Genomic DNA, 56,106 nt, shown 5'->3' with positions numbered 1-56,106 from the left:
ACCTGAGACATCCATTGTGTAAAAACAGTTCAAGGATTCAAGGATTTTTTATTGTCATACCACCTAGCTAGCTCGTGGTACGGAATTTGGACTAAGGTCCCAGATCATATCATAAGACCCTCTCTTATGATACAACTTCTCCCTGTCAGTGAAGCCTGTCATGAATGCTAAAGCTAGTTAACATGGCAACAGATGACGGCAGATATACGGTTTTCCTGGAACGATAAGTTGTTTCTCCATCATTAGGACATGGAGCAGCATCTTCCTCCTGGCTCTTGTAATAGAAAATTTCATTTAAACTTTATTCCATTTTAACTTTATCTAAATTGGATTGATATTGTTTTATGTATATGAATGTTTTTCATTAATATTTTGTCACTGGGTAAGTGTGAGAGCACTTGTAACAATGAGCTTGGTCCTCCTCAGATAAGGGAGAACTAGAAGTTTCTGACGAGAAACTTCTAGTTTCCTGTCATTCATGTTGGGTGTGGATTTTTTTTTCAAGGAAAGTCCAACTGAAATAGTTCCCTCTAAAGAGGTGAGGGGCAGCTGCATGACAGGATAAAGATGTTGTCCACCTGGTAACAGAGATAAGGTCAGACTTGGGGTGTGTTCTTCTTTGCTGTGTCTATATAATCATGTGTTGTTTGGGGCTCTTCTGCTTACTGTTCAGTTCAGTGAGACGGGTCTTCAAATGCTTTTGCCTTCGAATAGAAATAAAGACAAAGATAATTTTTTTCTCTAGTTATTTTAAGAGCCTCTCATTCTTTGATAACAGAAATTTCCTCAGCACTGATTGGTTGTCTTTAGTCTTGAGTAGCGCATTTCTTCACATGGCATTAGCAGTACAGGGATAAGGTGGAGGAGCTCGATCTTTTCACAGATTATCTGTTATACTGTCATGACATGTTCACAGTTTTAACCTGAATTTTAGTTAAGTTACATTGATAATATGTGCATTAAAACAGGAGGACATGCTTCATGAAAGTTTAAGCGATTGTCATTGAATGTAAATCATTGAAAAGTTCATTTATTTCAGCAAATTAGATCAAAAAGTAAAGTTCATATGTCATACAGAGCCATATATATTTTAATTGGTGTTTTTGTTCAGTTTGATGATTTTGGTTTGCAGATAGGTCTGCAGTGATGGGCTGCAGCTTGTGAATTTCACCTCACAATTCTCAGTTTTCCTTCCACTCAACGTTCTATTAAAATGCTTGACTATCCACAGCATTGTGGATAGTCTGCTTCTTCTGATTCTGTGGCTTACCCACCATAGGTCAGCAGTTTTCCCCATGTTTATATAGGTTATAGCACGGTCATGCTATGAATACATTTCTGTATTTAAAATATGTTTCACTGGTTTCTTGAAACGTTCAAATTGTATGGAAAATTGACTTTTAAGCCACAATCATTAACATTTAAACAGCTGGTTTGACATTTTGAACTGAATTACTGAAATGAATTACCTTCCTGGTTATATTCTGGTTTGCAGAGATGCACCTGTAGCATCTACTAAGAATATGAAATTGTGCTTTCTCATTTGAACAATTCTAAGTTTTATTCCTGGGAATTTAATGGAATTGGCCTTTCAGTCAATTGGATATTTTCCGAGTGCCAGATTAGCCTCGTCCTCATTGTTTTGACAGGTCTGAATTAAAGGACTGCGCCAGGTAATTAGCGATTGATCCAGAAAAGCGAAAAAAGAGAGAAAAAACGCCTCTCTCTCTCTCTCTCTCCCTCTTCTAGCTCTCTCCTGTTTCCTTCAGTTACTCCATTAACCGCGTCTCTGACGTCACCGGACGATTAACGTTTCTTATTGGTCCCGGGAGCAGATGGAGGAGTCCTAATGAGCTGGCTGCTACACAGAGAGACCGGGGTTACCGTCTGGGCTGGACCGTCAGAGAAGCAGCGATATCAGCCTCCTCAGACTCGTCGCTCACCGCTCGGTGGCTGGGGCTCCGCGCGTGTCCGCTGCCGTTCCCCTCACCTCCTTCTTCTTCTTCCTCCTCCTCCTCTGCCTCCTGACTGTTTTTTTCCCCATCTATTCTGACTGCATGTTCAGCCACACCGCCTCCCTCTGCGTCTTCACTTCGGCCGAGCTCCGCCGAACATGGACAGCCGGGTTCTCGAGCATCCTCACGCCCAGTTCGGCGGCTCCTTGGGCGGCCTGGTGGGTTTCCCCTACTCGCTCGGTTCCCACCATCACCACCACCACCACCAGCACGTTTACGAGCTCGCGAGCGGACACCAGCTGCAGTCCGCGGCCGCCGTACCCTTCTCTATAGACGGATTATTAAACGGCTCGTGCTCGGCCTCTGTGGTCACCTCCAGCCCTTTACTCTCATCCGACAGCCAGCAGTTCAAACTATCAGGTGAGTCTACCTGCTGTTTTTTATTGTTTTTTTTTTTTTGGGGGGGGGGGGGTGGGGGGGTTATCTGTGGGGTTTAAACTCTAAAGTTTGTTAAATGCAAGTTGTTGAATAAAAATTAGTCTGTATTCCTAAAGCTGGTAAAAGTAGAAGCTATTTATATTAAAAATTGGCAATTACCAAAATAAAGTCATGAAAAAGTTTTTAAAAGATCAAGTTTGGATAAGTTTTGCTGGATAATTTCAATTTTTAAATTGAGGAACACTTAGCATTCCCCCTAAGGGCCCTAACAATGTGAGGCCCTTCGGCTATATTAATACTCTTATGTTATCGCTCATAAATATTGTTCTCTTAGTTTTTGCAAGTTTGTTTTCGTATTTATCTAAAGAGTAATTTTATGTTATTAGCGCTTTATTATTTGCACTTCAATAGAAAGTGTTTTAGATATTTATTTCTGTTAACAAATTGGTTTTAAAGTATTTTATCAAACAACAAATTAAAGCTGGTAATTTTACACCAAGTTGCTCACATTTACTTGTCGACTAGACTTGGCATCAGCATCTCTCAATCTCTCCCTCTCTCTCTTTATGTGTGTGTGTTTATATCTGTCTTTAACACACACACACACACGCGCGCGCGCGCACACACACACAAACAAACAAAAACACGCGCGTCTGCATATGCACACGCACGCGCGCACGTTTTGCAGATTCCGGAGACCCGGATAAGGACAGTCCCGGCTGCAAAAGGAGGAGAACCAGGACGAATTTCACCGGCTGGCAGCTGGAGGAGCTGGAGAAGGCTTTCAACGAGAGTCACTATCCGGATGTGTTCATGCGGGAGGCGCTCGCGCTCAGGCTTGACCTCGTCGAGTCCAGAGTTCAGGTGAGCCAAACGAAATCATCAATCTGATGTTTCTTTTTTTATTATTATTTTTTATTTTCTTTCTTGTCAAATTTGGAGCCATTTTTATTGGCTACTCTCAAATTTTTCCAGTTATTATTGAATTTAACAGAAAAAAAACCTTCCAGCATGAACACATCTGGAGATAATTGTTGTGTTATGGTCCATAAAACCTGCCCCGTCCTGATGAAGCTGCTTGTCAATAATGAAAGCACCAGAAAAGAGTCTCATTTGAATTTTGCACGTGGGCCATCTATTGATTTATGGGCTAATTAAAACAAGGCTATTTACAAAACGAATCGATAGGTGAAAGGATATGTTACACATCATTTATTTTGGTTCTATTTTTATTTTATTTTATTTTTTTACTTTATTCATAATTCTGCTAATGGTCTTATTACTTGTGCTTATATTGTGTGATTGAGTTGGAGCACAAATATTTTGTTAAACACATTTTGTATTTGCTAACTATATGTAATTCCCTAAAGAAAGGGAATTATATATATATATGCAACAATAAGAGCAGTAGCTTAACCTGATTTGAGGTGATTTCTACTAGAAAGAAATTGCAGTTTATTTTTGTTTTTCTAAAATTAATGTCTATTTTTTAGCTACAGATAAAAAGGGTCACAATAAGGTCAATACAGTAAAATAAACAGCTAATTGATGATTTTTAAAAGAGCTGACAATATTTTCAAAAATCCATAAAAGGAGAAAATGCAATTTAAGGCTTTGCTAAAGCGTGAACTTGCATGCACGAAATTTCCTAGCTAATTTATAACAATTTTTATTATTATTAATGTTTACAGTTAAGCTGTTATTTGTTTTAAAGAGCTGTATCTTTGGATATGGGAAACCTGAAACACGCTTTACGTTTCCCATCCGCTTTTCAAGCGCGCGCGACATCCAGTCCGCGCGCTGTTCGCAGCAGTCGCGGGGCACAAACGGAGCTCGCTGTTATTGTATGTTGTTTGGGGATTTTGTTTCTTAAAACCTCAGATTACTGTTCCCTCAAGCTGCTCAGCGCTCCTTTATCACCAGTTTTTTTTTTTTTTTTTTTTGCCAACGGATGATAGAACCGACATTAACAATTCATAAGAAGCGCCATTGTCACGCGCGATGTTGGGTCCTCATGCAGTTATTATGCAATGTTCGGCGGATCCTACTTGCGCATGCTAAACTCCTGGTGTTATCAGCGGCGAACATGCGGCTGTCAGCGCGCCTTGAGGCCGAGCGGCAGGAGCTGGAAGGCGGGTGGAGGCTCCCTGCCTCGGCTCGGTGAAAGAAGAGGTGGAAGGGGGAGGAGAGGAGGGACTTTGAGGGAGCAGAAGGCTGGGTGTGGATGAACAGACGGGATATGGCTGATTTAGCCATAGAACAGTTAAATTTAATTGGCGGATGTGCCTATTACAGCAGCTCATTGGTAATTAACACCAGCACATCTGTGCACCTGCTGGCCTAAGGCTGTGACCTATGAACTTAAGAGGTCTTAAGGTGTGTAAAGCAGCATTGCACATAGATCCAAGAAGATAAAGAACATGATTGTCTCAAAATTTGGGGGAATTTCTATGGATTTGTTGTAAATTTTTATTTTTTATCCTTGCTCCCCCCCCCCCCTCCTTTCATGCACGTTTTCTCTTACAGCTGTGAAATCTGTTGTTTGATGTTGGGAGATCTGTTATGTTTGATAGTTGTTTTAAAGTATTGAATGTCTTGGCTGACATTGGATGTTTATTTTTATTTTTTTACTCAAGTTATGGGAAACCTACACAATCAGACACTGCCAGAAATATGAATTTATCACAATAATGTAAGGAGAGGCGAGTTTATTTACATAGCACCATTCATACATGAGGTCATTTATAGTGCTTGAAAGGAAAACAATGAAACGAACAAAAATTATGTCATTAAGCAAAAAACGAAATGAAACACTGGAATATTGACTAAAAACAAATACATAAACAGGTAAATCATAATAAAAAATAAACTGCTAAGTTTATTTTTTATTATAAATAATCTCAACCTTTTGGGAAGCATCTCTACTCAGTTTAATAAAAGCAGACAACTCCAATTCATATGTTGTTTCCACTTTGAGAAAGTTCAGATCAGATCAGTTCATAAGAAAGTCAATCCAGTCACACCGAGATAAAAATCACATGCAATGCAGTTTGATCCTAATATCAATGCAAGATCCTAATATCACTGCCAGAGCGAAATGACTACATCAGTGTTATTTATGTCAAAATAAAATACATTTGTTTTTCTTTTGAAGCATTGTGACAAAAACTTAAAAACTCAAGCAGGTCAATTTTGTTCTTTTTCTTTTTCCTTCTAAATAAAATAATTGAAACACATCAGATAAAATTCAGTCAGACCTAAATTTTAGTTTTTGGGAAAGAGCTGAGAAAACAGTGAAGTGAGAATAAAATCTTGTTGAAGAGGACATGAGTCTTAGCATTTGGGGCAACTAAACACTCAGAACCATGTGAAAAAAGTCAAAAGTTATGAACATTCATTAATCCACAACTTCACATTTTTGTAAATTTAGACCAAAACTAAGATGACTACATATGAGTAAATTTTAACCCAAAACTATGACTATGACCAAAACTGAATTAGAACCTCAAAATAACACAGTCATGAAGTGACAATTAGTAAAACGTTTTTTAATGAGCCACTTGACTGCACCACCTGACTGACTTTGTTCGTGGTCAGGTTCTAATACTGTATTGTTACTTTTAATTCATAAATCCATTGAATTACAGATTCATTACAACATTTCACCATAGTGGAAGGAACACTGGATTTATGCTTCAAAATCATTATCTCCAAATCTGATTTTTATTTCACAAGCAAACATAAACGGACAATAAAGACACAGCATGTTAGTTGAGAATAGATACCAACTACATGATTACACAAAAAAACAAAGAATGCTGATGAGAGTTTCAGCTTTTGGCTGTTCATGAATTAATAATCCACAGCAGGAACAGCAGTCTGATCAGCAGGTATTAGAAAGTGCAGCACAGAACATATAAGAAGAAGAAATTAGATTCAAAATGTGAAAATAGTGAAGAAAAAAACAGAAAAATGCAAATGTGTGTGCTCAAAAAAACTACTGACGGTTGTCCTGTGCCATCTGTGGCTGGATGGTTGTTTTATGGAGGGTCGATGTGATTGGGATTACATAATATTTCACAACTAAATTGCTAAACCAACTGAGAAACTAACCCTAGCATGGGGCTATATGGGTAAAAAACAAATTAAAAAGTGAAATTGGACCATTTCACAGAAAAGGCCAGCATGTAGATTTAATCTGGCTGAAATGTTCAGTCTGGTGTCAAAATAACTTTTCTATTGTCAATTAATTGATAACCATAATTTGAGATGCACCCATCTGATATTAATATCGGCAAAGGCTCCAATATTGGAAAAATATCTACATCGGGTATTGGTGAAAATTGGCTGTCAATAATGGCAGATCTATTCAATCTAATTCTATGCTTTGTGCTCTGAGCATCTTTATACTTTATTTATTTTACATTATATTTAGAATTCCTAATTACAGATGATTTGTCGCAGTTTATTTTTACATGCTTGACCAAGATAGTCAACCTATTCCTTTTGTCAGTTTCAGTTCTTTTTTTATTTATTGGCTTTTAAACTCCATATTGTACTGATTGAACAAATTAAAGTTTTTACATGTTTCACCAAAATTTTGCAGCAATGGGTGTATTTAAGTGAGCTGTACTGGTGCAGAATTATCAAATAAATGTGTAATTCAGTACATTCATCTGTGTGCTTAAAAAAATAGAAGCTTTTTAAGTCAATTCAGCTCTGTTTTTCTGTATCAGATCAGTATCGGTTGATAGTATTCCTCACATATCGGTAATGGAGGGGGAAAAAAATTGATTGGTGCGTCCATAACCATAATAACATCATTCACAGTGACCTGCTGCCTTTTCAATTTGACTTAATTCAGTTTATTTACATAAAGCCAGGTATTACATATGTAATTTCAACACTTCTTACAAAACAAATAGCTCCAATTTATGTGTAAAATATATAATCCATCCAATCATCCTGAAAGATTCAAATTCCTTGTTTTGACACGTAGGCCTGCCACAATAAGCAATAAATCAATTAATCGCTTAACATATTAAAACAAGCTCAATAATTTCTATTTGTATTATTTATGATTTTTCTCTTTCTACCAAAAACTGGATGACAAATGTCTTCAGTCTGGTGCTTTTGTCTCAAGTAGCCCTTTTTTGAAGTCACAATTTTGTTTACAGACTTCAGTATCCATTTTATTTGTTGTTTCTCTTCTTTTGTTTAAAATATCTTAAAGTTCCAGTGTGAAATCTTCATTAGAATTTAAAGCTTCTTAATATTTCAGAATGTGCTCTTGCATTATTATCCATTACCATCTTATTACTTGAAAATGGTCTCAAAACTGTATTATCGTTTATCGAGATAACTTCTGGGACAATTTATCAGCCAGCAAAGTTTGTTCCTGTGACAGACCTAATGCCACAATGCAGCAACATTCAGTTTAAAATGCCTATTAGAAAAAGTTTTCTATGTAGTTGTGCGAGTAAATGTTTACACACGCTCTCTTTGTGTGTGTGAATAGGTGTGGTTTCAAAACAGACGAGCCAAATGGAGGAAGAAGGAGAACACGAAGAAGGGCCCCGGGCGGCCCGCTCACAACTCCCACCCAACCACCTGCAGCGGCGAGCCCATGGACCCCGAGGAGATCGCGCGGCGGGAGCGCGAGCGGGCCGAGAAGAAGAAACGTAAACAGGAGAGGAAGCTGCTCAAGTCCCAGAACAAGCTCCTGTCAGGCGACAGCTTCCACACGCCGGGCGGCTCCGAAAGCGACAGCGGGGTGTCGCAGTTCACCGACAGCGAGCAGCAGCCGCCGCCACCTTCCATCCACGTGGAGCTGCCGGCGTCGAGGGGTGAATCCAGCTGTGACCAAACGCGACACGACTTCGGTCCACCGCAAAACCAGCTTAACCAAAGAACCATGGGGGAACCGGAGCAGGTCTCTCCGGGCAGCACGCACGGCCCCGGGGGTCAGAGGTCACCTGGCATGCAAAAGCGGAACCCGTTCAGCGTGGAGAGCCTCCTCTCCGACACCATGCCACGGCGGAAATCCCAACTGGACTTTTCCTCGCTGCCCAATCAAAGGACGCTGGTGGGCAAAGGGCACTTCCTGCTTTACCCCATCACCCATCAGCCTTTGGGGTTCTTAGTCCCCCAAGCTGCCCTGAAGGCAGCTCCATGTCAGGAGAACTCTGACCGACTCGCCCAGGGACAGAGGCGCTCGCCGAGCGAAGGGAGCCCGGCTCCCTCTGACCTCTCCGCCCTTGGCAACACCACTGACCGTTTGAACTCGGCGCATACGGAGCACACACACCACAATCACCTCGGTGTTACAGCAGAGGCGGGCGATGCCAGGGACCGTGTCAGCGGCTGCAAAAAGGTGGCCTTCCCCGTTCCTCCACCATCCGACGGTGCAGATCAGACGGTTCTGGTCGGTGAGGACGAGGGGCCGACGGCTCGAACGGATTTCGAGCAGAGTTCAAAGGAAAGGAGCGCAAGAGAGGAGCTGGGGTCTCCAGGCCTCGGCGAGGCGAACACAGACTGTGGAGAAACACCAGGAACAGATGGAGAGGATGTCGATATGGACTAACACTTTCTAGGAGCAAACACAAACAAAGGACCAGGGAACGAAAAAAAAACGCTCCAACCAGTTCAAACATTCCCAAAGCTCTGCCGAGACACTCTGAAACATATCAGGAATCAGGAGACTTGATCTTTTGTTTATTTTCTTTTTTTTTTTGAAAGGGTATGACGAGTCTTTTGAGCAACCCCCTGCCCCCGACACACACCTTTTAGAAGCAGGTTTCGCTCTTTTTCTTTTTCCTTCTTTTCTTTTGTTTTTGTGAACAGCTTGTAAGAAAAACTATAGGCTTCAATAAAACATACACAACAAAAATCCTCAAATATTGTAAAAAAAACAACAACAAACAAAAACAAAAAAAAAATGAGATAACGATATTTATATGTAAACATTTTTGATAAATAAAGTTATTGTTTTAATTGAATTCAGTTTGTCTCGAGCTTGGAGAGAGAAAAGGATGGTTGACAGAAGCTTTTTGGATCATGGCAGCTTGAGTTTTGTCATGTTACAGCAGAAAATATCCCCCCTATTTTTGTCCTCCCCCCACCCCCTCTGTGTCGTGAGCCATGCAAGAGCTGGAGCTCAAGTCCGTCTGGCTGTTTGTATTTATTGCTTTAACAAATTTATTCATTTGAAAGGCCGAGCTGGAATGAGGTTAGTGGCCGCGGGCTATAGGACCCTGCGCCTCCTGCTGAGTTTTGATATGAAAGTAATTATTTTCCCACTGGCTGCCGCAGGTCTCCAGGCAGTAACCCCCCCAACCAGCACCCCCACCCAACCCCATACACACACACATCCCTTCGTTCTTTTTTCCTCTCCCCTTCTTTCGTTTCAGCCCAAAGGGTTATTAGACATTACCGATTTCCAGTGATATGGAATCACATAAACTTCCTACAATAATAGAATTAGCATGAAAGGCAGGGGTGTCAAATTGAAATGGGAAAATAATAGCCGCGCCAGCTGCACCGTGCCGGTGTGTGTTTACGCGCGCGCGCGCGCGCGGGTCGCTGTGCGTGAGCGTGCATAGTCTATTGAGCAGGAGGCGGAGATGGGAGATGGTGGGAGATTCGTGGGGCGGAATTTTCATGAGCTGCCGCGGCTGTCAGACGGCCCTTGTAGTCGGCTATATTAAGATAGATGCTCGATGATATCCCTCATTGTTCTGTCGCTTATATTGATGTTGCTGTGTTATCGCCCTATTGATCATGTGTCGCACATAATAGGACAGGCGCGCGCCCGCCTGCCTCGGTTTTTTTTTTTTTTTTTTTTTTTTTAACAAAAGCGCCTGGGCCCCTCGTCATTTGTTCTAATAGGACTGTGATTCCCTCCGGGCCGAGACAGATAAAGATATAGGAGGGGACACGGAAGAAAGAAAGTCCGGTGATATGCATTAGTATTCTTTTTTTTTTTTTAACTAACTTCTAGGACTATACTATAAAAGGGATTTTTGGATAGCATTAAATATTACTAGTCATTAAAAGTAAAACAGAACATTTAGATTATAATCTGACTAAAGATTTTTCACTCTACAATTTGTCTAAAATGGTCATATGGTAATAAACAGACCGAATTTAGACACTGAATCTAATATAGCAATATTAATTAATATTGGCTAATTTTATTGACAATAACTTAAATTTAGTTATTCAATTAAATGAGTTAATTTCTGACTATTCAGTAATGATTTTCTTTCTTATTTGGCATGTTCTCCACGGCAACAAGAAATAAACAATAGCAATTGGTTTATTAAGGCATATGAGGCTAATATATTGAAATCTATTTTAATATGTAAACATATAAACCTGTACAACTAGAGCTAATGTCTTCTGTTCTGTGGAAATGACTGCCTCAGGGTTATGAAGATAAACATGCTTGCAGGTTTGACTTTAGCGTTAGCACTTTAGCATAACTAGTTAAGGTTGAATGCAATTTTTTTGAAATATGTTACCCCAAAGTAGTACATTAAAATTTTCCCTTAAAATCATAGCTATTTTGTTAATTGCCTACAACTGCCATGGGTGAAGAAGCTTAGCTTGTTAGCATATTTGACATAGCTAAACTTGCTAAAGATGGATAAAATAGCAAAATATATATATATTTTTTTTAATTAAGGGATCTAATACTTTTTTTCTATTGCTATACGTTTTTGGGTAATATGTTTTGTCTGACATCCAGAGTCAAGCTGTGCTGTTCATTATTTCTAATTGCTTCACTGCTTAGAAGCTTGGCTTGCTAGCCAGTTTGGTTGGCTAGCTAAAGTTGGATGGTACTTGAGATTTTACTTGAACACAAAAACTTTATTAAACACAAGTCTAATGAGAATTTTTAAAACTTGTTTTTTTCTAAACTGATAAATAATTCATCATTAAATAGTTCTCTGCTGGACACATCACACAGTTAGTGAGAAATGTCAATGTTAAACCAATTCAACAGCTTCATGGACTTTTTTTTAGTCAAAATGTTTTAATACACTACAAACAAGTTAGAATTCAACCATCACAAAACATTATGTCCAAAAGCTACTTCATGATTAAAATAATAATACATTAGATGGCTAATTTCTTCAACTCTCCAAAGTTCAATTTTACAGTGTGTGTGGTGTCCATCATAGGCTTGGCTGATTTGTTTATGTGGTTTGCAGTATAAATGAATATATCAACTTAGCAAAAGTTATGGCCTGTCATACAACTGGTTGTTGACAAAGTTTCTGTGTCGTACCAACAATTTAAATTTGCATTCATCTCTGGCAACAGCAGTAAAGCTAAAGTTACACTTGCGCCCAAGCTACCGTTTTTAACTTTGACAAGGTGTTGGTTATATCGAAAGACACATTATAGTTGTGGTCGTCATGACAACGGTTTACTTGCCTCAGTGTTAGAATAGATTTTAAACATCTACACTCTGGAAACATTTAGTGCGTCATTCACAAACCAGCTCAGAGATTAGTCTGAAACCATGAGATAAAAAGAACTTAGTGGCCACTAAATATTAATGATTAGAGTTATGAACGTTTTCCATATTTGGGTAACAAAATCTGAACATTTTAACCAAATTATATTTGTTCTGTCAATTTTAGCCATCCTTAATCAATATGGGTTGTTTAAAAAAATTGGAAAAACTGATATTGTTTGGTTTACACTATGAATGATTTTTAATTTAGTTTAAAGTTAAGGAGTATTACAAGACCTCCAGTTGAGAAATGTCAATTTTAAAGGGAAAATTAAAACTTCTTTCTAGATTTACTAAGACAGTTCTAAAGGCAAAATCAAGCCTGAGTTTCTTAACCCTAAGATAGTTGTTGATAATCAATGCCCCACGTTTGAATAGATTTAAAATTTGCATTAATCTGCTATTTCAGCTTGTCCAACGCCTTAATCCCAAACTACCTTTTTTGTTTTGTTTTGTTTCAAGCTAGATGAGCTAATGGATCCTAATAATTAGCTCAAATCTGACGCATTTAATTTGGTGAGAACATTTGGATAATTGGAATGAATCTTATTGATTTAACTGTATGAAGCTGTTAAAGTTAAGCACTTCCTCTAGGAAATATTGACTGTTCCTGTCCAAATGAAATGTACCCAAATATTACACCAATTTTATCATTCAGATTCTAACAGTTTGACTTCTTGTTTTTACAGTGTATTTGGGGGGGGGGGGGGGCACGGAGGAGATGTTTGTTCTTTCAAATGTGCCCAAATAGAGGCGTACAATGGACATGCGCAAATCCCTGTTTAAAAAAAAGAGGGAGAGAGGGGGGGAGAGAGAGAGAGAGAGAGAGAGAGAGAGGGTGTGTTTGGCTTATGAAGTGTAAACGCCACCAACTCCCTGGAAACCGAAATCCCAATTATTAAAACCATTAATTCTGGCGAGCCGTGCTCGCAGAGGAGCAGTGTTGACAGCCCCGGCTAAATATCCCCTGATCCCTCCCGGTCACCTCGCCTTTATTTGCAAATAAATTGAGGGAAGATCCGAGGGACAGAGCTTTACTTTGCTGCGCCGACCTAAAATGAATTTCCCCGTGCCGGAGTCCCTTTAATAATATTTACATAATTTTCGCTCAGTGACTCTGCTATTTGCGCTGTAGGAAGCGGGTTTGGAGGAGGGGGAAGGTATGGGATGATGGTGGGGGGTGGGGGGGCAGTTCCTACAGGAAAAAAATAATTAGACAAGAGGACGAGGAGGGAAGCGGAGTGAGAAACAGCAGGAGGGAGGATGGGTTAAGACCGAAGCTGAACACTAAATTCCCAGACAGCTAAAATCAATGAAAGTAATAACCCTATTATTTAATTCATAAGGACATTATTTCCCCACAAGGCCTCGAGTAACGTCCCCTTCGACCGAAACAATCACATTAAATCGTTCATTCTGCGCGTGCTGTGTGAAATCCCTACGTTCATTCACTGTATTCCTTTTATTTATCTTTTTATTTTATTTTATTTTTTTAGGTGAAACACTTTATTATAATCGGTTAGTTTCAGAAGCGCGCTTAATTAAAGCGCATAGGCTGAACTCCCTCCTGTAAGGCCTTTGTTGCAGCCCGAGTTTGAGATTGAGAGAAATAATATATCAAAACAGAAAGCAGATAATTTCATCTACAGTATTGTTTATAGACAGGAATAACCTGAACCCTGCGTAGACAGAAAATATGGCGGTGCATTCACTTCTTAAACAGTGTGAGACGTTCACTGACGTCTGAACATGTGGTTGAGGCTGAAACCATTCCCTTTAATTAGACTGAATTTGAACTGGAAAGCAACCGATCAAGATTTTGCTTCCTTTATCTGTGCAGATTTTCATCTGTATTTCTGAACAAAAAATATGTAGAACTGCTGAAATTGGCCAAAACAAATGAATGAATTTTCAATTTAGAACATTAGTTCAAGCCCAGACATAAAATGTTTTAAATCTATTCTAACAAAGTTTTCCCTGACAATTACAGCTAAGAACTAATTGTCCAAGAGAGGAATGCAAGCCTGATTTTAACATCAGCACTATCAGTAAGCTAACTAAAGCTGCATTCAAACCTAAATTCTTACTACAACATGGAACATTTCTTAAGTTGTACTAGTAGACAAATATATAATGTGGCCCAATATACACAGAGCTTCTTATCTCACCTCAAATGACCGAATGATTAAACATTTATAGATAAATTCTAATCAAGACATTTGTGTAACTTTCATTACCAAAATAAATTTAGTGCCCGACATAACCATAGACGGGCACAAAATTCACAATTTAATGTATTTAGTAAAAAGTTAAAGAATTTATATGCCCACAATTTTTTAAAAGTATAAAAGTCACTAAATTAAACATATTCTGGGCTAAACAAATACAGCCACCCTCCATTAAATGCATTTATTTATCTATTTATTCTTTGATTGAAGATCACTACTTCACTTCTGGGGTAAATATTTGACAACAGCACAATAAAATTTCTACAAATGATGTAACAAATTTCTATTTTTGGTGTGAGAGTAAGATTATTCAGTGGGCCCCATTTGAGGAAAACTTACTAAATACGGCCCTGCAGAGAAGTGACCAATCCATCAGTTTAACAGAGTTAAATCTATCTATCTATCTATCTATCTATCTATCTATCTATCTATCTATCTATCTATCTATCTATCTATCTATCTATCTATCTATCTATCTATCTATCTATCTATCTATCTATCTATGTGCGTGTGTGAGTACGCGCGTGTGCGCGTGTGCGTCACCGACTCAAACGACCAATCGATCAAGCCGAGCCCGGACCGGCCCCGGCCCTCCTGCTGGGCCCGCCGCCGCTCATGCATCACACTTTATGAATTCAATTTCAACCGGGAGAAATTTTCAATTTGAACGCGCGATCATTACGGCGTGGGGGGATAGCGCAAATTGTTTTTGCTCTATTATGCATTCGGACGCCATCATTTTTCTTTCTAATTACCGAGGTGTCAGCTCGGCCTGTCACCCGGGCGCTGATTTTCAATTTAACTGATCATCATACATTCATTTTCCCATTTGATAAATCTGCTATCTAGACGCGCCCGCCATGCCCGGAATATTAAGCGGCGCCGGGTGCGCGGTAATAGGGGGATGTGTATGCGGCAATGAGCGCGGATCAGCCAGCTAATTTAGCACCTTCCACATTCCCCGTCTCCACTACCCTCCCTTCCCCAAGCGCCCCCCTTCCCCCCATTTCCAATTCTCAAGAGGAGGCAAGGAAGGAAAAAGAAAACTGGGCAGAGGAGAGGGGCCAGTCCAATGTCTAACCTCCTGCGGCGAAGGAGACGAACAAAAAAAAGAAGACCAGAGGTGGAAGAATATAAAACATTATGTCAGAGGACAAGATCCTCCAATCATTCCTCAAAAATTTGCACAATTTAGAGAATCAATTGACACTAATCGAGTTCTTCAAAGACTTTTCCCCACTTTTTAAAGAAACAAATTTGCACAATTAGAGACTTCAGGAACCCGATAGTAGGTTTCCACCTGAAAACAACAATCTGAAGTACACAGGACGTTAGGTATCAAACTATTAAAGCCTCGTCCCTAAGAAGGTATTGTTTTCCCAAAAACAATCTATTATTTTTAAGTTTCCTTTTTTCCATGACATAATTTCTAGAATTGTGTTCATCCACACAAAAAGATGACCCAAAATGCAATGTAACTGTGCAAACCCCGTTATGTACTGATTTAATGAAGTCGCAGAAAAGCACCAAAAACTCAGGATGATTCTGCTGTCCAACATGCCCGGGGTCGAACGAGGGGTTTTAGTTTGTAAAATTATTGTTTTTATCTATACATATTGACCAATCACTTAGAGGCCCTCACAGTGATGTCTCATAATTGTTCACTACAGCCTGGCACCCTGTGCCATTGAGTCTGATTCAATATGCCCCTTGGATCCTCTATAAGACCAAACCACAAAACAAGGAGCCAATCTGAAAAAATCAGTAGCTAGAAAAAAAGCACATAAGCTATTATTTGTTGGATATGGAACATGAAAATTCGTCTCGTCTACATGGTAAAGTCTTTTTCCTAGAACAAGTCGTCCACTCAATCCAGTTCAGCTTTATTAACCAGCTGAACTGGTTAAGAAAGCTGCAACTAAGTAGAAGTTTTCAACATCTACTTAGTTGTAGCCAATATTACAGCTGCAGTGTGTCACTTTTAAAAATATATATTTTTTCCACAACTGTCACCCTGTAGTGACAGTATGTTATGAAACGGATAATCTGTGAAAACATCAAGTTCCTCCATCTCCTCTCAGTGCTGCTATTGCGACTGCAAAAATGCACCTCTGGTCAAAATTAGCCAATCAGAGCCAAGAGGAGGGTCTTAGTGCTGTCACTCAACCTCTGGTACACAGTTCAATGTGTTAAAGATAGAGAAACTGTTACTGTTTATCCACTGTCAACGGTGGCTATGCTAACTAGCGTTAGTGGCAGGCTACGTTGTGGTGAACCAGCTGTAGCTTAGCACAGAGTAAGTGGGAGAGGTTGAACACAAGAGTGATTGACAGCGCTAACACCTCCTGGCTCTGACTGGTTGTTTTAGTGAGTTATGTATTTCTGCAGTTAGTACTGGGGGCACTGGGAGAAGGTAGAGGAGCTTGACTTTTTTTCACAGGTTATCTGCATCATATTATACTGCTACAACATAATGATGATTTTAGCAAATATGTAAAAACATATTTTTAAAAATGTACTTACTTCACCTTCAACTAATTAAAATGTAAGTTTTTGTCTTGCTTTAGCTATAGTGCTAATGCTAATGCTACAGTGGATGGTGCCAGTCTTCAACAGTCATCAGGCAAAAGGCAGGGTGGGTACACACTGGACAGGTTGCCCAAGCATCACAAGCTGACACAGAAACACACTGGACAAGCAACCACACACACACAAGCACACACGCACACACGCATGCACGCACACACACACGCGCGCGCGCACGCATGCACGCACACACACACTTAATAAAAATTTCAATCAACCAGTTAATCTCACCATCATGTTTTCAGATTATCGAAAGAGTACCTGGAGAGAACCACAGTATGCAAACTCCATGTAGGTTTCTGGAACTTGAACCCAGAAACTTCTTGATGTAAAGAAAGCGTAGTGCTAATGTCCCCTAGGAGGAAACCAGAGTACCCTGAGAAAACCCACGCATGCAAGGGGAGAAAGAGTCCAGGGTCTGATTTGGATTCATGGCCTCCTTCCTGCAAGGTACTGCAGCTATGATAGGAACTGTTGATACCAGTCCGTAGGTTTTAATTCTTGTTCTCTGTCTCAGCTATGCTACACACAGACCTGTTGCCAAGGCAACTGACTGACAACAATAGCTCCACTAGTGTATCAGGATTCATCACCAAAAAACACACAAACATTTCCCCCACAAAGAACAGAACATTCAGTCTGCTACAGTATCATGCTTTCAGGATGAATGTATATTTTGTGATTATTAATAAGTGACTGCCTGAACACAGCGGTGGTAGATTAGCTAAACACCTGCTCTACTGATGATCTGTCAGAGTTGGTGTGTAAGTAATAAGTCAAATTTGTTTAATTTTTTTTACTGAACAGTAGCAGATCGAGTTCCGCAACACATCTACTTGTTAAGGTTGTCATAGTCAAGCTAGCATACCAGGGCTACTTCCCTCTCCCTCGCTATTGTTTTTAATTAAAACTTTTCAATAACCTGTGAATTGTGATACCCTGGAACCTTGTTATCTGGTTGTCGTAGTGTTGACAATTAGTAGCAAAGCACTGCGTCCCTGTTGACAACTGAACAGCTAAAACTAATGCTAGTCATTGTCAGTGAGCAGCGTCTTTTTGCCCTCCACCAGAGCTGAGTAGCAGGATATTGCGCTCTTGTGACGTCACGTTACAATAAATTTCCTGTACTTTTCAGTAACTTTTGTCAAATCAAAATATAACATTAAAAGACTGCTGAATCAAATCTTGTATTTTTTAGAAAATCTTTAGTAATGTTCTGGATTAATTATTTATATTCTAATCACATAATTTTCTTTTTCTTACAGTTCTCACAGTAGGATCTCAAACCTGTCTGTTGTGTTTGTATCTGCTGACTGAGACTCACACGTCCCAATATGGGCCACCTTGTTTAACTGCCAATAAGTACAGTCAGGACTGCTGCGGCGTAATGAGCGTTTATAGGCGCCAAGCAGCTCCGGTTTTTGTCGTGTTCTTTGTTTCATTAGCCCACTGGTTGTAATAAATGCCAACGAGCCAACGGGATAGATTTTAATTAAGTCGGTGAGAGATGAGTGGAGTGACACGGAAAGCAAGGGGCAGGGCGGCGAGATGGAAGTGGAGGGGGACAGCTTTTCAATAAATCGGCTCGCTCAGGGGTTACTCGGTGATTTCCTCTGCAAAGTGTTGGGGCCGGGCAGGACTCGCAGTAATTTGGTTGATAAATCAGCTGTGTTAGGGGCACGGAGCTTACCGCTCGGCCGGTTGGTTCTGCGCGTGATTTATGTGTTACCCGGGGGTCGTACACAAGCCCATGACAGTCCAGGATGAATTAACCGGGAGCCAGAGCGCTCCTAATGAGCACGTATTATTTCGCACACACCCCTGCTTTAAGGTGGGTGGAGGAGAGGAGGGTGCGAATGAGGAAGGCTGGTATGGACCCCCCCCCCCCCTCACCCACACCACCTCCTCTGTGCCATCCCCGAGGTGTCGCATTGATTCAGCATCAGAGAGTTAACCTACACACACACACACACACACACACACACACACACACACACACGCACGCACGCACGCAAACAGAGAGGAACAGTAGTATGTGTCATTTATCTGTAGTAGGCCATCTATGAGATGAATTGTTCAATAAAGGTCTGGCACAAGATGATTGGGGTTAACCGAAGCACAAACTAGACAGAGACGTCTTCCGACAAAAAGATTCAAGTGATGGTTGTGTTTCCGTTCACCAATTGGAATTACGAAAATAAATTTGTTTGACGAAAATTTTGGGAATACTTACGTTTTTGCAGTAGGATGAGGCGGCTTTACAGCTGTATTGAAATTAGTATATTTAGCAAAAAAAAAAAAAAAAAAAAACTGCAATGGAAAGTTTTTCCACATCAAACGAATCACGTGATCGACAACCGGATGTTGCTACGTGAATTTATTGTGGGACTTTAATTGTGTTACTTATTTAATTGAAACACTACAACTGCCAAACTGAGTGTTTTTTTTCAACATTAGGGGGAATATTGTCAAAATTTTGTGTGCATTTGAAGTGGAAACGCAACTAGTCACACAGTAGCTGCCTTTCCATTGACCACGACTGCAAAATTGGAATAATTAAAATAAATTTGCTTAATGGAATCACGCCAATTTTAAGAAAACTTAAATTTTTTTGATAAAAATATTTTTTAACAAAACTAATCATTTAGATCAAAATGATCTTACATATATTTAAGCTACATATAATTTTACTCTCAGTTATCGTCTATAAATCCCTGCCTGATGAAACATCTAACGTTATTAAAATAACGATAGATGAAGGGATGAGTCGAGCACTGGTGTTTTTAGGACAGCAAGGCATGACACATGTATGGAATAAACAGAAACAGCTTTTGGTTTTGTACTGGCCTAGTCAAAGTTCAGACTTAAATTCGATGATTAAACTGAAATGCTCATTTGAAAAATCTTTGTCTAATATTAATACTTCCATGACGACCTGAAACATGCAGTGTGACATAACAACAAAACAAGATAGGGGGGGATTCTTTTCCACAGCATTGAACCTCTAAGCAGGCAATAAGTCACAGCCTCAGCCGTTAAAGTCTCCCTGAACAAATCATTTTGTACCTGTGAATCTACTGAGAGTCACTTTTCATCTGTTGGTAATTAAAGATTTTATAGATTTCTGAAAATAAGTCTTCAAACAAATGTAACCCCATTTCTACCGATTGTGGTTCTCATCAAACTTCAACATGAACATGACAGATGAAAAAAAATAAAATAAAAATCTAAGTAACTGGAGTAAACAGTTCAAAATGTATCACAATTATTTCATATTTTGGGTTGTCACCCAAAATGTGTGACAGTCAAAACACATTTTATAAAAGTCAAAACCTCGTCATGGTTTGAACATTTCGGAACGCACCAGTCCGCTTGTGCGCTCCGTCAGCCGAGAGCTGCTTCCTAACCTCCACTTCACCACAACACAGCTAATTTTCTGTGAAAGTCGTCCTCCAACTAGCTGGCAAAACAATTGCTCTTTTTTCCCCCTATTGTTGTGGCTCATTGAGCCGAACGAGCAGCACAACGACGTGGTCGCTCGTTGAACTGAGAGGTATCCACAGGAGTGGATGAAAAGCAAAGCAGAAGTAAACTCAGCCCTGCTTCATTTTAATATACAAACGTATTAACAGAAATATATATTTCAGCGTAGTTTATTCAGATATAATGCAGAGCTATTTTATTAGACACTGTTTGAAGAAAGCGCATGTTATTTTATGCCGTGACATTTATCTCGTGTTTGCTGTGTCTGTAATGAAATACAGCGTTAGCAGCATTAGCAGCTCATGTTAGAACTTCTGATTCCTAAGTCCATACGGCAAAGTGCATTAGACTCAGTGTAAAAGTGATTGTCTTTACGGCCAACTTTGTGTGTCTCACAACAGTCGTTAAAGTGGGGAAGAGTTTTGATGGTAAATAGACTGAATTGATGCGGCGCTTTTCTCGTCACAGCAACAATTGCAGGTTATTTACACTAGAAGCGCCCGATCATACGCTCACACGAAAGGCAGGTGGGAGAAGAAAGTTGGAGTGCAACTCACAACTTTTCAATTCAAATCAAAGTTTATTTGCGGAGCACGATTCAGCAACAAGGCAGTTCAAAGAGTTTTACGTCATAAGAACATACAGACAATTGTGAAACCAGTATTAAACTTTACTACGTTTGGACTGGAAGACAACCGCTGAGCCACAGCCTCCCCGTGAGTGAGAGCGAAAGCTGTGAAGCTGCAGGAGCACTCTTGCATTGCACCAACACTTTTCCTTTTAAGACATGAATGTGAATATTTGTGGTTCGTCTTCCTCTCTTGAAATCTGTTTTTACAACCCAACAGCTTTCAGGATTTTTTTAAAACAAGAATTGGACGCTTGGCTTTGAATTTATGTAACATTTTCTCACAGGGCCAAATTTATATACATGACCAGTGATATACACGTTTATGCAAACTCCTCCCTCTCATTGGTTGTTTTCCTCCAGGCTTGAAAGCAGCAGTTACCAAACCACTGATAAAAAAAACTAACAATCTGCACAAATCACTGCTGCAACTGATCTACAACCTTTATTCATCAGCAAAATGATTGAAAAAGCTGTTTCAACAGCAAGATAGCTTCCTAACAATGACCAACCGCTTTGATGTCTTTCAGTGTGGTTTCCATGACTACTACAGTACTGAGACTGTGGAAGAACCACAGTGGTGGTTCTGTTGGACCGCTGGAGAGTTGTGTAGGACTCAGTTTGTTTGAATCTTAGTAAAAAACCAGGATTTATTTGTGTCAATAGGAAACTTCTGATCGGAACGGACAGAGGTCAGAGGTCAGATACCCCAAGGCTCATACTGGGACGCCTTTTATTCAATATCTACATGCAAAGGCCAATTCTCATATGGTGGACGGTATAAGAACCGTCCAGGGATTGGTTCAATAGAGTGGTTGAACTTTGGGATATTGGATACCCCAGGGTTCATTCCTGGGATCCCACCTCAATATCATGGCCCAGTTCTGATATGCGCCCACCACCATAATAACTGGTGGACCTGCTTGTTAGGGGTTTGGTTTGGAGGTGTGAATTAGTTTGTGGTTAAGGCTAGGAATAGATTAGCACTGGTTAGGGTAAAATGTCTGGGTTAGGTATAAATGCAGCTACTGAAATGAATGAAAGTCAACACAGCATCTTAATACAAGAAGAAATACAAACATGCGTGGAAGAATGTGTGATGTAAACACGTGTAAACAAAAGCAAACTCATTAAACGTATAGAAAGCCTCCTCCGTTGAGGGATGCGTCTTCTCTGCCTTAGTGCTTACTTTTCCATTTATTTCCAGCATCATGCGTTTCCTCTGAGGAAAAGGTTTTTAAACCGGGGTGTTCCATCCAATTCCCCGAGCTACAGTCTGCTGCCGTCATGTAGCGAAAGTGGAAGACGAGTGGAGGAATAAACAAAAAGGGTTTTAAGAGCCTGAGTTTAAACTGCTTTTACGTGTTTGTGCCTTTGGCTCTAAGGAGATGCCTGGTTCAGCTCTGGGTTCAATGTGTTTATTTGTGCTTTCAACTCGACGACTTTGGTCCTCAGGGCAAAAAGTTTGGACCTCTGACTTAGCGGTTTAGCTGAATGTAGTTAGCTTGGTCTTTTAGCTTGTCTCTTGTCTGTTAAGTATTTTGTTAAGTTCTCTGAAGCCGTCTCTGTTTATTCTTTAGAAGTTCTCTTGCTTTTTCTCTTGCTTTTTGAGAACACCACAGCTCAAACTTCCTGTTTCATCTATTGTTCTGTAATACCAAGCAGGTAGAAGTTCATAAAACGATGATTGAGTCTGAAAACGACTCAGTTATTATTTCCTGATAATCAGGTGGTTTCCCTGGTTTGTAACTTCTGCAATGATTAACTTTTATAATTCCCTTTGTCAATCCACCTTTCAGAATAAAATAAATTTGAACTATGGATTTTTTTCCTTCCACTTATCACTTCCTTGTCACCCTTACAACTTTGCGTCAGTCTGTCACATGGAATTCCAATTAAATGCATTCTTTAAATGAGCAATACAAGGGAAAATTGACTTTTTGTTAGCTTTATATGAACCTTTAATGCCATTCCCTCCTCAAAAACATACTTACAGCACCCCTACTTTGACTCCCCCCACTCAGCTCCTTCAGACTAGCCAGAAGCAATTAGCAAACACCTGGTGGAACTGCGCTGAGTTCATTGTACCAGCCACTTCTCAGTGCGACGCTGTAAAAATGGTGTTAAAGGGTTAATAGAGGAGCCATGTTGTGGCGGAGATCAGAAAGAGCAGGAGTTTCTTAAAGAGACAGAGGCCCAATTTCAACCCCTTAAATTAATATATACATTTATTTTAAGTCATAATGTGTACAATACATTTGTAATAACAACTAATGATAACATAGTTACTTGATTGTGCTATAAAATGGGACAATATGCCTGGAAAATACATAACACCACTCCTTTAATACAAACATACGTTTTTTTCTTTTATTTTTTTTAATTGTCAGACTCAAAATCTCATTGACAGAGAGGCAAAGTCATACAAAGACATTTGTGTCAGGTACGGAGTGAAATTTGTATGAGCTAAAGAAGTGAATACATTTCTCTAAAAAAAAAAAAGAAAGAAATCAAATTAAAGAAATGAAATCCTCCATCTTCCAGATCCAGGCGAGCACAATCCAGGAGTTTTGTATTAGAAACGCACCGGCAGCTGAAACTTTTGCACTAATCTCCGACTCCCGCTATAATTTTGTTCGACTTTCTTTTCTCTTTTTTTCCTTTGTATTTATTTAATAAACGCTCCGAATCCAAATTGTGACTTTGTGTGTCGAGAATTAATGGGAAAAAGCCCTAACTGTTAAATCGTAAAAAATTTGAATTAGAAAGTTCCCATGTAATGCATATCAAACATTTATTAAAGGCACACAGAATAATTGAATTGTTCTGCTGGTCTGATTTGTTTAACTAAATTCTTTGGCTGTTGGAGTGTGAGACAAGATTTTTTTCCCCTTTCTTTCTTTTTCCTCCCCCTGCAGCATCCGTTTAAAGACGCAGGTATCTTTTGTGTATTTTCTGCTTCTCCAAATCATATATATATATATATATATATTTTCCTCTCTTCTCCCTATCTGAGCCCCAGCTCTGTCACTGCTTATCCTCATCTTCACTGCTTATCTGCATCGAGCCCCTCAGTGAGATTTCAACCACTGTGACATGCGGTGAAAGCAGAGCCTGTCACTCAGCTCCGCCGGGAAGATTGGAATCAGGGAGGGAAAAGGGAAGAGCCAACCAAAGCAAGAGGCAAGAAAAAAGAAAAAAAATGGGAAAAGTTAATATTTCATTGTTGACCCTGTGTGACAACACGGGGGGGAAAAATTGATATAGAGGAAGCTTATGGAACGTTAAATCAGCTTCCTTAAATGTCAGGCTGCAAAGAAATATATATATATATATCTACATCTGGGAGAAGGAATGTTCTTCCTTATTGGGGCTGATTATTAAGCAAAGCCCATAATGTCAGCCTTTCATGTACGCACAATGAAATCATGTCTCTCTCTCTCACACACACACCCCCCCCCACACACACACACACACACACACACACAGGGAAACGGGGAGAAACTTTGTGTTTTAGTAAGCTAAAGTTTCACACGTCAGCTGGAGGTGTCCTCGCTCTCCATTGGTGTAATTATCACTCTGGGAAAAGTGTTTCATTAGGAAGCTCCTCTCTCAGACACATTACTCACACAGGGCTGGACAAACCTGCCCCGGACAGACACACACACACACACGCACACACACTCAAGATAGTCTAGGATTCAACACCCTTCATGCTCAACCTCCAGTTGTTGTTTTTTTTTTTTTCCAGGACATCCTCACACCTTTTTCTCGTCTTTTTAGTTGCCAGGAATCATAAATTCCAGCGTCTTAAATTTCCACCAATTAAATCCAACAAACCATTTTTTCTTTTTTCTATTTTGGAATCAAGCTTCACCAATGCTCAATTTCAGATCTTTTTTATTTTTTAACCAGTTTCCTTTTTCCTGCCTGTTTTTCAGAACACCATCATCCCCCCTTTCTGTGGGTCATTCCACCCAATGGCTGCCATGCTGCTTGAAACAAGTCACCAAAATTAAATAAAAAAAATAAATAAATGTATCTAGTAAATAGTTATAGGATACATATCTAATTCTTAACTACTAATTAATTTTTTATTTTCATTTTGTATTGGATTTTTCACAGGTAGTTGCATTTTCTTTCCCAGTCCTGTTACCACAAACTTGCGTGGCATCCAAAATGCATTTTTTAAAGAATATCAACTAATTGAGTCGTTTGCCTCTAATAAATTAAAATCTGTGAATTTAATTGAATAATGGGAAAATAATTAGAAATTGTGACCAAAAAACAAAACAAACAATAAAAATCCCTATATGTAAGCAGAAATTGTGTTTTGAAAAAAGTCTTAGGAAAAATTTATTAATTTATCAAGTGGATCAAAAATTGTTCCAGAAAGTAGTTTGCTCTTTTAAAAAATTCTGGAAAAAAAAAAAAAAAGCCAGTGAAATAACAGGAATGAGCACTGAGTAACAGGTCCATCTCCCCCCCCCCCACCCCTCCGGTGCCCTCCGCTTTAGGGGAGGCCTGCAGGTTAATGTATCGTGAAGTGTGAAAACTTCCTGAGAGCAAACCAGGAGCTAAATGCAGTTTCCAGATGTTGGGCTGCAAATGTCCACTCAAAGAGACGGGGTGGAGGCGGGTGTAGGCCGGCGTATTGGTGGGGTGAACAGGGGGACACAGCAGTTCAGAGAAAGAGAGAGGGAGCAGAAAAAGGTGAAAATGTGAGGAAGAAAGAGAATCATGACTTGTGTTAATATCATTCATCCAATCAGGTGAGGGCATAATGCCAACCCTCTGGTGGCGCTGTAGAGGGAAGGGAAACAGAGATGGTTGCACTTTTGTAAAGTTTGTTCTGACGCAAAAGCTGGTAATATCTGCTTTAAATTTTATGTCTGGATTTGACTAGGCCAGAGGTCTGCGACCTTTACAAACCAAAGAACCGTACTTTTTTTGTCGTTGTTGTTTTCCCCCTCAGTCCAGCTGAATAAAACTCGTTCATAACTACAAATGTTACATGACCTTTTCTGAAAAGACAACTATAAGTTTAAGTATTTACTACAGGGTCATTTTTAAAGAATCACCATTTTGTTTCTGTTTTCAGGTGTAAAATTGCAAAAATTGGATTTATACATTTTCTCTCTCCTGGGACGCTGATGTTTGTGGAAATTAATTTATATAAACAAAAAAAGAAAGCATTTAGTTTCCAACATGATGAGGAAAATAAAAACTACTAATACTTTAAACAACTTAGTTTCAAACATAATGATTATATACAAGCAGTATTTGTCACATTTATGTTTTTTTTTTAATTATTGGTTCCGCACTTTTGGCCAAATTATTAAGACCTGCACGTTGTAGAGCCTTGGACTAGGCCATTCCAAAGGAAGTATGCTTGGATCCAAATTATTCCAGTGGCGCCGGCTACATGTTTAGAGTCATTTTAACCTTAAAGTGGGTTTTCACCCCACATTAATCATAAAACTGAAATTATTTTTTTTTTCAAATGGCAAAATAGGATTCACAAGACGATACAGCAAAAATATGTTAAGAAAAAAAATCTGAAAATTTGACTCTCTTCTGTCTAATCGTTTAAATATTTGTCCAGCTCATTTGTTTAAGCTAAATCGGGAGAAAAAGTACACAAACTTCTGTTCAACATCCATACTTTCATTTTATTTTTGGAATCTTTCGGTTTAAACGCAGCGTGTGTGTGTGTGTGTGTGCACGTGCATGTGTGTGTTATGTACGGATTTGTCCAGTTCTACAAATGATTGAGTATCATGCCTGAAAAGTAAACTTCCTTCTTTAAATAATGAAACACTAACAGGTCTGTGGGACCACCGAGTCGACGGCTTTGCAAACACAAGGAACGCTTTTAAATAAAAAAAATCATAAATTAGGATTGGAAGCTGGTTTCATACACACAGCTGCTCTTTTGATGTTTTAATGCAGCTGAAAAGCGATTTTAAAGGAGCATCAGACACACATCATCAACTTTTCTTCATTTTACCTTCTTTTTCTGTTTCAAAACGCTCACCATGCTGAGCGACTGCCATAACAAATAACAGGTTTCAGAGTTAGAACACTTTTAATAATATCATGTGAAACCCTCAAGAACTTTAAAGACTTTTTCTGTTTTTGCTTCTCTTCTTCTTGTTACTCTTAAATGTTTCAGATCATCCAACAAATTTTAATATCAGTTGAAGACAACCTAAAAACTGCTTCCAAATGAGGCTCTTATTTTATAAGATTGGGCTTTGACTTGGCCATTCCAGAGGGGGACATGCTGATCGGCTTCACATATTTTTTTTTTTGTGTGTAAGCCAAGAATTTCACTGCCCCTCAATAACCTGTCATGAATCAGAGGTAATTTATTCAAATTCAAAAACTACTTCATTGATCCCAAACTGAGATTAAATACTGAGTATTTCTGTAGGTGACAGAAATGTGACTTGTGCTGGAGAGTGAAAAGGAATGGTGAGAGTACGGCGCCCTGTGGTTCTCCTGTTAGACACACGACCTTTCAGTCTCAAAATGTGGTCCGATAGTCAGGCCTTCCTGGATCCAGGTGGTTGTTGAGGCCTCTGCCTTTGTGTTCTGGAATTTCTGACAAAACAAATCAGACTGAAATGTGTTAAATCAAAGAAGAAGATCACATTTTTAGGAAAGGTGAGTTCAGCTTAACAAGCTACAGCCAGATCTGATTACAGCTGCACCGTTAGAGTCAAAGAATCACATAAGTACAAGTCTGATAACATGAGGTCAGACAAAACACATGAATAAACATCACATCATGTCCCTGTCTAAAGAAAGATTCAAGAATGAATGATAAACAGACTGACTGACATCATGATTGATGGATTGGGTTGATTGGTTAAGCACTGCACATCCCACATGTTTCACTCCAAGTAAATGCTAAAGTTGAAAATGTTCTGGACTGGAGAGACAAAAATGCAACTTTTTGGAATGTGTACGTCCCGTTACATCTAATGAAACCAGCACAACATTTCAGAAAAAGAACATGGAAGAACAATGAGGTACATGGTGGCAGCGTGACGGTTTGTGTTCTTTACTAAGAAAACCTGAAGTTAACTTAAGTTTACGTTTACCTGCACCAGGGCAACAGTCTAAAGCACACTGATGTCCTCTTATAGATGTGTAGCGAATATTTTGGAGACCTAGTCAAAGCCCAGTTAAATATGACTGGGATGCTGTGGGATGACCTCAAACAAGCTCATTCCTGAAAACACCAGTTGAGCAACGTTGAGTGAGGACAAATGTCTCCATGGTGATGTAAAACCCATGATGGCATTCGATCAACCAGGGATCAGGTGAAAGGGGAGAATGATTTTCTAACACAAACCCAGCCTCGTTTGGACATCTTTTTCTTTTTTAAATAAATCATCATTTGAAAACTCAGTTCATCTTTGATATTTTATTTTGTTGACAATCTACAACATCTAGGTGTCAAAAAACAACTAATTTGCAAAGAGACAAATAAATTTTTCCAGCATAAACTAACTCATCCATTTTATGATGGAAGATTGCACAAAATTAATGTTTTTTTTCCTGTTTTTTTTTTTTTACATAAATGTTTGTTATACATTGGCAGATAAGAGTCATATATGTATGGCGCCATTTTAAATCCCTACTTCCACATTAGATAATTACCAAACAAAAACCCCTGAAGCAGAACTGTGACAGTTTGCTGACCGTTTTCAAATAGAAAAGGCAAACATTTAGCATTTGATCAATGTTTTGAATAAACTAGTTCAAAAAACCGTGTGGCAAAATTCTTTCAAATGTGAATAATTCAACATCAGTCGATATTTTGCACAAGCGAGTTGCGATGTGGACTCAGAAATGACATTCTCGACAGCATTCTGTCTTTCTCGCATGTGCTCTTATGAATAAACGCTCGTGTTAGCATGTGGGACCAATCTGAGCGCCTCCACGCTCGTCAATGAATGGAAGCGATTGAGTTCTGTTGGGTTATGAGGGAAAATAGGCTGAAAACAGGACAGAATCAATACACTTTACCCAACAGCCTGGCAGCCTGTGTGTGTGTGAGTGTGTTTGAGAGCGTGGATGTGTGTTTATCTGAAGTGCGACTGCATTTAACGTGTCAAGTTGAGGAAAAACAACCAATTCCCTTTTAGCACACGCTTTATTGACCAGTGGAAGACACACACACCAAATCACACACACACCCACACTCACATGTACACACTAACTGCAGGGGTATTGACTGATAGGAGGGAGAAACAGGTTTAAGGCAATTAGAGAAGTGTACTTTCCGCCAGAAAAACCCACCATGATCCTTTTCACTTCACTTACCTGAGCTTCCATAACATGTGACCAAGTATTACATCAACTGGAGAAGCAAAAAAATACAATATTTTTGTTGGACACAATTGCTTTTTGCTCAAATTGCAACTAAAATTTAAAACAAATGAGCCCCAGACAAAAACATAATACACCCTGAAATCGACAACATGAAATTATCTTGATAACTTTAAAAATGGAAGACAAAAAAACATGCCGGTAAAGTTATTATAACAAGACATCACTCTTTGTCAATTAATGTCCAGTTAAGCAGAACAAAACTTGTACATTATACACACAAAACGTGGCTTTGATGAGGGATAAATTATTAAATTTTTGGCAACTCCATCTTAAAAAATGACTGCTCTTAAAAGACCATGCTACATTAGGCCACACACACAGATCCACTCATGCTGCCATTGGTCCATCAGTGGTCTCATCCATCATTTTTCCTGACACAATGAGAGTGAGCTGAGGACACATACCTGTCAAAACGAGGGCTGTGATTCAACACGGATCTTTCTATGGTGCTCGACATCAAACGGTTTTCAGGCTCTTGATTTGGAGTGTTGCGAGTGGTACACTGTCGCCTCTCTTACCATTTCATTTCCGCCCACCCCACTGTCACCTTGATCGAGAAGGTTGGTGTTACCAACAATGTCCGCTGGTTAAAGAGAAAACTTCAGCTGGACATGTCCGGCCCATGAGAGACACGAGTTGCAACAAAATTCTCCAATAAAACTGAGCTGACTTTGTTTTGTTTGGATGACATTAAGAAATCTGCGTTTTAATTGGCTGCAACTAACGACTGTTTTAGCAATTGATTATTCCATCTTTTATTCTGATTATTAATCGGATAAAACCACTTTAGTAGTAGTACTTTTCTTTAGCACACCAGTCACATAAAGAAGTGTGATCTATGGAACAGTCACAAAATGTCACCAAAATCACTCTGTCCATCTAAAATCTTTCAGAAAGTCTTAAAAATGTATCGAATCGCACTGTTTGCTGAATATCGTGATAAATATCGCCTCATGAGCAGAATATCACACATCGTACCGTGAGATTAATGTATCTCTACAGCCCTAGCCAGCATTGTATACAACTACTTTAACTTCCCAGTGTTTCTTGCAAGTGTTTGACTTTGATACAGCCATGGTTGTGCCAACAGGGAAGATGAGATTGATCTTTTGCTGATACGTCTTTTGCTTGTTTTTGCTCATATCCTTCTCTGTTTACCATCATGTGTGTGTCAGTAGTATTTGGTTCCCTTTACATCGCCGCCACACATGAGGAAGCCCCGGTGCGTGGGCGGACCCCCATGCCCTCGCCGTGACTCTGTAGACATCTCTGTGTCAACAACTCCGGAACATTTACATGCTCTCTGGGATACAAGCCTGTCAATGCGTTGGAAAACAGAGCTTCCACGCTAGCATGACGGCATCTCACACACACACATACACACACACGCACGCACGCACGCACGCACGCACGCACACACACACACACACACACACATACATACAGATCTGTCGGTCGTCAGGAGGGAAGCACTGCAGTCAACTGAGACAAGCAAGTGTACGAAAACATTTCACTCTTATTACCCAAACAGTACACTTTGTTTTCTGCATTTAGGCATCACTATCGTCCTTTTTCCTCATATTTCTTCCTCATAAAGGGCCCCTCTGCTTTCCTTCCTCTCTCAGGTTAATCTCTCTCTCTCTTTCTCCTTTCGCCTCCCCAGCACCCACCCACCACCCAACCCCTGCACCCTCAAGGTGTCTAAGCTGCAAGACATTTAATCGCCACAGTAACAGTTTCATATCTGGAACTGAAATCAAATAAAGGCAGATGATTTACTCCCCCTAGCAACTGGGGAAAGAAGCCCTCGCAACCGTCCCAGCCGGCAGGCCAGGCCTCATCAGGTCGAAAATATTTCAATTATTCTGTTGATTCTTGGAGGTTAGTCTTCATATATAATACTTTTATGCGTATGTATACATATATGTGTACCGTGTCAGCTGCAATGCATAAAATCAGTTGTAATTTATTGATATCAATGGTCAATTATATGAAAACCTCTTGAGGCGCAAGGAGAGAAGTTACCAAACAAAAACACTAGCTGTGTTTCCACTGCAAATCTGGAGAAAACTTTGTTGAAATTTGGCTAATGTCCAAAAATAAATGTACAGAATTTTGCAAATTTGGTGTTTACATTACATAAGAAACACAATTAAAATCAATATGTTATGCTTGTTCACACAATAAGTCATTAAAAAACATGCTGAACCGTCATCCTACCGCTTCCTGTTGTCTTCTTTGTGGTTTCCACCAGTAGTAATATCTGCTGTTGGCCATGTGACTCAAGTGATGCAAAAATGTGTTTCCATGGCAGTTTTGCAAAATATACTAATTTTGGTATGTCCAAAAAACCCACCTCATCCTAGCGTAACAGTTTTTTTTTTCAAAAACTTGTTTATTTTATTTTCTCAAAATTGGCATGTTTCCATGAAGCAAATTTATTTTCTTAATTCCAGTTTGTGCAGTTTTAAGGTCAACAGAAATGAAGCTTCTTTAGTCCTTTCAGATGCTCCTCTGCTGTGATGTAGACATTTGAAGGATACATCAACACATGGTCATCCTGGCTTGGGTAGCATAACAGTTGGCATGCACTGTGTGTGTGTGGATGAGTGTGTGTGGATGGATGGGAAGAAAAAAAAAACACTAACACTGGCATATCAGAGGATAGCCAAAGAGCAGGGAACAGATCCAAACTGCAGGGAGCCAAAGGAGCAAATCTAGCTTTTCTGTGTCAGACACATTTACATGATGCTTCTGTCTGTTTCTGCTGGAGCTGGGAAGGAAGTACGAGGCAGTGTGGATGCGTGTGTGTGCGTGTGTGTGTGTGTAGGGACTGGAAACAGAAAATAAGACTTTTGTGGTTTATGTACCTGAGTGTCAGCTGGAGGAGGGAAAGAGCTTTATTGAAGGTTTATCAAGTCAATCAATGTTGTTAGTGTGTGCGTCTTGATGCTGGGAAACTTTAAGTGCAAGTCGGGCATGAATCTAAACTAAAGTAGAAATGACAGATATCCGATTTTTTTTTTACTCTGCTGCTTGTACTTGGTGTCAGAAGCAAAGTCAAACATTCGTTTTTACTCACCTCTAAGGCAAGAGTTCTCAAACCCCATATTCAAAAGTCCAAATGTCATTTGTAGATGAGGTCAAAAGTCCAGAACAACTGTTCTAAGAAAACACGTTTTTCAGGTAGTTTGCTTATAACTCACAAGCAGGAGAAAAAACGCTTTATTTTTATTTGTGATTATTATTTATTTGCTTCTGTAATAATTAAGTAAACAACACAAGAATAATTTAAAAAAGAATAACTAACCAGACTGAAACTGGAAGACAGTGTAACATAAGAACAGCTAAGGCAAAGCTAACAGATGTGGAGACACATTTAAATTACATAAATAAGTAAATATCACTAATATTTGTGTCACTGTTGTGAAAATTTAATATATATATATATATATATATATATATATATATATATATATATATCTTAAAGAGACAGAGGCCCAATTTCAAGGAGTTATATTACAAAACTAAGCTTCACAATATTACCAAGCCAGATTGCCCTCACACATTGATTGTCCAATTTTCCCAAATCTACTTTCTGTTATATACATTTCAGCCCCTTTTTCTTCATTCTGTGATCATAACAAAACTAAAGGCAGACAGCCGAGGGAGAATGAAAGCGAGGAGAAAGAGTGAAATGGTCTAATCTAATCAGCCTTTTCAACTTCTAATTTTCTGATGAAAATTATGCCTGACAACTGGCCTTTAGGGATGAGACAAGACTCCTTCAGTGGCATTTTGCTGTTTGGATGGAGGGTGGAAACGCAGAACGAGAGTCACGCTGTACGGGTTATGAATCAGAGGTAGAAAAAAGAAAAATACGGAGTGAAATTTCTGCAGGAGGAGAGAAAACTGAACGACAGAAAACCATGATGGGAAAATTAGGTTTTGAAAGATTATTTTTACATATCTTAATGGAGGATTTAACGTACGCTGTGAATTCTTAGCTCAATAAAAGCAGCAGGACTTCTCATGTTCAGAATCACATGGAGTAAATCACGGCACATGCTGATTTTATAAATGCCGATAAAAACTGCTTGAAAAACCACACGAAAACACTTACTTCTATTTTGATGTAGAGGTTGTACTTCAAACCAAATCATTTTCCAGAGTTATTTTTCTGTAGTTTTATTTTTATCTCTAGTCTCATACAGACAGTGGGAGGTGAGGTAGCAGCTCAGCGCCCGACCAGCTTGTTTTCACCAAACTGTAAAGTGTTGGACTAAAACATTTACTATTGATACATACAAGTTGACAACAGACTGACGATAAACAACAAAATAAGAAAACAGATTTTCAGTATTCTAAATGTTATCAGACTTCACAGCTCCATTTTTATTGTAGGTGCGCTTAAAAGACGTTTATGTTGATTCGGCTGTTTGGAGGAAGAGCTGGAGAATCGTTGTAGGGTGAAATGTAAAATACAGAGGTAGGCGACTACAGGAAGTACTTTTGGTTCTGTTAGTGTTGTATTCAATAACGGTAGTTTGTTAGTCAGCTTTTGGTGAACATATTCTAGTAATATGAGGCGATGTGTTGCTTTTCTTGGTTGAAATTGTGTGAAGATTGCTTAAAATTAACAGGGGACCGTATTATTTTAGCCCGAAAAACAACCATCTCCTGAACCTTCTTTTTTTTGCTGCACTGGTCATATAAGGCTGAAACCAGACCTGTTCTGGTGTCACAACACTATCACTGTTTGATATTAATTCAGGCACTTTTATAGTTTTCAGACAATTCAGGGAACAAAAATAGCTTCTGAACAATGCAAACATAATGAGAGGAGTCTTTAAGCCGTGGTCAACTTCCTATCCTCTGTCTCTGAGCATCCATCACTCATGCAGCTTTCCTCTGTGACAATGTTTATTTTTTATTATGTACCAGAATTTGTTTTAACAGATTGTCTCACATTTTGCTCGAGTCAAGTTCTCCCGCAGCGAAACATCCAGAAACCATGAAACGTCCAACTCCAGGCTGCACAGTTGGTGTGAGATTCTCCCCCTAGAAAGTTGCACTTGTTTCATGCCAAACGTGTCTGTTGTTCTGGTCTCCTTATTGTCCATGTAAGGGGTGCACTTTTTCAGCATGGAAGCTACTTATAAAATGACCAATGAGCTACCCACTACTAAAATGGAAAACACATATTCAGAAATATATTGAGAATTTTGTATGTTTCCATCCCCATGAAAGTGAGACATTTTTGGTCCAGCTCCTCTCACTCATTTTTATATATTTTTTAAGTTTAAGAGAAAAATGGCTAGCTAGTTCTGCTGCTCTAAGTGTCGTTGTTTGTGCATGCGCAGTGACCAAAAAAATCCCTTCTTATTAGTCTTTGTTATAGAAGTGGCTGTTAAACAAAGGAAACATTACTGCCACCAACTGGTGAGGAGTTGCTTGCTAGATTGCGTTCGACGAATTGAGTATGTTGATCCTGTCAGGCAAAGTTAAGTCTGACAATAATGTCTATTTTTCAGGTAGCAAATGTTTTCTTCTCGTACACAGCCCATCAGTCCATCTGTTCAAGAGTTGTCTAGGCGCATTTATTGTCCATCTTCAGTAGTCACTGGAAGAGACAGATCACCAGCCCCCAGCAGCTCAGCAACCGTGGTCTCTCTCACACGCACTCTCCAGAAAACAACTTTAAAAAAGACCTAGTGAATTAAGAAAAGTCGTTGGATTGAGGGAGGAATCCTGAAAGAACCCACACATGCAAACGCCATGCAGAAAGACCCCGCCGGGCCTGGGGCTTTGAAGACAAAAGTGCTAGCCACTGTTTTAGTCATTGCACCCCTCTCTTAAAAGAGGAGTCTCTTTCTGATTGTACAGGCATGTATGTTCATAACAACAAGAGTCTACTGTAGGACCTGTGGTGACAGTTCAGTGGTTTTTGGAGACTTCTTTTAACATCGTACATTCTGCTTTTGACAGGAACTTTCTTGAACTTCTAGTCCAGCCCATGTTTGCAGCTGTTTTGAATGTCCTCTACTTGTAGAGCGTTTCCAGAAGAAACGACTCAGTGATAGGGGAGTTGTCTTGATATCGGAAGGTTGTATGTTCAATTCCAGCTTCTTCCTGTCACATGTTGATGAGCCCCTGGGAAAGGCCCTTGACCCCTAGTTGCCTCCTGTTCTATGGATTGGTGTACAAATGAGAACGGCTGTGTGTAAAGTCTGTTCACTTTTTGTAGTGTAACGTCTAATTTGAAATTCCCTTGATGTTTATTTATGTTACTTGGATTTCCCTATGCTGCTAAAATCGATTCAATATCCATACATCCAAATGGGTCAGCAAATACACACACACACACAAACACACACACAGAAGCTTGTAGGCATGGGTTCTTTCAGCAATTCAACTAGGGTAACTTTTTAAAGGAAAGAAAAATAAGGGAATTACCTTTAAAAAAATATTTTATTGACATTCATCAACTTCACTCTTCTATTCATGTGTAAAATAACTATCTGTGGAGCAAAATGTGACCCCGAGACTTCCAGGAGACAGAGACAAAAAGAGCCATGGAAAAGCCAGAGTTATATGTCAGGAGCTTTTGGTTGGATAAACGAAAAGCCAAAAGGAGAATAAAGTGTTGATGAGAAGAACCGAAAAGACTGAAAAAAAAGAAAACTTTCTGCCAATCAGTGGCGTAATCACAATTTTCCAATTTCCCCTTTATGTTACAAAGACTCCCCACCCCGCTATAGGTAGGCCCGCCTCAGTATTTTGAGTGTGAGTGTAACCCAGTGAGTCCGTGTGTGTGTGTGTGTGTGTGTGTGTGTGTGTGCGTGTGTGTGTGTGTGTGTCAAAGTGAAGGGCAGCTAAGCGTAAAATTGAGTCCAGATTCATTAGGTTCTGTGAGCTGAGCTGCAGTTGGTTTAAGTGATACATTTCCTCTGGAAGTGGAGGTGTGGAAGTCTGTGGGCGGATGGGTGTGTGAGGGGGGTCACTCGCACGCTACGGGTCTCTTTCTCTGTCTCACACCTGTGCACAGGCTCAGGCACACACACCCACACAGACACACACGCACACAAAGACAATTTAGACGCCTTTATTCTATTTTCTCCCCTCTCTGTCTTAGCGGTGAGTGACACTGTAAATCTGAACCAATTTCCTCCTCTAATCATCATTAAAAAGCGCAAATTACTCCACTCTCCATTAAACACTCCCACATGCCTGCTGCTATTACTAGCTCTGCAGCTTTCACAGCGCAGACACCAGACTGAGGTGAGCCACCAGTGTAGCTTCACTCCTCCCCGACTTAATTCAGGAAACAAGGAGGCAGGCACATTTCACCCAAACAGGAAAACGAGATGCTGGAGGGTGTTTTACAAACCCATATTTCACCGCTGTTATGCATCTCTTACTGCGAGACTTCAGCCAGGTGTGGAAAAACAAAAAACTGGCATGACAAATAAAAACTCAGACACTAAAGTCGAATCAGTGCATCATGGGATTAGTATTGCTTTAGGTGTCTTGCAAAAGCATTTGCATTCAGCAACTCTGAGTCAATAGTTTGCAGAAGCACCTTTACTTCTACTACTATGATGTCGTATTGTGGCCTGTGGAGATAGAAAAGAAAATGAGTAAATTTGTGATAAAATACTCAGCAATTTTGAGGTTAATTTTAGTAAATTTCAAGAAAATAAAATCTGGTTTGAAAAGTTGAAAGAAAAAAACCCTTTAATTTTTAGATGAATCTGAGAAATTTCAAAATTTTTGACTTTTGGAAATTTTCCAAGTTTCAAAAGTAAAAAAATGTTGAAACTCATTTTTTTAATTCCCCCCCACAAAGTTTCTGAGTTTAATCTCAAACGTTCTGAGTTTTCTCTAGAAAATGTTTGACTTTTCAAACTCAGAAATTTCCAGATATTTTCTAGAAAAATCCCGAGTTTTTTTGGGCAGAACTTTACTCCTCTATATTTTCCTATCTACAGTGGCCCGCCCTGATACGCCGTCATAAATTACAGCCTGCAGGCCTTAGGTTTGTTGTAAACGTTCATTTTTAACCTGTAAAACCGATTCTCACCTGGATTTCTGAACTGCCAGTGCAGTCAGGTGGTTTCGGGAAAGTTGTTTTTGCACAGCTGGATGGTTGCCATGGGAGATTAAAGGAATTCTCAAACATGTATGAAATAATCAAAACAACAATCCAGGTGTGTTTTTGAGGAGGGAATAACATTAGAACATGATGTAGCTTTAAAAAAAGTCCTTTTTACATAATACTTCCTCTTTAAGCAAATAAATAAAAATAAATACTGATGCAAAACAGACGTAATTCTGTCCTTTCTTCTGCATGTTCTCTGATAGTGAGACCAATTTAAACATGGTGGACTGTTGTTGAATGTTGGTATAAACATTGCTTTGTCAAATAACTGGCATAAAAATGAAAAATCAAATCTTCCTAAATGTTTTCTCCTTGTTTATGGAGTTCAAAGCCTTCCTGTTCAAAGACCAGATGTAAATGAACTTGCTGACTTTCTGACAGGATTCCTCTAATTTATTTTAGTTCTCTTTCTCCTGTTGTATTTAATTCCTCGTGTTCACATCTATCCTTTCTTCCAGTGAACAAATACGAGATACGTGCCGAAGAAGCTTCATAAAAACCGGTTTTCATGTGGATTCCCAAAGATATTACTAATAAAAACCCAAGTTATCACCGCCGCGGTGTTGGCCGTCATCTGTGGCTGCAGCTTCAGGTCATGTTGGGTCAGCTAACACAAAGAACGCCCAAGAAGCAGAGAAGCTATAGGTTGTCACAAAGAACCTTTGCAGTACATCAGGCTTTATTTGCTGTAATTACATCTTATTTGCATTTTTATTTGGCAATATATCCCTTCAAACCTCAGTGATAGCATTTTATCACACATTGCGCAAGTATGTGAGCGTATGAGAAAAATATTGCTCTTCACAGCTATGAATATTAAATGTCTGCATAAAAAACATATGCATTATGGGAAATAAAGTAAAACGCTTCCACTGTGTGCAAATAATCTCCACTTCAGGAAGGGTCAGCGGCTGAATGGCTCAGACCTAAAACTGGCCTGCAGTTAAGGATGATTGCATTATTCTGCTATTCTTATCCCGTGCTGTTAGTCTCATACTTTATTCAGCCTGTGGCTTGAATACCGCAACGCAATATTCCTCCCTACAAATTTCATTTCACTCTCATGTTTGAGGCCCAAAAATAGCTCCAGTTTTTTTTTATTGGTGATTCCAGCCTGAAGTGTTGTCTGATGGAGTGTGATATTATTCAGCCATTCATAAAAAACAAAAACAAAAATAAGTCAAGGCACTCAAATACGTCTCTGCAGATAGATTTTATACTTTTAGCTGGCATCTACTGGAGTTTGACAGAGGCTGGGGTTGTAGTGGGTCTTTAAGGTTTATGGGTGCCTGTTACACTGCCTGTTTTTTTCCTGCAGTAAAAAAAAATAAAAGAGAGGGAGTAACCCCGACAAATACCTACAGAACTTTTTCAACTTTATCCTGTAGAGTCCAAGTGAGTATATCTGTGAAGGGGGAAGATGTGAACAGTAAAAAGGTTGACGCTCCTTTTATTCAGTCTTCTTAAGGCTGTTTTCACTCCTGATAGTCCGGTAGACTTGGATCCACATGGGGACCGAACTTATAATATTTGTTACAGTCTCATCTGGACTGCACTGTGCTAAACGAACCAAACCCTTTGAAAAACCTGTTCCCCTCCTCGTGTGTGGTGGCGCTGCAACAATAACCAAAGAAGGAAGCGATAGAAACCTCTGAAGAAGACACTGACACTTCTTCACGATATGTAAACAAAAATGGAGTGACGTCAGATTTCAGCAGTCATAAGATTTCCAAATCAAGACGTAGAATACATCAATCAAAGAAGATAATGTTCTAAGTGCACACTATGTTGTTCACAAAAAGATAAATTATGATCTTGTTTTATAAGAGATGTGTGTTGTTTTCGTGCAGTTCTTGAAAAGTTGTAGCTCAACTCAACTTCAGCTGCTTCTAGCAGCATCATTTCACACAAATGATTTGGTCTACTCAGTGTTGATGTGGAGCAAAAACATCAACAAAACAGATTTATTCCATCGTACCAGTACTTTAAAGTATTTGCACTCAATTGCTGCGTTTCTGAGCCGGAAAAGGGTAGGGTGCCTTCTCCGGGTCAGGGGGGTCGTCCTGCCTCAAGTGGAGGAGTTTAAGTATCTGGGGATCTTGTTCACGAATGAGGGAAGAAGGGAGCGGGAGATCGACAGGCGGATTGGTCCAGCGTCTGCAGTGAAACAGGCGCTGTACCGGTCCGTCGTGGTGAAGAGAGAGCTGAGCCAAAAAGCAAAGCTCTTGATTTACTGGTCAATCTACGTTCCCACCCTCATCTATGGTCATGAGTTTTGGGTCATGACCGAAAGAACAAGATCACGGATACAAGCAGCCAAAATGGGTTTCCTCCGTAGGGTGGCTGGGCTCTCCCTTAGAGATGGGGTGAGAAGCTCGGTCATCCGGGAGGGACTCAGAGTAGAGCCGCTGCTCCTCCATGTCGAGAGGAGCCAGTTGAGGTGGCTTGGGCATCTGGTAAGGATGCCTCTTGGATGCCTCATTGAAGAGGTGTTCCAGGCACGTCCCACCGGGAGGAGGCCCCAAGGAAGACCCAGGACACGCTGGAGGGACAATGTCTCTCGGCTGGCCTGGGAACGCCTTGGGGTTCCCCGGAGGAGCTGGAAGAAGTGGCTGGGGAGAGGGAAGTCTGGGTCTCCCTTCTGAAGCTGCTGCCCCCGCGACCCGACCCCGGATAAGAAGCAGAAAATGGATGGATGGATGGATGCTACGTTTCCAGTGACCACATAATTGCGTAATTTGACATTCGAAAATATATTTGCTTTATGGAAACCCAGCAATTTAAAAAAAGATTATCGTTTAACCACCTTAAGATGTGAGGTGTTTATTTTGGCTGTATTGAGTGTGGCAAAGACGGTTTTTAATAACTTTTCATGTGAACGAGCTTTTTCACGTGTGATTTTAATTGCGTTCCTCATCCAATGGAAGTGCTGTAACTGAGAACATTTTTGGAATACTGACAAAGTTTTGTGCACATTTGTAATGGAGACTCAGCTAATGCTTTAAGGTGGCGTGTTTAAATTTACAACCGTCTTGAAAACAGGTTGGGGAATGATTCCGACTTGTGCCTTGCTGAAAGTTAAGGTGTTGGAGCCACATCTTCACTTGCACACCGGCTCCCCCAGGGAAAGTCATAAAGAAGCATTTAACTCTTAATGGAGAAGGATCCCGCATGAGCTCCAGAGCAGCTGTCCATTCATTAGCCACTGTTTGTTTTCACAGCTTGTTTGTTTGTTCATTGCTGTGTTTTTGCACCTGCAGTGCAGACATTTAGGGTCGCGAGAAAGGTTCCTGGGTTCAGAGGAGGACACGCTCCTAATAAGAAACAGGAGACACTGCAGGACCAAAAAAGGATCTTCAGAATGGAGATAGCAACCAAAGCTATGCAGATATATTATCATGTTCTCATACACTACAAGCATTCTTTCATGGTGGGTCATATCGGGAATGTAAATTGGAAATGTGAGTATCTGTGACAGACTTCACTTCCCTCATTTTATAAAGATAAGTTGCTAGCATCATTAGAAAGAAAGCGTCATTTTTTTAGCATAATAAAGTAACTATGTTACATTGAGTAATGCATATATCAAATATGACTAAAAAGAAATTTGACTTTGTAATTTAATGCTTCAAAATTGGGCCTCTGTCTCTTTAAAAACTCCTGCTCTTTCTGAAACTACACCATCAGGAAGTCATCACAACATGGCTCCTCTATTAACCCTTTAACAACATTTTTACTAGCATTGCACTTAGAAGCAGATCGTATGCGCTCAACAATTGCACCATTCCACCAGGTGTTTGCTAATTGCTTCTGGCTAGTCTGAAGGAGTTGAGTGAGGGAGTCACAGGGGAGGGGTTTCTAAGAGGTGGAAGTTCAGAAGCTTAGAAACTGTAGCTCTGAGGAGGAGCTGCACCTTGAAGGAGGAGCTAGGTCCCACCAACTGTTTTGTACAACTGAATGGTTGCCATAGAGATCAAAGGATTTCTCAATTTCTCAGACATAAAAGAATCAAAGCAATACTCCAGGTATGTTTTTGATGAGGGAATAATGTTAGAACATGATGTAAATTTCAAAAAGTCAATTTTATATACACTGTCCCTTTAAATTGCTAACATTTAGCAGTTTTATATGTTTGAAACTAGAAACTGACATATATTGAATAAAAACCATAAACAAGCCCTACAACTCAATGTCTGAAGTTAAATCTGACCAAACTTATCTTGCTTTACTTCAGTTAGCAAAATTAGTTCTTTTTGCCCAGAATAATGTCACAAATAACAAATCAGACATTTATTTATGACCTAAGTGTTTTGGGTCAAACCCTTTGAGATTTCGTTCCACAAGCTTATCACAATAGTTTGCTGGAGTTCTGGTCCATTTTTCCAGACAGAACCTGTGAGGGGGGGTGAAGTTCATCTCTGAGACACCATAAGGGCTCCTTCCTGATTGGTATGATTATTGGATATCCCCATCATGTCTATACTTGCATAAAATAGTTTGAACTGATGAACACGCCACCTTCAAGCAACAGTAAGTGGTTCCCAGGGATGAACCAGACTTGTGCCGCTCCACAATTCTCTTTCCGATATGTTGACTGATTTCTTTTGAGTTTCCAATCATGTCAAACAGGAAGGCAGTGGGTCCCAGGTGTGGCCTTGCATTACATCTACTGGTGTGCCAATCCATCATGAAAGAAAGCCCATTGTCTGGGCTTGAGTTTTTGCTGTTAAACAGATATTAAATTAAGTAGCGACTGCACATTTGAACATGGCAACATATTACACATAAATGTTTTACGGATTTATCTGGACATGTTCATGAAGGAGGCAAAGAATCCAAAGGAGGCATAGCTGGGCAAAACTAACCTATATAACAGCAAAGTACTTCCGATACAATCCTTGGCATCTGTAGAAGATGCACCTGCTGGCATTAAGCTGAATCAAGGCTAGAAGCAGTTTGAGGTATATTTGCATCTTTAGTCTTAAAGGGGGCAAAAGCCTGTGTCTTTACAAGGTAGATTACAAATGTCGCATCAGGGTGTAAATATTCCTTATCACAGTATCAAGGTACAAGACAAACTTTTTTTAAGAAAATTGTTAAATCAAATCATCTTAAAATGCTGAATAATGTTGAATAATAATAATAATTTGTTTTAAGCATTTTCGAGTGTTTTATGACTGATTAGATTCTACAGCACTAGATACTCTGCAGAAGTAAACCTTGAATGTGGCCTTTACCGGGTAGCTGTGAGTGTACAAAGCAAGAGTTCTCCTCTTCTGTTTGTCAACAAAAAAATTATGTTCCAGCAAATCTTTCATTGCTCACCATAATGACCTCTCGTGGGTATCCAATTAAGAAACAACACATTGGATTTGAGTGTGAGCTTGCGCATGTTTGTGCCACACAGGAACTCTGGAGAGAAGATTAAGAAGCTCTAATCTCCCGCAGGTTGGTGGCAGAGCACAGTGTGTTTGCGAGTTTGCGATTGTGTGTGTGTGTGTGTGTCCTTTGTGCAATGATAACAGCTACCACCTGATAAGCAGTAGCTCGTCTCTCTGGTGTGTCAAGATCGCTGATGTTACACCACAGTGGAAGCTCACTTTTGGCATGTCTGCGTGCGCGGGTGTAACAGGAAACAGCAGGAGAGCGGCCCGGTTCGGAGTCGGAGGTTCAAAACCGAACAACAACAACAAAAAACTAACAAAAAAAATGCACAAAAAAGATGACCCACTCCTCTCCGGCTTCACCTCCTCTCTCTCCCTCTGTGAATCCCACGTATATAATTCAGTAGCAATTTTGTTCTTCTATTACTTCTGTCCTTCCGCCGCATGGGGAGACACGATGAGATATGACATTTCATTTAGGTTTCCCTGCCACCTGGCACCCCCTCCTCTCTCCCAGAAATAAATAAATATTTCATTAGCGGGGCTCAGGGAGACAAAAATAAAGATGCGCATGCACATTCTCGCTGCGTGGGGAAACCAAAGCACACGTTCTTCGAAGGCAGATGGACAGGCGGCGTGAGCACGTTTACGCATTCACGCTCACAGAGCCGCCGTCCGAAAAATAATCCGCCTTTAAATACCTCTGTTACACACACACACACACACACACACACACACACACACACACACACACAGTCAATTTTATGATAAAAATTGTACAATACTGACAGTTGCAGACAATAAAATCCAGAACATTATATGAACGTAGAAAATACATTGAATTACCACAACTCAACTAATACATTTTGAGTAATTACAGATCTGAACTGTGAAAGTGATGGTTGTCAAACTATTATACGGTAATGTCTTGTACATTACTTACTACTGCAGCAGCTTTGACTGTAAAATATACACATTTTATTTTCACACAAATCCAGACTTGGATCCAAATTAGGGACCAGTGCAAAACAATCTGTAATATTTGTGTTTTGAAATAGACAAGACAGATAAGTAATGAAGATAGGGTATCTCCCTGTGCACCTCCTATCATCCCACCTCTCGCATTAGACTTCTTTATCATCCCCCCCCACTCTATTGCTTTTCCCTCACAATCTCTTCCAGGTCTCACCTAGAGACTCTCGGCTTTATTGTCTTAATTAAAACAGAGCCTGTTTAATTATTTTAATCCACACTACTGCACAACAGGGACTCCAGAGGAGATGGAGTGCAGCAAGGAGGGAGGGGGGGGCGAGGAAAAGAAGGAGGTAGTCTGGGAATGGGGGTGAGGAGAGAAGGGGGTGGGGGGCGGGTAGCCCTGACATTTCAAATTAAACCCTTCAAGTTCAAAAGCAAGAGTTCTTATCGCGTTTCCTTTCATTCATTTTCCTATTTCTGCCCTCCGTCCCTCCACAAGTCCGGCCCACTCTCACTGATCTCGTCGTCCACCATCCACCTCTTCTCTCTCTCTCTCTCTCTCTTCATTTCCCCACGTTGCTTATTCTCATTTTTTTATTCCTCCTCCTCATTTTTTTTTACTACCTTTGAGAGATTAGCAGTTTGAAGAACGCCCTTGTTGAGAGCCCTTATTTCAAGTCTGGGACATCAAAAGAATCTGTGATTATTACAATACCACATGGAGTCATGTGTGTGTGTATCAGAGTAAAAAAAAATAGAGTTGTGTTTTTTTTTTTTTTCTTATCCAAACACTCAGCCATATGCATACAGATGCCCTCACATACCAAGCTGTAATTCACACCTGGAGGTTGCAGTCAAACCAAATCCATGATTTTTAATGAATATACCTACTTCAGCATGCAGTTTTACAATACAGATCAAATGCATGGTCAAAAAGCATAAAAGGGTCATATTACACTGCAAAAACACAAACTCTTACCAAGTATTTTTGGTGTAGTTTTTGTACAAATATTTTAGTACAATTAGAATAATACAAAACTAAGTTAAAAGTACTAGATCTACTGGCAGATTATTGCACATATCGGAAAAATGTCTTGTTATAAGTGAAATATTATGGCAATGGAACTGGTACTTTTCCATTTGCCATGATATGGTAATGAGGTGGTGAGGAGAAACGCAGGGAGGCCCAGGTTGTCATGATAAATAATGTTGATTTAATGATAAATCCAAAAGACTCATGAGCAGCACAAGGAACCGGCAGACGAACGTAACAATGACGTTTGATGAGGACCTGACAAGTGACAAAGAAACAGGTGGACTTAAATACACAGGGGGGGGGGAATCAGGGAACTAGACACACCTGGGAAGCAATCAACAGGGAAGACAGGACAGGAACAGGACTAAACACAGAAAACCTCAACTAACTACACAGAAAAACACAGATCACCACACCATCAACATCAAGGAATTATTGTCTTAAAACAATTTCATATGCTGTAAAGCTACTTGTCAGTCAGTTTGGTCTCATTTCAAGTCTAATAAAATAGTTGTACTAAAAACTTGTGGAAACTTGATGGGTTAGTTGGTTGGTTGGATAATGGATGGATGCTGGGTGGATGTTAATGGGATGAATGATAGATTGGTTGGTTTATAGGTTGAAGGGATAGTGGATTCATGCGTTGGATGTGTGGTTGGATGGTTGGATAGGTGACAGATGGTTGGATTGAGCGGCTGTAAAATAATGTCGCTTTTCTTCCCATTTGCCTTGTGTAAACGCTCTGACTGGATCAAACATGTCCGTACCCAGCCTGAAGCAGAACGGGTTGGGGTTTACACTTCAAACTACGAGCATTTCTCTACAAAAGACATCTCTACAAGAGATGGGGTATGAAGCGGTGAGCGGAGTTTTGTCCCCTGGTGAGAGGAAGAGAACCGATGGTGTGAGGGTCGGGGAGGACAGAGCAGAGACAGATAGGAGGTGGCAGGGATGGTGGGGCCTAGAGCGGCCACAATACATTACATAATTTGAGCTCCCACTTCTGCTTTTCTTCCCATTCGCCTTGTGATTATTGTGACCTTGATGCAGCCGCAGCCCGTCCTGCTCCTGTTGAACTCTGGGTAATGAAGCCAGCGTTTACAAATTGAGAAATAAACACCTGGCTCCCTGGGAATGGTAATGGGCTCGGTCTCTGCTCGACACCCATTCACATTTCCACTGTCCCCCTCTCCCTTTGTCATCCTCAGGCTGACTCTCTCTCTCTCTCTCTCTTTCACATTTCTCCCCTCTCCTCCTCCTCTTCCTGTTCCTGTTTCAGCGGGGAGTCTAAACTCCCCAGATTTCCAGTTTACCTTCTGATTAAGGAGTGAGTTGAGCGTTTCTATTCCCTCTGTCTCCCTCCTCCGTTCCATCCCTCATTCATGTGCTGCCACGGTAACTAGCCTATTATCTGACAGTTCCACTCCACTGACCTGCCCAATAACAGCTTTCACATCCCTATAAATGCCCCTGAGAGAGCAAGGGAGAAAGACACAAGATGAGTAAAAAAAAAAAAAAAAGTCCAGCATGTGTGTGTGTGCGTGTGTGTGTGTGTGTGCGTGGCTGTGTGAGTGTGAACCCAAGAGATTGCCGCGTGTTATAAACATTTACGCCGAGCTAACAGATCATCTCCGAGATCCGGGGATTGGTCCGACTCCCCCTGCCCCCACCCCCGCCCCCGTCCCCCCGGCGAATTGAAAGCCCAAGATTAGCGAGATGATAGCTTTTCAGATTGGCAAGGAAACACAGAAATGAGTTTCACCTGGTGAGTTTACGGAGGTTAGATTGGGACAGTTAAACGGCAGATAAATTGATGGTTCTCTCATTGTCTCTCCGACAGTATAGTGGCTAAATCTATTAAACATCAGCAAACCATTTCAGCTGCGGCAGGGAGAGGAGATAACACGTCAGGAGGAAGAGGAAACAGAGGGATTGGCGGAGGAGAGAGGTTTAAACAAACCACAAATGTAGGATGCTGATGTTATTGTTTCTGAATAAAATCTAGACTAATATATTCATATACTAATACTAATATATATATACTAATATGGGGAGTGTTTACATTACAAACATTACAAACTTTTCTAACCTTAAAAGAAAACTTGTTTTCACTTAAGGTTAGCATTTAGCCATTAGCCTTAAATAAATAAATCAGAATATACTCGCTGTGTTTCCACTACAAATGTGTTGTTATTGATACTCATATTAATGTATAAACCCCCACACACAATTTCACAATTGTGGTGTTTTCATTAAATAAGAAAACGCAATTAAAATCACACATGAATACGTTTGTTCACGTGACAAGTCGTTAAAAATCGTCCAACTTTTCCCATCTTCTTCGTGGTTTGTGCCAGTGTCAACGTTCGGTTGTTGATCTTGTGACTCGTGATGTGAAAAAGGTATTTCTGTTGCAGTTTTGCAAAATAAACCAATTCTGATACTGTCGAAAAATCAGCTCATGTTTAGCAAATTTATTTTTGAAATGTCAGATTGTGCAATTATATGGTCAATAGAAATGCTGATTATAACTTATTGGTTTATGGTTCTTTGGGGGGAAAAAAGTAATTTTGGTAGGTTCTAGACTTTTTTTCACTTGAAGTTTGTTGCACGGTGCACTGTTGGTTGAAGTCCTTTTGGCTACTTCATGTTGTCAGGACAGTTCTATTTAAGTGATTTCTTGACTCCACTCCGCTATTGTAATCAGGTCTGGGTGTAGCTATTAATGGGGCGCAAACGTTTTGGCCCAGGGCCAGGTCAGCTTGGAAAGCGTTTTCTCTTGATCAATAAAACTGCAGCTTTTATTTACTGGGGTTATCTTGTCTGATAGAAAAATCTGTCTGACAATATCAAACATGTAATTGTGATGAAAAAGGATGCCAGAAAAAATACATCTGTAAGTTGACATCATCCAGACCACGTCATCACTATGGTAATAACTACATGATAGACTTTTCTGAAATATCAAATTATGGAAGAGGATTAGAGCCACTGAAACAGGAAAACAATTATGACTTTCATCTCAGAAGATTGAAGTCAGAATTCTGAGGAAAAAAACATCAATACTGAGATTAAAGTAAGAAATCTGAAATTAATGCCAAAAAGTCAGAATTTGGGGGAAAAGGTTTGAATTCATTTTTTCTCCAGTGGCCCTAATCCTCTTCCGCATAAAAAACTCAAAACGCAGTGCCTGATTTTCCTTCCCATTTGTAATCCTGAACCACTCTGTGCTGGTCTGTCACACAAAATGCTACTAAAATCTTCAAAGAGGCTCAAGTGTCAGCAACAATTAGTTTTCCTCGTCATTCTCCAAAAACTGGGTCTTTTTGATTCGCCTTTTTTTTTTCCTTCACCAAATTAACACCGCTTTTTGTCTCATCTTACAGACAAGTGTTAACTCCAGTCCGGTTTAAAAGCAGAAGAATGTGCTGCGACGTTTAAGAGTTTTATTTCGGGAGAAAAACAGGTGACTGATTGCTGTAACAGTGTAAAAACCGGAAGGCCCATTCATTACGCCGTAGGGGGGCCAATCCGCTGGGACTCTGAGAAGAAGAAGAAAAAAAAAAAAACACATGAAGTGTATATGTCAGCGAGCGCTGACAGTGAGGAGGAAAAGGAGAACAGAGAACCCCCCAAGTCTGGGATGTTTTTGAGACGCTCCGAGATGAAAAAGGTGAGAAGGGCCACAGGAACAGATTCCCATGATCCCGCCTGACCTGACCTGGGCAGTGCTAGTCCTGGGCGGTGGTGACGGCGAGAGTTTGGTGTGTGAGTCCGTGGCCGGGGGTGGTGGAGGGAGTTGGCTTCTACTGGGGTGATTGCTGTAAACAGCAATACTTGAGGGCCACCTTTTTTTCTATCTCTCCTCCAAAAACGAGGTTTCTTTTCCCTCGACTGCTCTCGTTTCATCAAGCATGCCACATTACAGGAAATCATGTCTTTAATGAAGGCAGCGGTGTCACGGCATCACGAGCCAATCACAACAACAACAACAGCAGCAGCAGCAGCAGCTCAGGAATACCAAATCTAATCTGTGGCTGTTTATGAGTTTTCGTGTGTGTGCATCTGAGTGTGTTAAAGAGGAGATGATAGTTCAGTGAGCATAATAAACCCTGAACCAATCACGTATCACTTTCATCTGGGGATTTTCCAACATCCTTCTCTCTAATTGGCTATCATGTAATCCCTTCTCCCTGAAGACCTTTCTTGCCTTTCATTCATCATTCTATCTCCTCTCTCTCTTTCGCCGTCTCTTCTTCAAACCTTCCAGTTCCAGTCTTTCAGTAGTTGCGTTTGTCCGTTGACTGCAAAACTGCGCAAACTGAAAGGACGAAAATAAATTTGCTTAATGGACAAACTCAAGTTTTTTGGTAAAAAGTTTTTGTGCTAGCATGAGGTGGTTTTCCAGCCGTATATAAATAGATGTGTTTCACCAAACTGCTGTCGATCAAAGAGCATATCTTTGACACCTGAGCTATCGAGGCTATTGACGCATTTATTGTCTTCATTAACATCAACAGCCAGATGTTACTACTGGCGGAAACGACAAAGAAGACGACAGGAAGGATGATGGCATGTCTTTCAATCAGTTATCACGTGAACAAACTTAGTCACGTGATTTTAACTGCATTTCTTATTTAATGGAGACATTAAATAAAAAGTAATTGCGAAATTGTGTCTTTTTGACATCAGTGGAAAAACTACAGTTTTGTGTGCATTTGTAATGAAAAAGCAGCTAGCGACACAGTAGGCGCATTTCCATTAATCATAAAATTGCACAAATTTAAAGTATAAAAATAAATTAGCTTTAAAAAAAACACGTTTAATGATATAAAGTTTTCAAGCTAGGATGTCTTGGTTTTGACTTAAACATATTTCACAAACCTGGAACGGAAACATCTTCTTTGCATCACAAGAGTCATGTGATCAGTAGCCTGATGTTACTACTGGTGGAAATGATGAAAAAGACAGGAAGTAGCAGGATAATCGTTTTTTTTTGGTTTCTTCAAAGACGATGTGCAGCTGGCTCCTCCAGAGCTCTCACAGCATCACAGTTCTTAAAACGTTGTGCGTCATTCCAACATGTTGAATCCACAGCTTCTTAACCCTTGTGTGTGCGAGGACTGAGGCAAACGTATAGGTCTATAGAAAATGATACAGGTTTTACGTGTGTGGGGTCAGTTGGACCCCATTTCGACATACAAGGGTTAAAATGGCCGACTACAGTTTCACCAAAGAGCTGCATACGCAGCAGCTTCTAAGTAGGCGGGGCTTGTTGCTCCAGAATAAGATCCTCTGATTGGCTGATAAATGGTGAGCGCTAGCGCCGTGGATGAATTATGACAACGTCTCATGTAATTTTTTACAATGGTCACTTTCATGATTTTTATTGACTTACTATGTGAACAAGCTTTTTCACGTGTGATTTAAATTTCATTTCTTATTTAACTGCAAAATTGTGTATTTTCAACATTACTCGAGTAGCGACAAATATTTGCGCACATTTGTAATGGAAACACAGCTCCTATCACTTCCACTCTCCCTAACTCTCCTCTCCTCCACAGATGTCCCGCTCTTTCTTCGCGTTGATCTCCAACCCCATATAACTCATCCTCGTGTCTGTTTTCCCCCCTCGTCTTCCTCTGCCTTCTCCCCGTTCCTCCCCTCGCGTCGGGGGTGGGGGGGGGAGTCATTGAGTGTGTAATCGCTTGGTTACGGTGTGTCAGTCTGCGTCTGAACTCACCATCTGTCCTCTGGGCTTCCGTCTGGGACCGCAGACACAAACACACTCCTGCTCTCGCGCACGCTCGCGCGGCAGAGCCAAGGCTCATTCACACCACAATATGATGACAGCTGTATCACCCACCTATTGACATGAGCTGTCAGAAGGGCAGTGACTAACATAACACATTTTGACATATCCCACTCACACAGGCGGGCCGACGCTGGGGCTCGTGGTTCGCTGTGAGTTATGATTGTTCCTCAGCCCGGGCGCAGTTTGACGGCGCCTGATGTTTAGTGACATAGCGACTATGCATCCAAAGGGGATAGCATGTGTGAAATGATGAGAATAATTCCCCTGTGATTTTTTTTTTTTTTTGTTAAATACACCTTAGGAGATGTAGTCAACTTTCTATTAAAAAAAGTTTTGTTTTTTTAAGGAACAAGATATTTTTTGTGACTGTTTGATTGGTACGAAGTGCTTCGTGAACATGTAATCAGGTTAGTAAAAATGGTCAAAGTTCTCTCTCTAAAGCTAAATAAACTTGCCACACACAAAGTGACACAAAGATGGTTTATGTAACTTATTAAAAAATATGTTACATATTTGCTGAAATTCACACTGTCATGACATTAGAGTGAGACATTAAATCTGTCCAAAAAAAATAATAATAATAAGGTCCTCTGCCTTTTCCTAGTGCTGACTGGAAACAATCAATCAGAGCCAGGAGGAGGGTCCTACCGCTGTCAAACACCCTGATGTACGCACTGCTCTCTGCTATGGTGCAGCTTAGCAGAGACTCATTTCAATGTTGCCATTAAGTTTTTCACAGCCTCCTTGATCGATCTCTAATTTTGTCTTTTTATCAGTTAAAGAGAAAAGTCCAAGAACAATTACAATGCAGGATGAAACAAGCTTTACTTTATCAAAAATGACGCAGCCCAATGAAATCAAATCAGCTTGGCCCAATTTGTTGTCAGCTTTTATAAATGGCACACATCAAAACGCCACTTTAAGTGACAGACAAGTACGTCAACGCAAGATATGAAGGAGAGAATAATGAAACAAGGTTTTAAAACATCGATGCTGTAACAGTAAAACCAAGACAATTAATTTTTTGACCCGGACAGTTCTGGTTCTGAGGCCGTAATTGCCAAATTCGATCTATTAAGTTATTCACCTCCAGTCGTCGTCAGGTATCGTTTTGCCCAAGTAGAAAAGCAAAACGCATTTCAAACATGAGGTGACGGAGCAGCCTTAGTTCTCTTAACTCTGTTTGGATCTTTAATACTTTCGGTAATTTCTATGCACCTTAAGCACCGAGCGAGCAATTACTGGCTGACAGATTCATCAACAGAAAGCCAAAAAGACATCGTCTCCCTGCAAGTGAGCATGTGCTGACTTTCAGTTTAAGATTAGAGGAGACAGCTGTTGTGCTCCAGTGAACAATTATCGGTGATTGTCGCCACTGCAGCGACTATTAACCTTCGCCGTACGTGCGCCCGTCTGTGTCCGTGGGCAGGAACGAGTGCGTTCGAAGACGTGGCGCCGCAGAAGTGGGCCGGCGCTGCCGTTCCGACAGAAGAGCGAGCACAAAAGAAAAGAGAAAGGCAACAAGAGGAAACACAATAAAATTCTGTCCGCCGTACTGATAGGCAATCTGAGAATATGTGCATAACGAACCAATTATACCTCATCACAGCTGAATGGGAGTAAAAAGGCATCGGTGCATGAAATAGTCTATTATGATAAGAATTAAAATAGTCTATCAGCATCAGATCTGGAATAGTGTGGCGTGATAAGAGCTAAACAGTCAGAATGCGAATGCTGTACTCAATTGCATCCTTTGATTTATCCGTAAGGTTTCACATCAAGAGGAAAATGCCTGCCAGCGTGGCTCATTTAAAGCAGCCAAAACACGGCTTTGATCACATTACTCTGAGAAGAAAAGCAGAACCTTCACCGTTTCCACAGATTACATTTTTGAAGTATCTAACATGTAAGAATAGGGGAAACTTTACTTCTGGAATGAAAAAGGCCCTATCAAACACACACACACCCACACACACACAAACAATACAAAATACTTACATAATGATATCAAAAACCAAACTTTACCCAAAGCTGATGGGGTTTTTTGGGGGGGGGCGGGGGAGGGGGGGGGGTTTGGAGAGTTTTAGTTGCACTTTGAGCTCGTTTCAGTAGGATTTTGAATTAATTCAGATTTAAAACCTTGATTCAAATGTTACATTTCACTGCTTCTTTTCCCATATTTCAAAGTAAACAGGACACACTATTATGTGTTGTCCTGCCACATAGTGCCATTTATAGCATAATCAAGTAATGTTAACTTCAGTTGTTAGAAAAGTGCTGTACATATAAAATATTACTAAAAAGAAATTTGACTTCCTAATCTAATGTCATGAAATTGGGGCTGTCTCTTTATAAACTCTGATCTTTCTAAACTCTGCCTTCAGGAAGTCATCACAATATCACATGAACGAATCAAGGCTACACTCCAGGTATGTTTTTGATGAAGGAATAACATTCTAACATGATGCAAAGCTCAAAAAAGTTTATTTTACATAGTAGTGCCCCGTTAATGCAAATCAGTGCACCGAATGTCACTCAGTTTGGAATAATGTTCCCATTCACTAGGATTAGCCCGGCTGGCTTTCGTTCAGACAAGGCAGTGAACAGAAGTTGTGAATGATGACACAGCTTTGATTTTCTGCACCGTTTTAGAATTGTAGTCTGTCGGTACTTTTAGCGACGCTGGCAGAGGAAGTGACCGAAGCTGTTCGGTCCGTTCACCTTCAAATATTGAATTAACATCAACAGCTGCCTCGTTTGGCTTGACGCGTCTCTTTTCGCAGTGGAGGATGGTTGTTTATGACACAAGAAATTTTCGGTAAGCTTTTTATTGTCAAACTAGCAAAATCACAGATAAATATTAGCGATTGGGTAAACTTCAAAACAGAGGCCACACCCCCAGGAAGCAATTGTTTCTTAATAGCCAAGAGCCCAGGCTCTCTGGGCGAAGTAGAACAAGTGGTTGGTTTTTATCAGGCCAACAAATCAACCAAGTTGCTTCAATGTGTAGAAAGTGGTGTACAAATGAAAGAGCTAGATGGTTTTAAAGGTTTTTTGAAAGAAAGAATCAGAAATCAAATCCAGCTCAACAGAAATCACCTCATAGGATTTCATCTCAGTTTAAAGTAGGTAAGAATTTGGTGCAATTTATGTGGCAAACAAAATTTCAGTTATTTAACTAACGTGCCTTGCAAAAAAACAAAAAAAAAAGTCAGGAGTCATGAACTCTTTCACATTTTGTCACATTGTAACTAAACTACAAACTTCATAGTGTTGTACAAGAATATTAACAGTAAAAGCTCATAAATACAAAACTGAAAAACTGTTGCACCGCTCAACATGACAGTTTGTCCTTGCATAGGAATTCAGCCCCATTTACCCTGATACCCATAAAAAATATCTACAACAACCAACCGCCCTAAGCAGTGACCTAATTTGGGACGTCAAGCTGTGTGATGTAATGTCAGTGTAACAGAAGTAACACAGCCAGGTAGGGACACATGAAATATGGAAGGTGTTCTTGTCAGATGAATCCAAAGTTAAACATTGTGTACTTCTTAAATTGTTCACCACCAAATTTTTCTGTTACAAACAGCACTGGTCTTTGAGAATTCAACACTATTTTCTGAGTGTAATTTTCATAAAAACACACGTATATGTGTAAATGTGTAGAATTACTCTAAGCGCATGTATAATGTGTTATTTGATATTTTTTATAGCAGTTTTATATGATCTCTTTCAAGCAGTCATAGTGATAAAAGAAGCACCATGAAGAGATTTGGACATAAAGGAGGAGCAACATTTGCTGAATCAGCTAATAATTTACAATAGGCTGTAAATGTATTAACAACTGAACAACTGCTTCTGTCTTTGTTGTCTTTTTGGTTAAAAAAAACCCAAACAGTAAATAGGGTAAGTGAAAAATCAAACAAGGTTAATAAACAGTTTTTTTCAAAATGACTATTTTTAAAGGAAATCACCTCATCAGGCAGAAAAGACAAATGCTGCATGTTTTTCCAATTTTTTGCATCAGCTGTAAAAAGAAATTATTAAATATATTCACACATTTGACGAAATCTGATCCAGGGTAAAATTTATCTTCATTCTTTCATCTCTGTACATAAAACTTTCACCATCGCAAATTAAAAGTGTGTTTTAAAATGAAAAATATATATACTACCTCAGGCAGTGTTGAGAAACTGGTCATTTCGAACAGTCATTGATTTATATTTTTTAAGTGTTTCAAACAAAAGACAGATTATTATAATCCCAGAATGGTTTCGGTCAGGGTGCCAGGCTAATTTACACTGACGTCAAACCCTTGTTATAATGAAAATCTGTGCAAGAAACTCATTAGATGTGTGTGTGTGTATGACTGTATGATAGATGGCCACTCCGGCTCTGACAGATGCTGCAGAATCACTCAGCCACGCCGCCCCGACTGGTTATCGGGGGCAACCCTGTAAATCTGACATTATAGGCTGTTGACAGGAGAAATGGTTGTTATCATAACCCACGGTGAGTTACGGGGAAAGACACACATCCCTCGAGTTTCTGCCACGGCATGAATATGGCATTAAGCGTTATGCACACACTGACAGTGAGAATCAAGGTTACTATAGTTAACTGAAACGAACTGAAACTGACATGGAGAAAACATTTTTGTTTAACTGAAATGAATAAATATGGAAGTTAATGGGGAAAAAACTATCCTAACTAAACCTAACTAAAGCTATATTGTGTGTATGTAAAACTAAAATGTACTTATAGTATGTGTAGTACGTTCAGTATGTGTTGGCAACACTTCTAAATGTTGAATTAAAATTAAGAGCTGCCTCATTCAGATCAGCACTTCTCTATTCGCAGTGGAGGATGCTTGTTTACGGCACAAAAAATATCCGGTAAACTGTCGAACTGGCGCACTGCATACGTCACGGGCAAACATTAGCAAAAAAATAAAAAAAGTAAAACTTGAACAGAGTCTACACCTCCAGGAAGTAATCGTTTCTCAATGTCTGAGAGCCCAGACCCTCAGAACGAAGCAAACAATGTAGAACAACGGTCTGGTTTTTACCGAGCTGGCAAATTGCTGTACTCTGTACTTATCTTGGCGGCGCAAAATGATGACAACAAAAGTTTGGAGGAAACGACAGAATTGTTTGGTTGTTCAGCAACAATTGAACATGTTTTTTTGAAATGCTATCTTCTGTTGAGTATTTGATACCCAGTCAATGTGCACAAAATCTTAATAGTTTGACTTTTTGAATTCTATAACGAAAAATTAACCAACGTACGAAAAAAAAACTACAACTAATAAAAACTAAAAAAACTAAACCATATTTAGATGTTAAAAATTGGCAAAGCCACTCTTAAAATAGCTGAATTAAACAAAATGGGAAAACAAAATAAGACTATAAACCTTGTAGGTTTACTGTGGTAAGAATATGGACGAGGAGGCTTTGAGAGACCGTGGATCACGTGACATAAC

The 56,106-nt window shown here is 39.9% G+C and overlaps 1 protein-coding gene across 1 annotated transcript; it reads left to right on the top strand.

Annotated features, from left to right (window-relative positions):
- Window positions 1-1,571: 1,571 nt before the first annotated feature.
- LOC106923342 (homeobox protein unc-4 homolog) lies at window positions 1,572-9,391 on the top strand. Its single transcript, XM_014996323.2, has 3 exons — window positions 1,572-2,375; window positions 3,082-3,257; window positions 7,912-9,391. Exons 1-3 carry the CDS (start codon window positions 2,114-2,116, stop codon window positions 8,974-8,976), a joined length of 1,503 nt encoding a protein of 500 aa, XP_014851809.1. The 5' UTR covers window positions 1,572-2,113; the 3' UTR covers window positions 8,977-9,391.
- Window positions 9,392-56,106: the final 46,715 nt, after the last annotated feature.

The sequence above is a fragment of the Poecilia mexicana genome, unplaced genomic scaffold (genome assembly GCF_051168715.1).
Source record: "Poecilia mexicana isolate PSO_F unplaced genomic scaffold, ASM5116871v1 scaffold_2, whole genome shotgun sequence".
Taxonomy (NCBI): domain Eukaryota; kingdom Metazoa; phylum Chordata; class Actinopteri; order Cyprinodontiformes; family Poeciliidae; genus Poecilia; species Poecilia mexicana.
The sequence above is the reverse complement of the archived record's forward strand: the minus strand, read 5'-3'. Positions and strand labels throughout refer to the sequence as shown.

Coding starts and splice junctions, on each gene's coding strand:
- LOC106923342 (XM_014996323.2), top strand. CDS start 2,114: ATGGACAGCCGGGTTCTCGAGCATCCTCACGCCCAGTTCGGCGGCTCC. Junction 2,376..3,081: donor CCAGCAGTTCAAACTATCAG/GTGAGTCTACCT, acceptor CACGTTTTGCAG/ATTCCGGAGACCCGGATAAG. Junction 3,258..7,911: donor TCGTCGAGTCCAGAGTTCAG/GTGAGCCAAACG, acceptor GTGTGTGAATAG/GTGTGGTTTCAAAACAGACG.